The sequence below is a fragment of the Pleurodeles waltl genome, chromosome 3_1 (assembly GCF_031143425.1).
Source record: "Pleurodeles waltl isolate 20211129_DDA chromosome 3_1, aPleWal1.hap1.20221129, whole genome shotgun sequence".
Taxonomy (NCBI): domain Eukaryota; kingdom Metazoa; phylum Chordata; class Amphibia; order Caudata; family Salamandridae; genus Pleurodeles; species Pleurodeles waltl.
This window is the reverse complement of record NC_090440.1, coordinates 488,294,724-488,366,812: the sequence shown is the minus strand read 5'-3', so window position 1 is coordinate 488,366,812 and position 72,089 is coordinate 488,294,724.

The window sequence follows — 72,089 nt, the reverse complement described above, 5'->3', positions numbered from 1 at the left end:
GATAGGTTTGGGTAACCAGGGTCACCTGCAACTATTGAGGGACAACATTTAGCCACACACTATCCTATATGGCCCACACCATATCCATACCCCAACATATACTGGGTTGGGCCATCACATTTGGGTTGCTGCCATTCCTCAGGACAAAGGCATCATGCACCGACCCAGGATACTTAGCATTTACGTGGGAGATGTACTGGTCCGCCAAGTAAACCATCTGCACATAAATGGAGTGGAAACTCTTACGATTCCTGAACACTTGTTCATTCTGGCGGGGGGACAAATGCAATACTTGTTCCATCAATCGCTCCAATATATTGGGGATATGTTCCATTGCATAAAACTCAGCCTTCACAGTGGCCAAATCCTCAACCTGGGGGAAAGCAATGTAGCTGCACATGTGTTTTATCAGGGCATACAATACTAGTTAGCACTATAGAGAACATTGGATGTGACATTCCTGCTGCCAAGCCCACTGTCACTTGGAAAGAACCAGTTGCCAGGAAATGGAGTACTGATAGCACTTGCACAAGAGGGGGGGATCCCAGTGGGGTGGCAGATAGCAGATATCAAGTCAGGTTCCAATTGAGCACACAGCTCTGTGATTGTGGCCCTGTCTAGTCTACAGGTGAGTATTATGTGCCTGTCCTCCAGCGTAACCAAGTCCACCATGGGTCTGTAGACGGGGGTATGTCTCCATCCTATTTATCCACAGCAGTAGGAATCTATGGGACAAAAGAGTGAGGAGCCTGTCACAAACTGAACAATGGAGCCACAACAGTAGTTTGCATTCTGTAAACATGTAATGGGTCAGTGTGATTGGTCCAGTATGTGCCTATTTCTCCTGTGACACAGCATTATTCCATAGGGCTCCCCCCCTGAAATGGCATCCACCTTTCCTGTATGGAGGGACAAGTGGAAGTGAGGTAATTCTGCTGACATTGTGTGCCATGGCGGGAGGCGGTCGGGAACCACTGTGCAATTCCTCATGGGTTAATATTGGTACAGTGGCCAATTGAGATCTACGCCATCTGTGATGGTATGCCGTGGACGTTACCGCAATTTTCTATCTGATTCCTCACTTTTTACCTGACCTTCCATAGGAGAGGACCTACACTGCATGTGCTGCTGTGACCTGTGTCTGGAACCTACCATGGCCCGTGTGACCGGGGAAAGGGCCCCAGCCTTCACTTTGGAGGAGTTGGAGAGACTAGTGGATGGGGTCCTACCCCAATACGGATTGCTGTATGGGCCTCCAGACCAACAGGTGAGTACACTGTGGGCACAATGCATGTGGCATGCATGTATGGAGGTGTGTGTGACGGCTCAGTGTAAGGGGTGAGGGTAGTCCTTCTGGCTGGGTACACATTGAGTGCTGGGCTATGTGTGAAACAATAGTGCTGTACACGGGTATGGTGGCCCATATGTGTAACTGGCTGGATTGTTTGTCTAATGGTGTTTTCCTGTGTGTATTACCTCTGCAGTTCAGTGCCCATCAAAAGAAGGGTATATGGCATGTCATCGCCAAGGAGGTGTGGACCCTGGGGGTCAATGGCAGGTGGAGCACCCATTGTTGCAAATGGTGGGAGGACCTGAGGTGCTGGGCATGGAAGACTGCGGACGCCCAGCTGGGGATGGCCTCCCAATGAGGAAGGGGTGCCCGTCTTGGCCTATCCAGAGCTGGATGGGCGCTTAAGGGCAACACAGCAGCCACAAGAGGGTGAGCACAGTGGCTATCATTACAACTTACGCCTGGTGGGGTGGTATCCAGATGGTTGTTGTGTGTCCTTGGGTGCCCCTAGGCCAGGCCAGAGAAGCAGCATAGGTCCTCTGGTGGCTAGGGGTCTGAAGGGAAATTACCGCCTACCTAGCTTGTTAGCATCCACTACTGGCCAGGGATGTGTGGGTCCCAAGTGTGCTGTAGTTGGTGGTGTGTGCCCCTCCTCATGCCTTGGTGGCTAGCAATATCACTGGTAGTGCAATGCATAGTGCATCGGCCTGTTCCCTGTGTGTGAGGGTGCTGTGTATGCCAACGGTGGTGTTGGTGCAGTCATTGATCCAGTGTATCCTTTGTCTCTCTCTCTCCCCCTTTCTTCTTTTGTTATCCTGTCCGTATGTGCATTAGCATCATCTGGCAAAGGAGCAGAGGCACCAGCGACGGAGGGAGCTGCATCCCACAGGACCCTGCAGGCGAAGTCCACCAACGCTGAGGGCACAAGTGGAAAGGGACGGCGAGGGGAGCACCACGGTGTAAACTGGAGGGGACAATACAGACTCTGGTACCTCCTCCGATGGGAGCTCCCTGGTGTTGGCAGACACCTCTGTGGCCACCCAAGCTATAGCTGCCACCCCCGTACCAGCACTGCCCTTCCAGTAGCCCCTCAGCGAGTTGCCCCTGCCCGCTCACCCAGGAGAGTGGGCATCTCCTTCACCCCAGGCACCTCAGGCCTTGCCCCAGTGAGCCCTACTGCCCTGAGTGAGGAGGCTATTGACCTCCTGAGATCCATCTCTGTAGGTCAATCAACCATTGTGAATGCCATCCAGGGGCTGGGCTGGCAGCTCAGATGCAACAATCTAATGCATTCCTGGAGGGCATTCACACTGGATTGGTGGCCCAACATAGATCGATTTAGGCTCTGGCCTCCTCCCTAATGGCAGCAATTGTCCCTGCTTCTACCGTCCCCCCTCTAACTTCCACTTCTCAGTCCCATTCTCCTCAACCCCAATCCAACCCCAATCCCAAGCACACAAACAGACGAGCATGCACACAGGACAACACACAAGAGTGTCACAAGCAAACACAAGCACCACACTTCATCCCACAGGCACTCACACAAACACCATCCAGTTGCAGAAACAACAACATTCACTATTTATACTGTCTCCCCCCACCTCCCACCCAGTTACGTCCACACTCACACCTGCATATACTACATCATCATCCACTACCAGCATCATCACCACACCAAGCAGAACATACACCTCACTGGCAGACACCTCCACAACATCGATGCACGCGTCGCCTGGGTCCTCACCCACCTTGTCTGTCCCCTCCTCCTAAGGTACAGAAATGCAAGCACTCAACAGCCATCCACCTCACAACAGCATACAGCCCATGCAACTGCACCCAAATCCAGCAGACAAACACCTCCAACAACCACTCCCTCATCCTCCACTCCCATTACTTCTCCCTCTTCCTGTCCCAATGTCCCTAAAAAGCTTTTCCTTTCCACCATTGACCACTTCCCTACCCCCCCATCCTGCACGTATGGCCAGGGTATCAAGAATCGAGCCAAACACCACAGCCACACAGTCCACGGGCCCAGTTGCATCCGCACCTACTCGTGGTAGAAAGGATTCCAGGCCACAAATCCAGAAGGAGCAGGAGCCTGCATCAGCCATCAAACAGAGGAAGGAGCCTGCACCAGCCAGCAGAAAGGGGAATGAGCCTGCACCAGCAAGCAAGAAGGGGAAGGAGCCTGCACCAGCCAGCAGAAAGGGGAAGGAGCCTGCACCATCAAGCAAGAAGGGGAAGGAGCCTGCAACAGCAGCTGTCACAGAGCCCTCACCACCAACCACAGTGCAGCCATCGTAGGGTGCAGGGGCTGGGCAGGAGCCTCCCACTACCACCACCACCACCACAGTGCAGCCATCGCAGGGTTCAGGTGCTGGGCAGGAGCCTCCCACTACCACCACCACCACCAACGTGCATCCATCGCAGGGTGCAGGGGCTGGGCAGGAGTCTCCCACTACCATCACCACCACAGTGCAGCCGCCACCGCCGGAGGACGCAATGTGATCCAGCCTCCATTGGCTTCTGTGCAGCCTGTCCCCTCCAGAACCAGTGGGCAAATCACCCACCTGAGAGACTGTGGCCTTGCACTCTCCAGGACCAAGCACAGGGCATGTTGCCCCCTCCAGAACCAGTGGGGAAGACACCCACTTGAGAAGCTGTGGTCTATCACTCCCCAGGACCAAGCACAGGGCATGTTGTCCCCTACAGAACCAGTGGGGAAGACACCCACTTGAGAGACTGTGGCCTATCACTTCCCAGGACCAAGCTCAGGGCATGTTGTCCCCTCCAGAACCAGTGGGGAAGGCACCCACTCAAGAGACTGTGGCCTATCATTCCCCAGGACCAAGCACAGGGCATGTTGCCCCCCTCCAGAACCAGTGGCGAAGACACCCACTCGAAAGACTATGGCCTATCACCCCCCAGGACAAAGCACAGGTCATGTTGCCCCCTCCAGAACCAGTGGAGAAGACACCCACTTGAGAGAATGTGGCCTATTAATCCCCAGGACCAAGCACACAACATCTTGCCCCCTCCAGAACCTGTGGTCTTGTTTCTGTCTCTGGCTGAGGTGCCCCCACCTCCCCACAAGGTGCCTGCCTAGTTTCCAACCGATGCAGTGTTTTCTCCGTATTGATGCAAGTAACAAGTGGGGCCTTGGACTTTGCCCATTTGCCATGTGGCCCAGTGAACTGAGGACTACGCAGTGTCCCTTTTTTGTACTTGTGTACATAGCTGTTGCATTGGCAAAATTATGATTAATGTTGTGTTACTCTTATTACAGTCACTTTAGTATATTCTTGTTGTCGTGCATTATTCAGCTGATTTGCAGGGATAAATTGTTTTCTTTTGCAGCTGGTTGTGTGTATGTTGTGTGCGTATGGTGTGTGTGTGTGTCACTCTTATTTCCCCCCTCTTGAGTGGTAGGCAGCTGTACTCACTGTCATCGTCTTCACCGGTGTTGGTGTTCATGGTGGAGCATAAAGTAGAATATCTTCAAAAATACTTGCAGTTCTGATTCGAAGGCAGCGTGGTTCTTCCCTCTGTCTTCATTGGTAAGTCCTTTGACTTCTGCAATGTGTTTCCACCAGGCTTTTGATGGCATTGGTACCACCTCGGAAATGGTGGCAGATTGTATTGTCATTAAATGGTGGGCGGAACTTTGACTTCTGTCTGGCTGTAGGCAGCTACCGCCTTGATGACTGTTTCCGCCCGGCGGTCAGTGTGGTACATTGGCTGTCTTTCGGAGATCTTTCCGCCATGGTCATCATTTGGCAGTATTACCACCACTTTATCACCCACTGCCAGGGTCGCAATGAGGGCCTATATGTTAATCCAACCAACGCTGTGCAGTGGTGGTCGCAGGCCAGGCCCTGCAGCTACCCCTTATAATCACCCAACCCTATGCCACAAACACCCTTCGGGTATGAGGGGTGGGGGCCGCTGGCCAGACCCTGTGGCCAACCCCATCATGTCTCATCCCTGTACCAAGCATGGCCTTTGGCTGTCCACAGTGGGCGTTGGCCACAAGGTCGCCCACCTTTCAGCTCCAAACCCAAAATGCTGTGTGTGGCATGGGGTTTGGAGCTTAGTGGGAGCAACACTAAATATAGATGTTTGAGGGGGCTGCACAGGGCTGCAGGGACCACCACCTCCCTGTAACTACCTTTAAACATTTTTGGGGAGCCACATGCACCTGGACACCTCCAGGAACTGGGGACCACCATCTCGACGGGGCTACCTAAAAAAATGTTGGGAGACAACGCACACCCTGGCAGAGACCATCACCTCCCTGGGGCTACATAACATAATTTTTTAGGGGGACCATGTTGACCACCACTGGGCCCTGGGGATTGCCACCTCCTTGGGGTATCATCAAATAAATATATGGGGGGACACATGGGCCCCAGGGAGGCAAAAGCGGACCTCCTGGGCCCCAGGGACCACCACTTCCCTGGGGCTACATACTAAAAAATGTGGGGGAGCCAACTAGACTCCCCCCGGGCCCCAGGCACCACCACTGCTCTGGGGCAAAAAATATAAAATAGTTGGGGGTCTGCATGGACCCCCTGAGCCCAGGGGACTACCACTGGCGCTTGACAAATCTTCATGAAGTCTTTCAAAACTTAACTTATACTTTACTAAGTTCATCTTCTGTCTTATAAGTTTCGGGGTGATCAGTCAAGCAGGGCCGAGAGAAAGGAGGCTCCCAAAACACACTTTCCTCATTAATTTTTCCATAGGACCTTTAGACACACCTACAGCCCGAATCACTGAGCAGAATTATACCAAATTTAGCAAGAAGCTATATTCTGTTGCACAGATTACGCTTTTTGTGGTTTGGTGCAAATCCGTTCAGTAGTTTTGGAGTAATTTAAGGCCAAGAAATGTAGATATCTAAGGATGCAGATCCTCCGCGGATCCAACTATCCCCGTGCTGATATATGATTAGCAAGAAAATGTTGGCAGCCATCCTGGGACTTTGCTGAAGCCGAGTCCCAAAGAAAAAAAGAAATATAAAGAAAAGGCGCCAGGGAACAAACACCCTGACCCCTTAGCTCTGGTGGCAGGGTCCCAAAGGGTCAGCAGATCCACCATAAAATCCCCATAAAATGAAGCACAGGCTCCCTTGCTTTGTTACTATAATTCCACCAGATGGGGCAAGTCCTGGGGACATTGGTATAAAAATGGAGGGGGGGTGGCTTCTAGCCCCCTCTTGCTGCCCCGGGGACAATCACCTCCCAGGTTCTTATAATTTACATGAGGGGGCTGCGTGCCCGTCGCTGCTCGGAGACCACCATCTCCCCAGAGCTTTCATTAAATATGCGGTGGGGGCCATGTGTCCCTGTTATCCCAGGGACCACCACCTCCTGTGGTGCTGCAGTAATAATGAGTGGGGGGGCCGCGTGCCCCACTGCCCTTTGGGACCACCACCTCCCCAGGGCTTTCATTAAATATGCGGGGGCACGTCCCCCCCTGCTGCCCTGGGAACCACCACCTCTCCAGAGCTTTGCAGTAATAATGTGCAGTGGATATTGATGCCCCCCACTTCCCCGGGGACCACCACCTCCACAGTGCTTTCATTAATTAGGCGGGTGACCTTGTGCCCCCACTGCCCTGGTGACCACTACTTCTCCAGAGTGATATGTAATTGATTTTCGGGGGTGCACGCCCCCCCTGCTGCCCTGGGGATTACCACTTCCAAAGGGCAAATATTTTAACAATGAAAGGAGGTCCCTTTGGGACCCCAAGCCCCAGGTACCACCACCTGTGCACGCGCAGCCCCCCTCGTGGAGACACTGATGGCCCTCAGGACCGGCAAACCCCAGGTCCGGCTCCTGCTCTGGGGCTGCAGCCAAGCCACAGCAAACACTTCAGGTTTTCTCAATGGGACCTGTAAAGCAGGTACTGCTGTCAAAATCCAAAGCTATCATCTCTGTCCCCTGCACGTATTCAGGGGGACAAATTATTTAAAACAAATTATATTTTTTTCAATAATAAATACATTTTTTATTTTAAATTTGACACAAATATCTCATTCTAGTATATAAGATATCAAAGCCTAAAACAACTCTATCTCTCTCCCTCTCACTTTCTTTCTCTCTTTCTGTCTCTCTTTCAATCAATTTATTCGACTCACACACCCACTCATATACTTACACACACTTACACACACACTCACAGACACACTCAGACAGTTTCGCACCCACTCAAACACCCACTCAGACTGTCACACACCTACTTACAGACCCACTCACACCCTCATGTACCCACTCACACACCAGCACACATGCTGACACACACACTAAAACACTGATGTACACACTCTCACACCCAGACAGACAATCTGACAGCCAGCCTCACCCCCTTATAGACCCTCTTACACCTATTCTCAAAGCAAGAGAGGCCGCGGACAACTCCCGCCATGCACGGCCAAAGGACAATGAGCAGCTTGGGGTTGGGTGGTTAGGTAGGTTGGCAGCAGGGTGTGGCTGCAGGTCAGGTTTTGCAGAAAACCTCTGTTGCACATAGGTAAACGGTGTGCATGGTGTAAGGTTGGGTGCGTATAGGGGTTTGGCCACAGGGTCTGTCTGCGGTGGGTGGATTAATGAATAGTAATGAAAATTACTATATGTTAAAAAAAACATAGAAATTTACAGAAAATACCAAATGTTACAGGGACATTATAGTTAGGCTCACATTTAAACATACAAAACCTTAGAAATTCACCAGTTACAGTTATCTCAAACTCTTGTCGTAAAGTAATTATAACTCGCGCTCTCGACATGCACTGCTAATTACCCACAAATTATGGCACTCATGACATCTTTGATAACATCATTGATAATATCAATGTAATATTTGCAGTAAAATGTTTGATGAAAAAACTTTGCATGGCGGGGACGCGAGTTATAGTTACCTTGGAGCACGAGTTATAGATACCTGAGATAACTCTAACTATAACTCACTTTCTAAGGGTGCCTAACTATAATGTCCTTGTAACTTTTGTTTTTTTAGTGTATAGATATATAGATAGATAGATATATAGATCGATATATTTCTATAAATACATATACACACACCATGGGAAGGAGGTTGCACACAGGCCATCAACACAGTGAGAAAAAATCTAATTTAGGGGCATATTTAAGAGCCCAGTGGTGCTATCCCCTACGCCATATTTACAAGGTAGCGTTAAGCCACAAAAAGTGGCTTAGCGCCACCTTGTGAATACGGCCACTTCACATGCAGCACTTTACGTGGAAGGGGGTTGTTAGACTTGACATCCTTGGCATGGCCTCCCCTAACTTTTTGCATCTGTTTCCCAGGTTGTTGATGACTCTGTTTTTGCTCTTTTCTGTTACTCTGGGCACTTTACCACTGCTATCCAGTGCTAAAGTGCAAGGGCTCCTATGGAGAATTTATGTGTAATTGGCTTATCCATGATTGGCATATTTGATTTAATAGTAAGTCCCTAGTACAGTGCGCTAGGGGTACCCAGGGCCTTTAAATCAAATGCTACTAGTGGGCTTGCAGCACTGGTAAGATGCAAAGGGAGATGGAAGAAAGGAGAATAGCCATAGAGGAGAAGAAGATACTGCTGGCTCATGAGCTCAGCTTGAGGGAGCTTGATCAGAGGAACCAGTCCAGTAAGGATGGTGGCAGCAATATCACAGTGCAGCCAGAGAGGAGAATGCACATTCCTAAAGACCTAGTGAAGGATTACAAAAGAGAGGATGACATATTCTTGTGGTTCAAGGGGTATGAGTCTGCTGTCCATATGAATCTGGTCCTGAAACTCATTGAGGGGTGGGTCTGTGGAAGCACTTTTAGGTAGAGGGGAGAGGATACTCTAACATCCTTAGGGGATCCTCAGGGGCTCACCTACTGTATCATGAAGAATGCCCTACTCACAAGGTATGGTCACACCCGTGAGCAGTATAAAGACAAGTTTAGATCCTATAAAAAGAAGGAATCCCAAACATGGTTGGAATGTGTTGATTCTTCTTGTAGGTCACTGGATGGTTGGGTGAAGGGCAGTAAGTTGACAATGTATGAGGGGTTTTACAATATAATTGCTTGGGAACACTTCTACAGTTCATGTTTTCCAGAGCTACGCCAGCACCTAATTGACAGCAAGCTGACTGACCCCAGGAAGCTTGCGCAGCTAGCGACCACTGGGAGAGCACCATGGTCCAAAAGAGGTATAGGGGAGACCACACCAATGGTGGGCAGGGTCCCTCTCAGAAGAAAGGGGGGTAAGGCTAAACAGGGGGAGTTCTTTAAAGGGCCCCAACCTATTTCCCTGGGTAAGGATTCCCAGCCCCCCAGTGAAGAAAAGCCATGGTTCCCCAAAGGGAAACCTGTGGATGGGGGTCTCCCAAGTGTTATGCATGTGACCAGCTGGGTCCTGTGAGGGGGGACCCCAGATACCCCAAGAGTACAATGAAACCCACTGATGCGCAGTCCCAGGGTTTGGCTAGTGTAGCGCTTGGGGAGGAGTTGGTTCCAGGTGGGTGGGAGCCAGCTGAGATGACCTGTGTCTCACTAGGGGACAGTGAGATGGTCCAGAGAACCCAAGTGCCTGAGAACACTAAAAGGTACAGGCAGTAGGTGACCATTAATGAACAGACAGTGGAGGCTCTGAGAGACACAGGAGCCAGTGTGACTACAGTGAGGAGTCACCTAGGGGGTCATTCTGACCATGGCGGTAATTACCGCCATGGTGGAGGTCGGCGGTAGCACAGCCAACAGGCTGGCGGTGCACCGCTGGGCATTCTGACCGCGGCGGTTCAGCCGCGGCCAGAAACGGAAAGTCGGCGGTGTACCGCCGACTTTCCGCTGCCCGTCTGAATCCTCCATGGCGGCGGAGCGCGCTCCGCCGCCATGGGGATTCTGACACCCCCTACCGCCATCCTGTTCTTGGTGGCTCTCCCGCCATGAACAGGATGGCGGTAGGGGGTGCCGCGGGGCCCCTGGGGGCCCCTGCCGTGCCCATGCCAATGGCATGGGCACGGCAGGGGCCCCCGTAAGAGGGCCCCAAAAAGTATTTCAGTGTCTGCCCAGCAGACACTGAAATACGCGACGGGTGCAACTGCACCCGTCGCATCTTCCCACTCCGCCGGCTCAATTCTGAGCCGGCATCCTAGTGGGAAGGTTGATTTGCCCTGTGCTGGCGGGCGGTCTTTTGGCGGCCGCCCGCCAGCAGAGGGCAAATGTCAGAATCACCGGCGCGGTCTTTCGACCGCGGTGCGGTGTTCTGACGGCGGTACCTTGGCGGACGGCCTCCACCGTCCGCCAAGGTCAGAATGACCCCCCTAGTGTCTAAAGAGCAGATAGATCCCTGTGTACTTCACCAAGTAGTTGAAGTGGACAACTCAGAGCACCTTTGCAGAGTGGTGCAGGTTCCCTTTGAATCTGGGGGTCTCAGGTTCCTTGAAGGTAGCTGTGAGTCCAACCATGCCTGTAGTTTGTTTGCTTGACAATGACCTGGAGGATTCCCCTTGGAAGGAGGTCGAACACAGGTCACAGTTGGAGATGTTGGGTCTGCCTGGGTGGGTATGCGCATCCACCCGGGCAATGGCAGCCCCTCAGGGTGGTCAAGAGCCTCAGAGCCTGAAACAGTGGCCCAGGGGACCGCCAATAAGAGTAAGGCCAAGGGGCAGGGAAAACCCACCCCAGAATTTCCCACAGTCCGGGAGGAGGTGGAGCCTGAGGGTGACACCCCGGAGCCTACAGGGCAACAGGTGGCTGAACTGGGTGAGGTCCCTGAGCTGTCATAGTGGCAGCAGGAATGTGGGCCCACTGGAGAAGCATTCTCTGAGGCACAGAAAACATGCCCTACTCTGGTGGGTTTGTGGCAGCAGGCTGCAGACCAGACAGCTAGCAAGGAGCCAGGATCTCACCTGATCTATTGGGAGGACGGTCTCCAGTATAGTGAGCTTAAGGTTGCTGCACCGGGATCAGCCCGTGTGCAGGTGGTACCCCAGTGCTTCGGAGCCTTCCTACTGGGTCTGGCACATGACGTGTCTTTAGCTGGACATTTTGGGCAGGACAAGACCTTTGAAAGACTTGTCACCAACTTTTATTGGCCCCTAATGCACAGGTACTCAGATGCTCGTTGTAAGTCTTGCCAGACTTGTTAGGCAAGTGGCAAGAGTGGGGGGACATGTAAGGCTCCCCTCCAACCTTTTTCAGTGTTTAGAACCCCCTTTGAGAGGGTTAGTATTGACATTGTGGGGCCTTTGGATCCCAAGACAGCCATGGGCAACAGGTTCATCCTGGTCTTGGTGGACCATGCCACCTGGTACCCAGAAGCCATTCCTGAGGTCAATCACTTACCCTGTGATGGGCCGTGCATTGATGTTTTTTTTCTTCCTGCAAGGGATTCCCTAAGGAAGTGGTATCAGATAGGGGTACCAATTTCACATCTACATATATGAAGTCTTTGTGGGAGGAGTGTGGGGTAACGTATAAGTTCACCTCTCCTTACCACCCCCAAAGTAATAGTCTGGTTGAGGGATTAATCTGCACCATAAAAGGCATGATCATGGGCCTGTCAGAGCCCTTGAGGCGGAAGTGTGATGTCATCTTGCCGTGCCTTCTGTTCGCCTACAGGGAGGTGCTTCAGAAAGGGCTTGGATTTAGTCCTTTTGAGTTACTTTATGGCCACCCTGTTAGGGGACCTTTGAGTCTGGTGAAGGAGGGCTTAGAGAAAGCCCCCAATAAACTTCCCCAGGATGTATTGAGCAACATGCTGGCCTTCAGAAACCAGACTGCCCGCTTCAGAGCTCTTGCACAAGAGAATCTGGAAGAAAGCCAGGCAGACATGAAATGGTGGTATGACCAAAATGCCACTCTGGTCGAGTTTCAGCCTGGGCAAAAAGTGCGGGTAATGGCACCAGTGGAGCCTAGTGTGCTCCAGAATAAGTGGACTGGGCCGTTTGAGGTGGTGGAGAGCAAGTTCACCTACTTGGTGAACTTGCAGACTCCCAGCAACCCGTTAAGTGTCCTGCATGTGAACCATCTCAAACAACACTTTGAACAGACTGAATTGTCCATGTTCCTAGCAACAGATGATGGCGTGGAGGAAGAGAGTGACCCTCTTCCTGACCTCCTGTCTGCTGGAGAGAAAAATGGGTCTGTGGAGGGAGTGAACCTCTCCCCCTCCCTGACCTCAGAACAACAGAGGGACTGTCACCAGCTTTTGGGTCAGTTTGCCTCCCTGTTCTCCCTGATCCCAGGGGTCACACACTTGTGTACACATGATGTGGACACTGGGGACAGTCCACCCATTAAACAGAAGGATTACAGGGTGACTGATAAGGTCAATGCCAGCATCAAAGATGAGGTGTCTAACATTTTAGCCCTAGGGGTGATTGAGTTTTCTAGCAATCCTTGGGCCAGCCCTGTGGTCTTGGTCCCAAAGGCTACTGCTCCTGGTGCCACCCCAGAGCTCTGGTTCTGTGTGGACTACCGGGGTCTCAATGCAGTCACTAAAACTGATGCGCACCTCATCACCGAGCTGATGAGTTCATAGATCGGTTGGGAGCTGCCAAATACATCAGTACGTTTGATTTGATGTCTGGGTATTGGCAGATTGTCTTAATTAAGGGGGCCAAGGAAAGGTCAGCATTTTCTACCCCAGATGGACACTTCCAGTTTAAACTGATGCCATTTGGGATGAAGAATGCCCCTGCCACATTCCAGAGGTCAGTCAACCAGGTGTTGACTGTGCTGGATGACTTCAGCGCAGCATACCTGGATGACATCGCAGTGTTCAGTTCCACTTAAGAGGAACACTTGCAGGACCTCTGAAGAGTGTTAAGGGCCCTGCAAATGGCTGGCCTCACTATTAAGGCAAGCAAGTGCCAAATAGGGCAGGGTCAGTGATGTATACGGGACACCAGGTAGGGAGTGGCCAGGTGGCACCCCTACAGCCAAAAATTGACACCATTCTGGCTTGGGAGCCCCCCAAGACTCAGACTGAGGTGAGAGCCGTTTTAGGCCTCACTGGCTATTACAGCAGGTTTGTCAAGGGATTTGGCACAATTGTTGCCCCCTTGAATAAGTTGACTTCCAAGAAGCAACCAAAGAAGGTGATCTGGACAGAGACTTGCTAGACCTCTGTTGATGCCCTGAAGGCTGCCATGTGCACAGCACCTGTGCTGAAGGCACCTGACTATTCCAAGGAATTTGTTGTGCAAACAGATGCCTCAAAGCATGGTATTGGAGCAGCACTCTCACAGCTTAATGAAGAGGGCTTAGATCAACCTGTAACCTTCATTAACAGGAGGTTACTTGCCAGGGAATGTAGGTGGAGTGCAATAGAGTGTGAAGCTTTTGCTCACTGCTCCGGAGAATAGGCATGGAACTACACTGTGTTCAGAATGGCTCAGATAAAAAAAAACATCTTAGAGAGAGTCCGGTATGACTTTGGCATCTTGATACTGAACCCCAGCTAATGCAAAAGGTCTGCCGTAGTCTAGAGGTGGGCAAAGACTGCCTGTGACAAGCCCTTCTCCAACATCCAGTCGTAGAGCTAGGGGAAGAATGGAACCCCTACCCTTCGCAGATGGGCTGCAACCACTGCCATTAATTTTGTGAACACCGGAGGGGCACAGGTAAGGGGAAGCACAGCAAACTGGAAATGCACGTGGCCCACTGTCAACCACAGCTAACGTCTGTGAATAGGCAGGATGGGGACGTGGAAGAAACAAGTTACTTACCTGTAACTGTAGTTCTCCAGTATTGGAAACCTTCATAGATTCACATGCTGGAATAATTCCCCGTGGTCGAGATGGGAGTCACCGGTGTAATACAAAGCTATGCTCAATTGCATATAAAGCTCAGAGGCACTAGGCCTCTTAATTTAGTAACATCTTATAGTCGTCTTATAAAAAAGGACCAAACTTAAGAGACAACTGATCAGCTCTCACCACCCTCTAGTCTGAGTGCTGAAGAAGCTAAGACCCTACGTGTTTGGGACTCACTTCCGGGTTCAGACTGACCACAGACCCTCAGATGGTTAATGCAGATGAAGGGTGAGATCCAAAACTGTTGAGGTGGTCCATTTCCCTGCATGGGATGGACTTTACGGTGGAACACCACCCTGGTACTGAACACGCCAATGCTGATGGTCTGTCCAGATTCTTCGGCCGTAGTGATGAAAAGTCCTATGAGATTGGGTAGTTGCTCCCCACTTTCAGCTAGGGGGGGACACATGTTAGACTTTACATCCTTGGCGTGGTCTCCCCTAACCTTTTGCCTCTGTTTCCGAGGTTGTTGATGTATGCTGGACTCTGATTTTGATCTTTTTTATTACTATGGGCACTTTACCACTGTTATCCATTGCTAAAGTGCAAGTGCTCCTATGCAAAATACATGTGTAATTGGATTATCCATGATTGGAATATTTGATTTAATTGTAAGTCCCTAGTTCAGTGCACTAGAGGTGCCCAGGGACTGTAATTCAAATGCTACTAATGGGCCTGCAGCACTGGTTTTGCCACCCACATAAGTAGCCCTGCAAAAATGGCTCAGACCTGCCACTACAGTGTCTGTGTGTCAGTTTTAAACTGACAATCCGACTTGGCAAGTGTACCCACTTACCAGGCCAAAATCTTCCCTTTTTATACATGTAAGGCACCCCTAGGTTAGGTCCTAGGTAGCCCCATGGGCAGGGTGCAGTGTATGTTAAAGGTGGGACATGTACTAATGTGTTTTACATGTCCTCACAGTGAAATACTGCCAAATTCGTTTTTCACTGTTGCAAGGCCAATCTCTCTCATAGGTTAACATGGGTGCTGCCTTTAAATATGATTAAAGTGCAGATTCCCTTTAGGAGCAGATAGACATGTGGAGTTTGGGGTCTTTGAACTCACAATTTAAAAATGCATCTTTTAGTGAAGTTGATTTTTAGATTGTGTGTTTGAAAATGCCACGTTTAGAAATTAGGCATTTTCTTGCTTAAACCATTCTGTGACTCTGCTCGTTTGTGGATTCCCTGTCAGGGTCAGTTTGACAGTTGGGATGTTTACACCTCTCTCTAGACAGTGACACAAAGGTAGCTGGGGTGTAGCCTGCGTATCCTGATGAGCCATCTGTGCTAGGAAGGAGGGGAGGAGTGTTCACTTACACCTGAAAGAGCTGTTCCTGCCTTCACACAATGCAGTCTCCAACCTTCTAGTGTGTGTGTCTGGGGCCTGGTCTGGGAAAGGCACGATCTGGAAAACAACAGAGACCTCTATTTGAAGTAGGCCTACTTCAAAGGCAGAAAGGGGTATAAGAAGAGCCCCCAAAACCCCTGAAAATCAGATCACTTCTGGAATAAAAAGGAACCTTTGCCAAGGAGAAGAGCTGAGGAGAAGTGTTGCCCCCACCTGTCACTGCGCTTTGTTGGGCTATCCTACAGTTGCTGCTTCTGCCTGTGAAAGGGGACAAAGACTGGACTTTGTTGTGCATTCCTGCTTGAGAAGAATCTCCAAGGGCTTGAATTGAGCTTGCCTCCTGTTGTTGAAGTCTCATGGCCATCAAAGACTTCCCCTGCCAGCACCTGGACTCTCTGCTGGGGCTCCTGACCTGCCAAGTGGTGCCCTATCCAGTTTCTGGGCCCTTGAAATATGAAGTTGGCAGACAAGAACTGAAAATCCATGCTCAGACTGCCCTGCTGGGAAGGTTTGGATGCACCGTCCGTGACGCGGCTGATAAACGAAGCACCACCTGATTCGCTGCTGAAATCAACACTCTCCTGCATCATGCCACAGCAACACCCATTGCATTTTGATGCTGCCCCAGATTTATGAGTTTTCGTAAACCTGAGGAAGCGCTAAACTGTCCCATCCTGGGGAGTGCAAAGCCACAGTCTCTCAAGTCCATACAGTGGGTGGCTTGCCCACTGTACCATCCTGGGGAGTGCAAAGCCACAGTCTCTCAAGTGGATGACAGTGTCCACTGGTTCTGGAGGGGGACTGGTGCCCAGAGTGCTTTGTGCAGCACAGACACAGATGTGGCACTGCCCCTTCCGCCAATGGGCCAGCGGTTCTTGAGATGAAGGGCCCAGCGGGCCCAGCGGAGCGGTGCTTGAGACGGCGGTGCCCAGCGGAGCGGTGCTTGAGATGAAGGGCCCAGTGCAGCGGTGCTTGAGATGAAGGGCCCAGCGGAGCGGTGCTTGAGATGAAGGGCCCAGCGGAGCGGTGCTTGAGACGGCGGTGCCCAGCGGAGCGGTGCTTGAGATGAAGGGCCCAGTGCAGCGGTGCTTGAGATGAAGGGCCCAGCGGAGCGGTGCTTGAGATGAAGGGCCCAGCGGAGCGGTGCTTGAGATGAAGGGCCCAGCGGAGCGGTGCTTGAGACGGCGGTGCCCAGCGGAGCGGTGCTTGAGATGAAGGGCCCAGTGCAGCGGTGCTTGAGATGAAGGGCCCAGCGGAGCAGTGCTTGAGATGAAGGGCCCAGCGGAGCGGTGCTTGAGACGGCGGTGCCCAGCGGAGTGGTGCTTGAGATGAAGGGCCCAGCGGAGCGGTACGTGAGACGGCGGTGCCCAGTGCAGCGGTGCTTGAGATGAAGGGCCCAGTGCAGCGGTGCTTGAGACGGCGGTGCCCAGCGGAGCGGTGCTTGAGATGAAGGGCCCAGTGCAGCGGTGCTTGAGACGGCGGTGCCCAGCGGAGCGGTGCTTGAGATGAAGGGCCCAGTGCAGCGGTGCTTGAGACGGCGGTGCCCAGCGGAGCGGTGCTTAAGATGAAGGGCCCAGTGCAGCGGTGCTTGAGACGGCGGTGCCCAGCGGAGCGGTGCTTGAGATGAAGGGCCCAGTGCAGCGGTGCTTGAGATGAAGGGCCCAGTGCAGCGGTGCTTGAGATGAAGGGCTCAGCAGAGCGGTGCTTGAGACGGCGGTGCCCAGCGGAGTGGTGCTTGAGATGAAGGGCCCAGTGCAGCGGTGCTTGAGATGAAGGGCCCAGCGGAGCGGTGCTTGAGATGAAGGGCCCAGTTCAGCGGTGCTTGCCTTGGCGGTCCTTGCCCTGTTCAGCGGTCCTTGCCCTGTTCAGCGGTGCTTGCCTTGGCGGTCCTTGCCCTGTTCAGCGGTCCTTGCCCTGTTCAGCGGTGCTTGCCTTGGCGGTCCTTGCCCTGTTCAGCGGTCTTTGCCCTGTTCAGCGGTCCTTACCCTGTTCAGCGGTGCTTGCCTTGGCGGTCCTTGCCCTGTTCAGCGGTCCTTGCCCTGTTCAGCGGTGCTTGCCTTGGCGGTCCTTGCCCTGTTCAGTGGTCCTTGTCCTGTTCAGCGGTGCTTGAGTTGGCGGTCCTTGCCCTGTTCAGCGGTCCTTGCCCTGTTCAGCGGTGTTGATTTGGCAGTCCTTGCCCTGTTCAGCGGTCCTTGCCCTGTTCAGCGGTGCTTGAGTTGGCGCTCCTTCATTGCCCAGCTGGGCTGTGGCTGGTGCTCCTTCATTGCCCAGCTGGGCTGTCGCTGGCGGGGCCCTCCTGGGCAGCTGGGCTGTGGCTGGCGGGGCCCTCCTGGGCAGCTGGGCTGTGGCTGATGGGGCCCTCCTGCACACCTGGGATGGGGCTGGTGGGGCCCACCTGGGCACCTGCCCTTCCCACCCTTCCCTGGTCTTCTGTGGCCCTTTCTCACCTTTGGCGGTGTGCCAGGTGGCACCCCACTTCCAGCCGGAGCCAGGGTAGGGATTTTGGTCCCTGGTGTCCTTGGCCTCTCGCGCCGGGCACTGTTGATCTTTGGGTGTTTTTCCGGGGGTGGGATGGCCGTGCCTTGGCTCCTACCAGAACTAGTTGCCCTTGAGGGTGGGGGACTCCATAGTCCTTGGACAACAGTCTTGATAGGTCCTGGTTTGTTGGTGGCTGAGGTGCTGATTGCAGTCTTATTCGATGGACAGGGTGGGGGAGTTGTTGGAAAGAGGTCAAGTTTGGAAAGGAAAATCAATTTGGAAAGAGAGGGATGGCTAGGTATAGTGGGTATGGGAGTGGAGGAAGAGGATGTGGTTGTAGGAGTGTGAAGTCTGGTGTCTTTGGGTGCAGGTGCTTGGGCTGGAGGCTGTTGTGAGGTGGATGGCTGTTGGGTGGGTGGCTGCCTGCGTTTGTGTGGTTTGGAAGAGGGGGTGACAGACACACTGGGAGAGGACACAGGGGATGTGTAAATGGTAGTGGGGTGGTGACTGCACGTGTGCGGAGTGTTCTGGTGGGTGTGCTGGTGATGGACGTAGTGGCTGAAGATGTTGTGCATGCAAGTGTGAGTGGAGATGTCACAGGGAGGGAGGAGGGAGACGAGGAGGAGGGGGACACAGTGGAGGCAGTGGGTTTTGCTGTGTCTGCATGTGGATGTTGCTTGTGTGAATGCTTGTGTGAAGTGTGGTGCTTATGTCTGGATGAGCTTCCCTTGGGTGTTGAGGTGTGTGCAGGCTGGTCTGTAGGTGTGTCTGGGATAGGCAGAGGTACAGGGGATTGGGTCTGGGTGGAAGAAGTTGGAGGGGGGAGGCTAGAGACAGGGACAATTGCTGCCGTCAGTGCTGAGGCCAGAGCGTTGAACGATCGCTGATGGGCAGCCTGACCCGAATGAATGCCCTCCAGGTATGCATTACTCCGGTGCACCTCCCTTTCTACACCCTGGATGGCATTCAAAAGGGTAGACTGCCCAACAATGATGGTCCTCAGGAGGTCAATGACCTCCTCACTGAGGGCAGCAGGGGTGACAGGGGCAGGGCCTGAGGTGCCTGGGGCGAAGGAGATGCCCCCCTTCCTGGGTGAGCGGGCACGGGGCAAACACTGAGGGGCTGCTGGGAGGGCGGTGCTGGTGCGCTGGGTGGTGGCTGTACCTGTTGTTGTGGGGGGCACGGATGTTGCCGCCACCACAAGGGAGCTCCCTTCAGAGGACGAGTCGCTGCCACTGACATCTGCACGAGTCCCCGCTGTGGAGCTCCCCTCGCCTTCCGTCCCACTGGTGTACGAAGAATCCGTTGCATGGCCCTCCAGGGCCATGTGGGATGCAGCTCCCTCGTGCTCCGATGCAACTTCTCCTCCGCCTGATGATGCTAATGCACACATGAACAGGAAGACCACAAAAAAGGGGAGGGGGAGAAAGAAAGACATGTTGAGTGCATGGATTACCGCTACCGTTGGCGGAGAGGACAGACACAGAAGCCCCCTGCACTACGCTGCGCACCTGGGGTCCACTACTCAATCAGTGGGACATGGCCTACAAGCTTATGGATGACAACTGCACACATAGATGACACAGGGCCATGAATAGCTGTACTTGGCACCCTACAGAGGTGGGGGGCGGGGGCACAGGGCCATGCCTTACGGAGGGGCCTAGCCTACAGAAATCGCCCTGGCCTAGAAATACCCACAGCCCACCTCCCCCACCCAGACACCTCCACTGCGCGCAAAGTCACCAGAATGAGAGTGTACTCACCCCCTTGTGTCTGCTGTGATGTCCTCACGCGCCCATCCAAATCGGGGTAGGCCAACGCCAGGATCCGGGACATCAGGGGGGTCAATTGACGACTGGCACCCCTCCTACGTTGGGAGGCCATCCCCAGCAGAGCCTCCGCCGTATTCCTGCTCCCGCGTCGGATGTCCTCCCACCTCTTCCGGCAGTGGGTGCCCCGTCTGTTGTGGACCCCCAGGGTCCGGACGTCCTTGGTGATGGCACGCCAAATAGCGATTTTCTGGTGGGCGCTGACCTATGTGACATGTACAGGGCGAGAAAAAAATCATCACCTTCTGCATGCTTGATGTGAGTGGCCCCCATCCCCACCCTTGCCATGTGGCCAATGCTCTCATCTGTCGTCTGATGCATGCCTCAATCGCTCCCCTCCCCACCATCTTTCATCCACAGGACTCAACCCAGGCATTGCCCACAAAGCATGGTCACAGTGTACTTACCTGTTGGTCTGGAGGACCGTAGAGTAGCGCATACTGGGGGAGGACCCCATCCACGAGTTTCTCCAATTCTTCAGAAGTGAAGGCAGGGGCCCTTTCCCCAGTCGCAGCAGCCATTGTCTCTTCCAGACCGAGGTCACAGCAGCACTTGCAGTGTAGGTCCTCTCCTGTGGAAGATCAGGTATCGAGTGATTAAGCAGATAGAAAATGGCGGTCACGCCCGCGGCGGTGCGTACCGCGGCGGTGCGTACCGCGACCGCCGGCGCACATCGTCATTGGCTCGTGAAACCCATAGGATTCTATGTTAACCAATGCGGCATTGCGCCGCGGTCTTCGACCACCTACCGCCACGGTGTGCCACGCCAGCGCATTGACCTCACATCCCATTGTCACACTTCACAGGTCAGGCAGCCGCGATTTCAAGGGCCCACATGGCTTAATTTCTACTGCGTCACACATACCTAGGCCTTTCCTCAACACTCATACAAACCATTCAATGCATAGTGAATCGTGTTGTGTGCAAGCTGTGGGAACGTACCTGTGGGTTGATTGACTCTGTGCTCGCTGTTGTCCTTCCTAGGCACCGTCCACTGGGCAATGCGAGGAGATGGAGGAATCTTCCCGTGTACAGACCGCTGGTAGACCTGTCGACAATGGAGGAAAGACATGTCATACTGACATACAGGCTTGACCGAGCCACTATACAGGAACTGTGTGCCCAGCTGGAGGCAGACCTGATGTCACCCATCCGCCAATCCACAGGGATCCCCCCTCTAGTGCAGGTGCTGTCAGTACTCCATTTCTTAGCAAGTGGGTCATTTCAAACAACAGTGGCCATATCATCAGGGATGTCTCAACCTATGTTTTCCAAGGTGTTGTCCAGCGTGTTGTCTGCCCTGCTGAAACACATGAGGAGCTACATCATTTTCCCTGAGGTGGGGGATTTGCCTACAGTGAAGGGTGATTTCTATGCCCTTGGACATATCCCCAACCTCATAGGTGCCATTGATGGGACACATGTGGCTTTGGTACCCCCCAGCAGGAGTGAACAGGTGTACAGGAACAGGAAACGTTATCATTCGATGAATGTACAGATGGTCTGTTTGGCAGACCAGTACATCTCCCATGTTAATGCCAAGTTCCCTGGCTCAGTGCATGATGCCTACATCCTGCGGAATAGCAGCATCCCGTATGTGATGGGTCAACTCCAGAGACACCGTGTGTGGCTATTAGGGGACTCTGGTTACCCCAACCTGTCCTGGCTACTGACCCCAGTGAGGAATCCCAGGACCAGGGCAGAGGAACGCTACAATGAGGCCCATGGGCGGACTAGGAGGGTGATCGAGCGAACCTTCGGCCTCCTGAAGGCCAGGTTCAGGTGCCTCCATATGACAGGTGGATCCCTAATGTACTCACCAAAGAAGGTGTGTCAGATCATCGTGGCCTGCTGTATGCTTCACAACCTGGCTTTGCGCCGCCAGGTGCCTTTTCTGCAGGAGGATGGTCCAGATGGTGGTGTTGTAGCAGCTGTGGAGCCTGTGGAGAGTGAAGAAGAGGAAGCCGGAGAGGACGACATAGACAACAGGAACACAGTAATAGAGCAATATTTTCAGTGACACACAGGTAAGAGTACACACCGGCATATTACATTTACTTAAAGACTCCTACCTCTCTACTGTCTGACTTTTTCCCCCAGTGTATGGTAACAGTGTTGTGACTTTCCCTTCCGTTTTCAGAGCTGTGGGCCCCACTGCGTGACATCTGCTTTGTTTTCCCCATGGACTACAGCTGTGTGACAGTGGTTTGTTGGTATCACAATGTGAATAACAATTTTGGCACTGTCATGTCTAATACATTTGTTAAAATCACAGACAGACTCCAGATTGTTTATGTGCAATAAGTGTGTTTATTCAAGTGCTCTAATTTGGATGGGTGGTTGCAAATCGGTGAGGGGTGATGGTGGAGGATTGTCCATGGCAGAGTCCAGACTATCAGGTTCACAGGTGCATTGTCCAAATGCCTGTGGGAAGTGGAGCAGGGGCAGTTTAAGGTTGGACAGGGTGACAATGTGGGACAGTGGGATGACAATCAGGGCGGTATCCTTTGCTGGCGGGGGTCTTGACATGTTACTCTGTCTTCTTCCTGGATCTCAGGGCCCGCTTGCGGGGTGGTTCTCCTTCTGCAGGAGGTGGGGTTCTGGTGGCCTGTTGGTCTTCTGTCGGGGCCTCCTGTCCACTAGCGCCGGCGGAGGTGGTAGTCAGTTCTTGGTCCATGCTAGTTTCAGGGGCCCTTTGAGGTGCCACAGTGGTCCGCAATGTGGAGATTAACTCATTCAGGGCCACTACGATGGTACCCATGGCGGTACTGATGTTTCTCAGTTCCTCCCTGAACTCCATATACTGTTGCTCCTGCAGAAGCTGGATTTCCTGAAACCTGGCCAGGACCGTCGCCATCGTCTCCTGGGAGCGGTGGTATGCTCCCATGATGGAGGAGAGAGCCTCGTGGAGAGTGGGTTCCCTTGGCCTGTCCTCCCCCTGTCGCACAGCTGCCCTCCCAGTTCCCCTGTTTCCTTGGGCCTCCGTCCCCTGGACCGTGTGCCCACTACCACTGCCCCCAGGTCCCTGTTGTTGGGGTGGTGGGTTAGCCTGGGTTCCCTGTAGTGGTGGACACACCGCTGATTGACGTGTCCTGGGGACAGAGGTATGGGCCCGCTGGGTGGGTGCTGTGCTGGTGTTCCCAGAGGGGGGAAGGTCTGCTGTGGCCTGAGCCTGTCTGAGGGGAACCGACTGTCCCGAGGTCCCCGATGGACCGGGCTGGTCATCTAGATCCAGGGAGACAGAGCTGCTGTCATCACTGTGGGCCTCTTCTGGGGGTGGAGGGGACATTTGTGGACCCTCCTGCGCGGTGACCTGCCGTTCGGGTCCTGCAGGGGTATAAAAGTATGGTTATTGCTTCTGTGTGTGCCAATGGGGTGCAATGGGTGGGTGCCCGTGTACCCCAGTGCTGGCATTCCTTTATGGGGGCTGTTGTGACAGTGTTTTGGGGGGGGTGATGGGTATGTGCATTGGGCATGCTTTGGTGATGGGTGTCCATGCTTTGGGGCCGCATGCAGGGCCGAGTTTTGGGATGGGTGGGTTGTGATGGTGAGACATTTGCAAGGGGTAGTTGTGATGGGGGTGAGGGTGGGGGTATGAGTTGGCATGCAGGTGGGGTGGGGGGATGAAGTAGTGAAGATGGGACTTACCAGAGTCCATTCCTCCACCGACTCCTGCGAGGCCCTCAGGATGCAGGATGTTCAAGACCTGCTCCTCCATGTTGTATAATCTGGGGGAGGAGGTGGGGTTCCGCCGCCAGTCCGCTGTACCGCGATGTTGTGCCTTGATACCATGGAACGCACCTTCCTCCGTAGGTCGTTCCACCGCTTCCTGATGTCGTCCCGATTTCTTGGGTGCTGTCCCACAGCGTTGACCCTGTCGACTATTCTGCTCCATAGCTCCATCTTTCTGGCAATGGTGGTGTGCTGCACCTGTGTCCCGAACAGCTGGGGCTCTACTCGTACGATTTCCTCCACCATGACCCTGAGTTCAGCATCTGGGAACCTGGGGTGTCTTTGAGGTGCCATGGGGTGGTGTGGATGATGTGTGGGGTGGAGTGTGTAGTGATAGGTGGGTGCTATTTAGTGGTGTGTTGTGTGAGGTGCGTGGAAGTTCTGTGGGTATTGGTATTGTGTGCCTGTGGATGCTTGGTAGTTGACTGTGGTGTCTCTCTCTCGCCTTCTCTCAGAATTTCTGGTCGTAGGGGTTTGTGGGTGATGTGGGTGTGTGTTTTATATTGTATTGGGTGTGTGGGAGTGGTGTGTGTATGTGTATCAGGTGTGTGTATTTCGAATAGTCCAATGTGGTAGTGTTTTGTATGAGTATGTGTATTTCGACCGCGGCGGTGTGTACCGCCAATAGAATACCACGGTTGAAAGACCGCTGCGTGGATTCATGGGTCGTAATGGCATGGGCGTATTTCTTTTGGCGTGACGGTGGAGGTTTGGTCATCGCCAGTTTATCGCTGACCTTTGGTGTGGCGGACTTTTGTGGATGTCGGTATTTTGGCAGTTTGCCTGTTGTGGGTCAGAATGACCGTGGCGGTTTACCGCGACCGCGGCGGTGTTTTGGCGGTCTTCTGTCTGGCGGTAAGCGCCTTTTACCGCCGAGGTTGGAATGACCGCCTGAGTTTCTACACAACCTAGGAATCCAAGAAATACCTAAAGCTAAACGTGAATAAGTTAGAGCAGTCGATGGGAAGGAGCTGACTTCTGGATTGATTCAATCACAAACAAAGGTTCAACAAAAGCATACGATTTTATATCATAGACGCATCACAGTTCTGACTAGTTTTAGGAATTCTTTGGTTGATTACACACAATCCTCAAATTACTGGCAAAAAAGGACTTTGACTTTTCGTCCTACGTGCTGTACTAACTAGTGTTCTCAGCGTACCCCAATTACTTACTCAATTCAAGGTTATGCCTTTCCAAGATAAGTCAACAGTGTATTGGCTGTGAAAGGGGTACCACAAGAATACTGTGACCTAATCAATGTTTTTGATAAATAAAAAGCAAACACCTTACCACCACACAGGGATGATGACTGTAGAATAGATTTAATACCAGGAGCTAAATTTACCTACATTCGCATCTTCTATTCATTGACTAAAAAATAGAATGAACAAACACCTTTGTAATTACTCAGCTGAATATTTAGCTAATGGCTTTATCTGATACTCCATATTCCCGGTGTCATCGTTCTTGTTCTTTGTGTCCAGAAAGGTTGGGGGGGGGGGACTCAGGGCATGTAATGATTACCACATAGTAAACAACTTAACTATTAAAAACTGTTATCCCTTACCATTGATTCCTACCTTACTACACCACTTGAAAGACCCAACCATCTCCCCCAAGTTGGATCGGCGAGAGGCATACCATCTATTGTCAGTCCAAAATGGTGGTGAATGGAACACCCCATTCCAAACAAACTTTGGTCTTTATGAATACCAATTATGTGATGGCACAGTGCCTGTGAATAAGGTGAGCATAAAGTGCCCCAATGTTATCTACAAAGCAATATATACATATGTGACTGAAAGGGATTATGTGATCTTATAAACAACATTCGTAATACAAGTGTCGGAAATTCACAATCAACTTAAAAACACAGTCCACATTTAAGTCTGTTGATGGTTGACCCATATTGCAAACTTAATTAGAAACGGGTCATCATCAGGACAAGATGGTTGTTTAGAAGGCACCTAGAATGAAAGCTTCATGTACCAGTCCCTTACAATAAACTGTCTAAATATGTTTATGTGAAGACTAGGGATCCAAGTATCTACCAAAGCAATTCAGGCATGAATCCTGATGCGTGGGTATTACAAGCTTCAACTAATTAAGGCAATCTGCAAAGACAAATGTGATGTATTATTCTGTTGCACAGTGTCCAGAATGGCAAAATGAACAAGACAGACAAGCCAGTGAGATCTGTTCAATTACTTACCTTTTTAAATCATCACTGCTTTGGTAGTGTTCAACAAGGGGAATGCTTGTGGTTCCACATTTCGGGTCTCATTACAAGTTTGGTGGAGTGGATTACTCTATCACAAACAAGACGGCTATTCCGTTTGCTGTATTACATGTTCCATTATATTCTATGGAACTTGTAATACGGTGGACGTGATATCCATCACATTTGTAATGTAGTAATACCCCCCTCCCGGCAAACTCATAATAAGGCCCTTAATTCTGCCTCTGTGTTGCAGGATACTACATTTTACCTTCTGTGTTGTCTGGCCTATGTACATCAATTGACAAGGACACCAAATTGCATGAATGACATCCTGTGTGTTGCAGTTACTGAACGTGGTCAAATTAAAAACATTATTGCCATAGCTAACGTCACTTGTATTGAAACTGAACTGAACTTACCCAAAGGCGTCAACACAGGAGTGATGATTTGAAATAGCAAGTTATCAAACAAATCTCACTGGGACCCCGCGGAGTAGACAAAGCCAACCTTCATTGCAAGTGGGAACTTTTCTGGATGGACAAGTGTGGGAAAATCACACATGATCTAAATACAGTGGAGGACTGGAGGCAGGCGGCCTCCGCATGAGTACTTTATGTTGATCATTTCCCAATTTTAACCACTGCCTGCTGATATTTTTTTGCCATTTTATATATTGTTTTGCCATGAGATTCCATTGGAGGGTTGGCTATAAGTGGCCTCCATATTGACATACAAACATTTTGTGCTGACATGTATTGCAGTATTATTATCTCTGGTGATTTTTAAGAGGTATACTACCAACTTTATCAATGTGATTTGAGATCTGTGCACAAACTAAGATATGAGTGCAACTAGTTACAAACATATTTTATGGATTATTATTTATGCGCAGAGCTCTTGGAAAATTGCCCAATGCACTAGCCCATCACCTAACGTTCTAGCAATGGTTAACCTGATCAAATGCCGATGAGAGATCCATAAAGCCTAGGTGGATGGTGACTGGGCATGCAACTGTGTATTTCCCTAGGATCAACTAGAAGTTTAAACATTGATCAACAGTGGACCATCAAGGGTGGAACCCATATTGAACTTCTGACAGCACATTGGTGTCCTCAGCCCACACTGAAAGTCTCTCCAGGAGGATGGGACCAACCACCTTTACTACTGAGTCGAGTAGGGAGATAAGCCTTATCCCACTTCTTAAAGATTGGCACAATGGTTGACATAGCCCATGACTATGGCTGGCCAACCTCCACCCCTGCGTTGATAAGGGCTGTCAGAATAGTTACCCAGGCACCCACATCATTAACATAAATGTCAGGCAGAATACCATCTGGGCTCGGGCCTTATGGATGGATAAACCCTAAATTTCCTCCCTTACTTCCTCACTGTAGAAGGTTAACATGGTAGACCCTGACAGCTAATAAACATCCACCTCTTGCCGGTGCCCGGTGTCTTGGTATTTGCCAGAGATCAAACGGAGGAGTGCTAACCGGAGATCTGTAGAATAAAACCCAGTGGAAAAGCCCAGATGGTGGTGCCAGAACTATTAAGGGGCACTCCACTGATGCAGTCTAGGTTCATCCCTGCCATGTGAGGCCTGTTAAAGATTATGACCACACAGTCACCTTCTAGCATTTTCTCCCCATTTCCCAGTCAGCTTACTCATCAAATAATGTTGATATGGCCTCCAGTACAAGCCCCTATAAAAGTGTTTTTGCCCAACTAATGTACCACATTATTTCTCAATTGGAGCAATGTCTCCATTAAGCCGTCCGGGAGAGGGGTGCGTTGCCCAGAATAATGACATAGAGTGTTGCTTTGAGGGGTAAGTTAAGTAACACCTGTTTGACCAAGGGAGATCTCAAGGGTCAACGTTCAAGTGCTTCTCCACCAGCCCTGCCATCCCTGCTGTAGCATCTGGATCGGATCCTTGTGGGCAAGCAGGTGCCTCGCTATCCACAATGTCCCCTACATACCCAGAAGGTAGATGGTTAGCCACTTCTATGACTGCCAAACCTTCATCCCTCTCCTGTCTGGTGAACATTAGCTCCTCTCTGCCCCCGACCATGAGCTGCCTTGAACACAATGGACCATTATTAGATAAACAGGCAAGAGCAAGGTTGGATACATGTTCCCCCCAATGCTATGGGGACCTATTGCAAGCAGAGACTTTGGACAGTTCTGTCTCTGTTGTTGGCAGCCGCTGAAGAATAGGCTCTAGTTTCCCCTCCAAGGCTGCAACTATGATAGAGTGAAAGGGGGCCATCAAAGAGTCCAAATTAACTTCCCCTCCCACCCGAAGTCTATCCACACTTTCTGGTTGTCCCGAGATGGATCTTGGGGGACATTATTCTTAATGTACTCAGCTTTCTGAAAGTTGCTACTAGGTTGCGGAAGAGTTGTGATTAAGAGCTCAAAGTGTTTTATACTGTTTAACGTGAGTTATGATGTTTTGTGTTTTTGTTTTAGCATTGTTAGTTTGTTTTTAGGATTGGTGATGTTTATGTAACATTGTATGATATTTATTGTTGATTATTTGTTGACTGTCATGTCCTGCTTTTATTGTGTGTATTTATTAAAATTGAATAAAGTGAATTAGATATATATTTTTTGAATTGTTCCTAAGTCCACTTAAACAATTGCACCTTTCATGTGGGTGACCAGTGGTGGTTTGCTTTTAGTAAATTGAAGGATTCCAAGGGGCATATTTACAAGAAAGTGGTGCAGTGGTCCCGATGCGCCACTTTTCTTGTGCCACCCCTGTCCCACCATGGTTGCTCCGTATTTACAATACAGCACACCATGGCAGTCGTTAGGACAATAGCATCAACATTTTTGATGCAATTGTGGCGATTTGCTGCACTAGTGCTAAAAATGTTGATGCAAGTGAAGCAAACCACAGGGAGGCCCATTGATTTTAATGGGTGCATAATTTTCACGGCTGCTCTGAGCAGGCGTTAAAAATTATGGAAAAATGGTCAGTGAAATGTTGAGAATTTCACTGTGCCATTTTTTGGGCCCCCCAGCATCAGAACGCCCCCCTTGCATACAAGGTGCAGGAATAATGTGGCAAAATGGTTCACAAAGTGGCACAATGCAAGCATTAAGCCAGTTTGTAAATACGGAGCGGGAGAAAGGCCTCCTTAACGCCGTCTTAGCATGAACAAAATAACACTAGGGCAGTGCAGGGTGGCACTAGGGGCTTGTAAATATGCCCCTACGTTTTCTAAAAAAAACAACCTGGGGTGAGCTGTCAGCCCTCCCTGCTAAGTTTAATGAGATTTAATTAACGCAATGTGGGCTTTTACTTATATTTTTGTTTCTTTAAGTTGCAGTCACACAGATCTTTGGTGAGTGATTATAAGCCTAGGGTGAGTGTTTGGCCCTAAATGTTGTGACAAGATGTCTGAAGCAATATATTTGTTTAAGAAGAAACCCACAGTTGATTATATCTCTGAATGGTTTTTGGATTTTGACACATTCAAAATATAGTGAATAGCTCCTAAATACCAGTTTGGAAAGTGAAATAATGAAAATATATTTATTATATCCACATAAGGATAAATTAACATTCCAGGACACAATGACTTATCTGGGAGACCCCTGGCACCATTGCCATGCTTCCAACTTTGGACTCAGAGTAGCAGTAGATTTGCTTAAAAAGAACCCCATAGATGATTATATCTCCGAATGGCATTTCAGGTTTTGACACATACAAAATATAGTGAATATCTCCTAAATTCTGGTTTGGAGAGTGAAGTAATGAACCGTATCTATGAGGAAGGGTTTGTATGGATACTGCTGTGGAAGTCTAGGTCTACACTTTCCCCACAGGAACTCCCTTTGCTGTTATAAATTGGCATGCTCAGGTCCCTGGGTTACTGGGTTTGCCCCTTTTTGTTTCAGAATATTTATGACTTCCAAGTCATGCCTTTCAGACTATGCAATGCCCCCACAGCTTTAAAAAATGTTATTGATGAAGTATTAAGGGATTTCTTAAATATTTGCTGCATAGTCTATATTGATGACATTTTAAATTATTCAAGAACCAAGCCCGAACATGTTTCTACAAGTAAATGCCATTCTGAAACAGCTCAGAAAACACTCCCTATGGGGTTGAAATGGACTCAAAAAAGTTTGAAGCAGTGATAAATTGGTCCAGTCCCACATCTGTAAAACAAATTCAGAGGTTCCTTGGATTTGCCAATTTGTACAGATGTATTGATACATTTTCCAGCATCATTATCCCTTTCACTCTACTCCTTTATAAAGGAGTGAAATTTGAGTGGAACTCAGCAGCTGAGCAAGCCTTCCAATAATTAAAGTCTAAGGTGGTTATTACGAACATGGCAGTCTGGACCGCCATGCCAGCAATGGTAGTCATTATCGCCAATGGCATGGTGACCATATTATGAACACAGTAGTGAACTGGCTGCAAAACAGCCAGCTCACTACCACCCACCGCCATGCCAGATTCGACCGCTGGGCCGACTGTAGGCACATTCGACCCAGAGGTGGGATTTTCATCCCATTTCCACCAGGGATTTCCTCGTGAGATACTCTCCAGGTAATCCCTGGTGGAAAGCATACGGGTGACTGGAATATCCATTCCTGTCACCTGTATGTGACACGCCAGCCCCCACCACCACCACACCTACCCACCACCCCAAGCCCCTAGATTCGCCCCCAACCCTCTATCCCCAAAACCCATGTAGTCCCCCCAATTCGACCCTCACCACCCCCCACCCCTACATACAGGTCCCCCAAACCCCTACATCCACATGCACTCAGATACACATCCCCACCACACATACACTCACACACACCCCCATGCACTCACACACACACCCCTCTCCCCCCTTCCCTCTCAGACAGCACTTACCTCATCCGTCACACTGCTCTGGGACGAAACGGGCTCCCTGGATGCTGCTCCGCCGCCATCGCCGCTTCTCCATACACTGCCATGCTTATAACTGCTTCATTATAGGTGTGGTGGTGTATGGTCTGAGGTGGCGGTGAGGTTGGGGCAGCATTCACCCCGCCACCGACCGCCATCATGGCGCATGGCGGCCCTCACCGCCATTGGTGGTGGTGAGGCTTCATGTGTCATTATTTGGAGGGATGCCCATTCTCATGCTCCCAGATCCAGTTCATCCTCTTATAGTAGAAGCAGATGCTTCTCAATTTTCCATTGTGGGAATTCTCTCTCAGAGACATATAGAAACAAGCCAAATGCATCCCATTACCCATTATTCACAAAAATAGCTGCCTGCCGAAAGAAATTACCCCATAGCAGATCTGGAGTTATTGTCTATAAAGGCTTTTTTTTAGAGACTATTGACACTACTTGTTAGGGGCCAGACACCCAATTACCATGTAGACTGACCATCAGAATTTTCAATGCTTACATTCTGTAATAACTATAATTTTATTATAACTTACCGACCTAGAAAAGACAATTCAGGGCAGATTTCTTGTCTTGCAGTGGAGACAACGACATATCTTATCGCTAAAAAACCCCAACCAATCCTCTCACCTGATTGTTTTCAAGCAGGCATTTGAACCACCACCTTTTTGGATGGCGTGATGGTCGAAGTACAGTCAAAAACTCCAAACAATGGATACAATTATACCCAACTCTGACTTTTCATGAAGGCCTTCCCTTCCATCTGCAAGACTGGATGTCCATACCCAACCCAGAATCACAACTCTCAGCTATTAAACGTGGTCATGATATTCCACTTATTGCTCATTCAGACATCAAAAAGACCTACCAACTAGCCAAACGCCACTTTTGGTGGCTCTCCATGTTTGATGACGTACAAAGGTATGTTGAGACTTGTGTAATTTGTGCCTAAAATAAAGTACCATACAAGGCTCCCAATGGACTTGTATATCCCATACCAATCCAACCAAGGTACTAGCACACAGTTTCTCTAGATTTCATAGTGGAATTGCCACCAACAAATTCTGGTCGTACCACCATATTGACAACGGTGGACCACTTATCTAGAATGGCCCATTTTTTACCACTAAAATGGCTGCCCTTGGCAGCAGAATTAGCCTCTATTTTTATGAACAATATGGTACACCTACATGGAATACCGTCCCCCTTCATCTCTGATGGTGAGACTCAATTTGTTTCCCATTTCTGGAAGGCTTTATGTAGGGCATTAGACTTGGAGGTACATTTGTCTTCAAGTTACCACCCCCAAACTGATGGCTTAACCAAGAAAATGAACTAGACGTTAGAGCAATATCTACGATGTTTCTAATTAGACTGTGATGAGGATTAGTCTGACATTCTATGGGCCATAGAATTGGCATACAACAATAAGCATGCATCATTAGAAATGTCTCCATTTTACTATACTCAAGGATACAATCCAAAACATATTCTTTGGGACAAGCCTATCACAACAAAAATACGCACTGCCCAAGAATTTCACACACACTTGCAGAACATTCTACAACAGGCTGACTTTCATTCAGCCAAAGCCAAAGAAACTCGAAGAAATTTGCAGACCGCTATTGCACACAAGAACCACAGTACATGATTGGTGATCGAGTCAGGCTTTCCACCCAACATTTAAAACTCAAGGGAAGAAAAATTTCCTTTCTCGGTTTATGAGTCCTTTTCCAATCTTCATTGGAATAAATCCAGGTGCAGTGCAATTAACACTTCCCAACACATACATAATATACCTGGTGTTCCATGCCTCCTTAGCCATATCACCCAGATACAAAAAAAAAACATAATCACCCCCTTAGCCTACAGAAATTGAAGGAAAGCAAGAATCTGAGGTTTTTACCATTCTCAATGCCAAGAGAATCCATGGCAAATTATTTAGTGGACTAGAAGGGATACGGTCCAGAGGATCGGTCCTGGGAGCCACTAGCTCATCTCCAACACTCACCATGCCTTTTGCGCTCCTTTTACATACAACACACAGATAAACCACAATCCATTCCTGCAGTCTTGGGAGGAATTTTTTCGGGGGTACTGTCATTGTTCCCAGAGCCCTGATCCATAGGACTGTTTAAAACCACCAAAAAATCCACCCCAACCTGTTCAGAGTGCACCACCGTCTATATCTATTAATAATAATGTATCCTATACAGCATTTCCAAAACTGTGCATTACATGACTGTGATACAATTAGAGGTGGGGTTCTTACTGATTACATTTCAGATTGTTAGTTGTTTGCCACCTTGTTCAGAATGTGTATTTACTTGCAGCATGTCAGTGTTTGGTTGAGGTCTCAGCACCCAGGCACTCGAGACCCTCATCCTGGTTACTTGTGCCGAATTGCCAAGACCTCCTAAGATCTCAACAATGTTCAAAAGACAAGTGGGGTGTGGCTCTTGTATTTAAAGCCACACCCAGCATCTGGAATATGCTTTAGCTTCAGGAACCTGCCAAGTGGTATTGCTTACTGAGCGCTTCTCCAAAGGGAGGTGTTTTCAGGAATCAAGCAGCTTCCCTAAGTGTCTGGAATCTGCACATTCAGGCTTTGCCTGCGCTCCTTCACTCCATTCTTCAGGTCCTGTGACCCCCCCTGTCTTCGGATACAGCACTGCTCTTAGACACACTGCACACTGCTCAGCCACCTGAAAAAGAATCATAGCAACTGTGAGTAGTGATTCAGTCTCTGCAATGCAAACCAATCACCAGGCATAACGGCAACTCACATTTCAGGTACTTAACGCAAGGAAGCTCTGTGGTCTTTATAGAACTGTGACATTCAAAAAGACTTTTCAATGCTTTTAAAAATTCTTGCTTTATATATTGAGACTTTTGTTTTACTACCAATGAAGCTAAGACTTACCTACTTACCTTGTGCTACTAACAAGGCAGGGATATACTTACTTAACATGTGCTAATAACAAGGCTGAAACGTACCTTGTATTGCTCAATGGGATTGCCACATCTTTGTGTTTACTATGTTTACTAAAAGGTTGCTAATCAACATGTTTCATTAACAGGGTAGAAGCACTTAGAAAGAAATGTAAGAAAAGAGTGTATCATACTGCTTGAGTGGTGTTTGAGTAATCTTGTACGACCAACAAGGGTTATTAAGCATGGGTAATAGATTGATAGGATTGTTGTAGAATCTTCTTTTTCATAACATAGGTCGACCATTGGGCAGTTCAGTTTTCCGATTCTTCACCTCTGAAAAGATTTGGAGCATGATACAAACAAACAACTCAAACACAACATGGACAAGAGGTGGACATTAGGACTACAGTAAGAGATCACAGGTAGGAAGTGATAAGTACAGACCCAGGGTTGTTGAGACAGAGAGGGAAAACATTAAAGGGTATCACTCACCTCATACACTTTCTCCTCTTTCTTTTGAAGATCGACAATTGCAAATGGGCATCAATGGCATCCAAACAACCCGGCCCTCTTCCCTGGCCCTTACCACAACTCCCTCATGGTCATCTCAAAAGCACATATCGTAAGGTAGGGTACGAGGAGGTGGATTCATATCATCCCAGCGAACCAAAAACTGTGTGGGCTTCAGGTAAGCACACATCGTTGATATCTTGACAAGAGCACCCTAAAAAAGCAATGTAATTGAATTTGTAAACTTAATCTAATGGGTCAAAATAACCTTCCTTTCCATAGGATGTAACATAATGGAATGATTGTGTGTCTATATATATATATGTATATATATATATATATATATATATATATAACCTAATTACTGTCACCACTAGGTAGTTATAGTTAGGTCCTATTTTCTTTTTGTGTTGTAGTTTTTTATTGCATTTAACAGCAAAGAGTATGCCAAGCCAATACAATGTGACATATTACAACCTTACAAGGCAAAAAGAAAAGTTAGTCCACGTGAATTAAATTATAAAACAGCGGTTCAAGAATAACATGTTCCTAGGGGAGCACAAAGGCGTCGTCTAAGATACATCTATAGGTGCATGGCACACGTTTCAATGATTGTGGATCCTAACATTTATTGGGGGGGGAGAAGGAAGAAAGAAGAAAGAGAAAGAAAAGAGGGGAGGGGGTGGTGGAGAAATAGCAATAGAGAGCAACAAGAAGGAGTAGTGAATGAGAACAACAGTGGTAATGGCAGAGATGATACTTCTAATAACAATAATAACAATGATGACATCAAAGGCAATCGCTAAAAATCAACAAATCCGGGAATACCAACACATGCTGGGAGGGGGGGAGGGGAATAGGAAATGGGGGGAGGGGTAGGGATGGGCAGGGGATTGTAGATCTTCCAGATGTCTGCTGGGAAGGGGAGGGGGAAGGGGAAGGGGGTAGAGAGAATCAGCTGACGGTTTCGGACAATTTTCCAGAGTTTATTTGTCTTCCCCTTTTGAACCTAACGTCTCTGTTTATCGTCTTCTCCCTGACTTGATTGGATTAGGGAGATAGGTTTATATCCGTCATAGTTGTGATTTTTCTGGTAGTAGCGGGGACTATCCGAGACAGCGTAATGGGAATAGTAGAAGTTGTTCCCTATTAATCGGGTATTGCAATAGTAAGGGGTGTGGTAGTAAGGATGGAGAAGACATGACCATGTCTTAGGGCCTCATTCTGACTTTTGGCGGGCGGCGGAGGCCGCCCGCCAAAGTACCGCCGTCAGAATACCGCTGCGCGGTCAAAAGACCGCCGCAGTAATTCTGAGTTTCCCGCTGGGCTGGCGGGCGACCGCCAGAAGGCCGCCCGCCAGCCCAGCGGGAAACCCCCTTCCACGAGGATGCCGGCTCCGAATGGAGCCGGCGGAGTGGAAAGGGTGCGACGGGTGCAGTTGCACCCGTCGCGATTTTCAGTGTGTGCTATGCAGATACTGAAAATCTTGGTGGGGCCCTGTTAGGGGGCCCCTGCAGTGCCCATGCCACTGGCATGGGCACTGCAGGGGGCCCCAGGGGCCCCACGACACCCGTTACTGCCAACCAGGTTCTGGCGGTCAAACCCGCCAGAACCAGGCTGGCGGTAAGGGGGTCGGAATCCCCATGGCGGCGCTGCCTGCAGCGCCGCCATGGAGGATTCCTCAGGCCAGGGGAAAACCGGCGGGAAACCGCCGGTTTCCCTTTTCTGACCGCGGCTTTACCGCCGCGGTCAGGATAGGCCTGGATGCACCGCCAGCCTGTTGGCGGTGCATCCGTGGTCCCCGGCCCTAATGACCCCCTTAGATTGTTAAACAAGGGGTAGGGAGAGAAGGGAGGGAAGTTAGAGAATATGAGAGACAATACAATGAAGAAGAAGCGGGGAGAGAGGAGAAAGGAGGGAAGGGAGAGGAAAAGAAAAGAAAGAAGAAAGAGAGATGAGAGAAAAGAAAACGAGAAGAGAAGGAGAGGAGAAAAAAAGAGAGAGGGATAGGTCCTAGTTTCTATGAGAAAAATGTTTTTTTTACTTGCCCATATCTTTGGTGCTGGTTGGAAAAATCTTCATGAAATTTCCCCCAATAAATTTGACGCTCACGTCAGCTGCTGTCTGGAAAGTTTTGGGGTGATCGGTCAAGCAGGAGTTTAGAAAAAGGGGGGGTACAAAACATGTTTTCTCCATTTTAATTTCCATAGGGACTTTGAACAGGAATAGCGGCCAAACCACTGGACGGATTTACACCAAATTTGGCAGAAAGCTAGCTCTTGGCCAAGAGACCAACTTATTTGGTGTAAGTCTATTCGGTAGTTTTCTAGTTATTACATGAAAATGAAATTTGCATCTATAGGGATGCTGATCCTTCTTGGATCCTCCTGGAACCTCAATGGATTCATAGGAAAAGCAAGGCCCTGATTGGCCAACTGCAACCTGACAGGAAAGTTGCAGCTGACATTTTGTTTCTTGCATTGCCTGCAAGGGTGGGAAAAAACAGTGTAAAAACATATAGAAGGTTAGGATACAGATATCCTGACCCCATAGGACAAATGGAGGGGTAAGGACACCTCATGAGCAAAAAAACAAATTCTTGTTTTTTTGGCTGATTCCCTGATTTGAGGATCCTTCTCAGATCCTGGGGAAAAGCAAGGCCCTGATTCGCTTGCCGCAACCTCACACTAATACTAATATGTGCATTAAAAAACATAGAAATTCACTGAAAAAAAAACAAAGGTTGGAGAGATGTTATAGATAGGTTGATGTTTTACCCATACAAAACCTTAGAAATTCAGCAGTTATATTTATAGCTATGTATAACTATAAGTATAACTGTAATTGCTGAATTTCTATGGTTTTGTATGGGTAAATATGAACCTAACTATAACGTCCCTGTAATGTTTGTGTTTTTCAGTGAATACACATATATATATATATATATATATATATATATATATATATATATAAATAAATATATATATATATATATATATATTGTTTTCACTGAAAAAAACAAAGGTTACAGGGACGTTATAGTTAAGTTCTGAATTTACTTGTGCAAAACCATAGAAATTCAGCAGCTATAGTTATTTCAAGTAACTATAACTCACGCCCTAAGGTAACTATAACTCACCCCCTCACCATGCACAGTTTTCTCATCAACAATTTTATTGCATATGTTGCAGTGATAATATCAAAGATGTCATAGAAGGTGTCATCAATGATATAATATGTGGAGTAATTAGCTATGCATGGTGAAAGTGCAAGTTATAGTTACCTCGGGCACGAGTTATATTTATTGAAACAACTGTAATTATAGCTGCTGAGTTTCTATGGTTTCGTTCGAGTCAATTCAGAGCCTAAATGTAATGTCCCTTTAACCTTTAATTATTTCAGTGAATTTCTATGTTTTTTTTTTAACATAAGGTAATTTTAATTACTATACGTTAATCCAACCTGCCACCAGGCCCTGCAGCCAAGCCCTTATAACCACCAAACCCCATGCTGAGCACAGCCTTTGGCCTTGCACAGCAGGGGTGGCCACAGGGCCTACCTCTGCCAATGGATCTGTGAGTGGGTGGATGATTGTCTGAGTGGGTCTGACAGTGAGTGTGTGAGTCTATCTATGGGTGTGAGTGGGTGCATGAGTATCTGAGTGGGTGTGTAAGTGGGTACATGAGTCTCTGGGTGCATGTATGAGTGAAAAAATGAGTGTATGAATGAGTCTGTGATTAAAAAAAAAAAATTCCTTCATGCACGATATTTACACATTATTTAAGAATATTCTTGAATAATTCACAAATATGCATGGTGAAAAAAGTCATTTCAAACCCATCATTTGACCCTCAAGCACCCCTATATCACACCCTGGGGGACAGGGTACCTCCACCTGTAACCACTATACTACTTTTTGTTCTGTTTTTCAACCCTTGGGACTGTGTCATAAAACATTGAAATGCCAGCTGCAACTTTATGTTCAGGTTGTGGGCAGCCAACTACAGCGCTTCTATTTGTGTACACATTTACCAATATGTGCAAATTATTTGCAAATCTTTTGTGCTTCTAGATAGCTATATATTTTTTCTTTTACTATCTCAAAAACTACTGAATGGATTTACACCAAACAAGAAAAAGGCTTTTTTCCTGGACCAAAAGCTAAGTTTCTGCCAAATTTGGTGCAATTCCATTCAGCAATTCAGGCTGAGGTCCTGTTCAAACTCCCTATGGGAATTAACATGGGAAATGCAACTTTTTTGATCCCCCTATTACTCAGCCCTATGTGAAGGATCACCCCGAAACTGCCCATGAATAGCAAGATTCCCAGGAACTCTGTTTTTTGGAAAACCTCGTGAAGATTCCTCAAACGGAGCCAAAGATATAGGCAAGTCAAAAAATGCTTTTCCTATGAAATCATGTTCCTAACTATAACTACCTTCTGGTGACCACCAGAAGGCCAGTTAGGATCTATGGTGTAGTTTAACGAATTGTCATTAAATGTTCCCAAAAAAGTGCACCAGTGATTCTTCTTGCGCATGGAAACTTTCGGGGTGATCTGTCAAGCAGGGCTCGAAAAAAAGGGAGGGTCATAAAAGTGCATTTCCCATGTTAATTCCCATAGGAGTCTTGGACACAACTACAGCCCAAACAGCTAGATGGAATTACACCAAATTTGACAGAGTGCTAGATTGAGTTCTGCAGATTGTACTTTTTTATTAGGTGTAAATCCATACAGTAGTTTGGAGAAATTAAAGGAAATCCAAATTTGTATACTTGGGCAGAGCCAATGCAGAGATCTCATGGTGAGATCTGATTGGCTGTCAGCACTTTAACCAGGAACTGCTGACAGCCATCTTGTGACCAATATACATGATAACACCCCACTGAAATGCATTGTAGTGAATGGCAGTTTTTGACGGTCACAAAAAGGAGATCGTATGAAGAGTGATAACAAATTTTAGTTACAATATAAAACATTTGTTGATGGTACCATACTCATTTTAGGAATTGTAATGTGTTCTAAGTGATTTTACCGTGATGGGATTTTATGAATCATGTTGGAGAGAAAACTATTTTCTCGTGATTTTCCCATAGAGACGATCGAAGGCGCTCCAGAAACTAAAAGAACAGCATATTTTCTGTAAGTTCACACTGTCTTTCTCAGCCATATGAGAATGAAGTCTGACATGCTCAGTATAACATGTACTTCCAACAGGAGCAAGCTGTCAGTTCATTCCCTTGTGTTCTACTGTAGCCTCCCAGAGTGTTCTAAAGAACAATTACAGTGCTAACAGTCTTACTTATGACCAAAGTGTGGCACATCTGAAGCAATCTTGATTGAGTCAAACTGGTAAAACTTAAAACATTTAATTTAGAGAGGAACAAAATTAGGTGATTCATTTTGTCATAGAAATCATGGTTAGTGCTGTAGGGGAAACAGCCTTTACAACGAAGGCTGAACCCCACATGCCATTGGCATGGCTTCAGCTTGTCTAATTACAGGCACCTGATTAGTCTCTTTAAATACCAGTCCGCCCCAGTGGGCCTCTCAAGTGAGTAACAGTGCATGCTGGTTGTGGTGGTCCTGCAATTTTTTCATTTTGCCCCAAGTGGGTTGCTGGAGCCAAACGAAATAATGAACCAAAGTGCAAAACCTTTGTAGGTGAATCCAAAGTAAAATTGTCAGATTTGCTCTGAATATCCCAACCTGATTGCTCTTATGTGACAATCCATTTTTAGTCACACAGACCTGCTTCGATGTGCAGTGGTGCTGCTTTCCCGGCTGGACAGGCCGGTTAATTATCAAAAACGAAGTTGTCCTCATGTGAAAGCGCACTCCCAACAGGTTATATAAACGGGAAGAAAAAGCAAAGCCTCTCTGCTGAAGAAAGGATTGACCTAGAAACACGTGTCCAGAGATGATTTTATAACCTAAGGCCTGGAATAATGAAACTGCTTAAAGAATTCACTGTGAGTTGCTGGCTTTGCTTTTTCTTCTCGTTTATATAACCTGTTGGGAGTGCGCTTTCACATGAGGACAACTTTGTTTTTATATATATATGAAGTCATTTTTAGGGTTTAACGTGTGTATGTGTTTTTGGGTGGCAGGGGTATTTTTAGGGTTTAGGGTAGGTATGGATTTTTGGATTGGAAGAGAATTTTTAGGGTAAGGGTGGTTATGGGTTTTTGGGTGGCAAGGGGTTTTTAGGGTTTAGGGTGGGTATGTATTTTTGGGCAGCAAGGGCCATTTTAGGGTTTAAGGAATGTATGGGTTTTTGGGTGGCAAGAGTAATTTTAGGGTTTACAGTGGGTATGTGGTTTTTTGGAGTGGCAAGTGTAATACAGAGGTTTAGGGTGGGTATGAGTTTTGGGTGCAAGGGTTATTTTAGGGTTTAGGGTGGGTATGGGTTTTTGCTTGGCAAGGGAACTTTTAGGGTTTAGTGGTATGGGCTTTTGAGAAACAAGGGCAATCATAGGTTTAGGGATGGTATGTGTTTTTGGGTGGTGGGGTATTTTTAGGGTGTAGGATGGTTATGGGTTTTGGGGTTTTAAGGTGTTTTTAAGGTTTAGGGTGGGTATGGGTTTCTGGGTGATAATGTGTTTTTAGGATTTAGGGTAGGCATGGGTAGTGGTTGGATTAACAGATAGTAATTAAAATGACTTTAGAGTTAAAAAAAACAGAAATTCACTGAAAAAAACAAAGGTTACAGGGATGTTATAGTTAGGAAATAGAATTTAAAGAAAACAGAAACTAACTTAAAAAGCCAATGGTTATAGGGATGTTATAGTTAGACTCACATTTTAAGCATACAAAAACCATAAAAATGCACCTATTATAGTTAGTTATTTCAAGTAACTATAACTTGTGCCCTAAGGTAACTATAAGTCGTGCTCTCACAGTGCACTGCCAATTACCCCAGATACTATAGCACTTATGACACCTTTTAGAACACCATTGATAAAAACTCTAACTGTAATAACTGAATGGTTTTGTATGTTTGAAATGTGAACCTAACTATAAGCTTTGTTTTATTCAGTGAATGAAAAAATATAATATATATAAGTATTATATATTCACTGAAAAAAACTAAAGGGTACAGTGGTGTTATGGTTAGGTTCACATTTTACCCACACGAAACCAAAGAAACACATCTCAAGTAACTATAACTCATTCCCTAAGGTAACTATAACTTGCGCCCCGCCATGCACAGTTTTCTCATCAATAATTTAATTTTACAGCAAATGTTGGCAAGAGATTGTCGTATAAGATGTTATGAGTGTTGTAATATGCCGGGCAATTAGCAGCTTGTGGTGAGGGCGTGGTTTATAGGCCGTTCGTGGCAGGGGGTTGGCCACAGGCAGCCAATCTCACGCCGCACACGGCCAAAGGCCCTGTGGCTAACCACCCAAAGTCACAAAACCAGGGTGGGAGGGCACGCAGACCCCAATACCTGAACAGATTTCAGCCCTGAGGACCCCATCCCCCATGGCCTGTCACCTGCTTTAGAGAAAGGGGGGCATGTGGCCCCCATCCCTGAGCTATATTTAACCCATTGGAACACAGAGGACAGGTAGCCCCTCTCCACAGGTGAAAAGTCTGCTCACCAGGGCAAGGGGCATTTTTCAAGGTTTTAATGCATTTTTGATGGATTGTTAATGCCCCTGCCCTCTGGGAGCTGATTTGCTGTTTGCTCTCAGTTGGCATGAGCTGTCAAATCTCCCTGCTATGTCACAAGGGTGGGCACTTCAGTACATAGCAAGCTAGCCCTGGTGTCCCCAGGGCCAATATTGGCTCTAGGAGGGAGGGTGTGCAGGACCCCTCCTTTCAAAATTGCACATCCTGGCCCCCGGGGATGGGGTCCCTGGCGCTGATCACGGCCCATGAAGGGGGGCTACATGCCCCCCCTTTTAATAAACTGGCGGAGTCCCAGGAAGGTGGCTGTCCCCAGGGCTCCCTCCCCCTTTTTTCAGCTGGGCCAAGGGGACGGCTGTTCCTGGGTACACATGCCTCCTCCCCCATAGTATTATAAAATCTACACCCCTGTACCTGGCCCACGAGGGGGCAAATGAAAAACACAAGCCCAAGAGACCACACTCGGTTTTATTTTTTACATATTTTGCAGGGCTTCGCGGATCCTCTATGAATTTGTGCCAAAGGTTCTAGAGCCCTGGTGGGGTCCCTGTAGGGCCCCACCACCAGACCTAGGGGGTCAGGGAATTCCTACCTTGCCCCTTCTGTGTTTTCTTAATTACTTTTTTCTTTGAGTCTGAGTCCCAAGATGGCTGCAAACACTTCCTGGTTGAAGTTTTAGCAGCCAGTCAGATCTCAGAAAGAGATCTGCATCCCTAGATAGCTATATGTTTTCCTTAATATCTCCAAAACTACTGAATGGATATAGACCAAATCACAAAAGGAGATCTTTCTGGACCAAGATCGAGCTTCCTGCCAATTTGGTGTCATTTTCTTCAGCAGTTTGGGCTGTAGTCGTATCTAAAATCCTTATTGGAAATTGCATGGTGAAAACAAGCTTTGGGAACCCCAACTTTTTCCCGGTCCTTGCTAGACCAATCACCCTGAAATGTTCCAGACAACAGCTGAAGTGACCAGGACCCTTGTTTTGAAAATTTCAGTATGATTCATCAAACGTTGCCATGTGTGGCAGATGTTCAATTAATGTATGGTAATTAAATATTAATTTACTTTTAAAAAGCCAAAGAAATCCACTGAAAAATCAAAGGTTGCATGGATGTTATAGTTAGGAAATAAAATTTAAAAAAAACTTACAAATTCACTAAAAAAACAAAGGTTACAGGGACGGTATTTTTAGGTGCACATTACACAGGCACAAAACTGTAGAAATTCAGCAGTTATAGTTACAGTTATCTCAAGTAACTATAACTCGTGCCCAAAGGTAACCGTAACTTGTGTCATCGCCATGCACTGCTAATTACCCCACATATTACAACACTCATAACATCTTATATGACATAATTGATACTATCTATTGTGAGGGAATAAGCCATCTTCCGAGTTCTAAATGAGGCCCTCTCTATCTTGGTGACCTGGAGAAGAAAAGGGGCAGTGGGGACACTCTCCTGACTGGCTTGTGGATCCTGACATTCCACAATGGTAGGTCTGCTTTGGTGCTGTTGGAATAGACCACTAACACACCTTGGATGTTGCAAGGGGTCCAGTACCCCAGGTATAGATGATGGGAGAGTCAGGGTGGGGTCAGCATCTAAGGACTTCAGTGAAGTGGTGGGGTTGACCTCTCGAGCTCCAAACAATTTTCTCCTGGCTCACTGTTCCCCTGGCAGGCCTAATGGTCAATGTGACAGAGAACCAGACTTTGCAAGCAGTGCCTGCAGGTGTAGGGAAGCAGCTCCTCTTTCTTATGAGAGATATTTCCTAGTTGGTGAGGTGCTGAGCAGTCCTTCATGGGTTTTTGGGGGGATGTGCATCACTTGATGAAGTCAGTTCCAGCAATTACTGGAGTGCAAGTGGCCTGGCAGGGTTTCACTCCAATCTTGGGTGCAAGTATTCAGGTCTCACTCTCTTTGATCCTTCTTTTTTCTTCTTCAGTTCCCAGTAGGTAAATCTTGACGTGATCTGCTTTCCTGGTTTCAGAGGGTCCCCTAAATACTAAATTTAGAGGTATTATGGGGAGTGTAAGGTAGTACCCAATGGGGTCACAACAACCCCTAGATGACCACTTCCTGTGGGAAGTGGGCATCACCCTTTCCCATAGTGCCTAATTCCACTACATACAAGATGGTGGAATTCTCCTTTTTATGTTCACTTCAGGCTGCCTACCTTAGGGGTGTGGCCAGGCTGTAAGCGTGACACACCTCCTGACTAGCTAATCGTTCTGCCTACTCTGGTGCCAAATGGTCCCCAGGCCAGGGGGTGGCATCTCTAAGGTCTGGGGGAAGCTGGGGTCGCATAACAAAGGCGGCAGAGGCTTCAAAGCCTCTGACCTTATGAGGCTAATTCACTAATTCAAATTTCCCATTTTTTATTTATTTATGTTGCAGAACTTCAATGAGGTTCACGTAGAAAAATAAAAAACATATACCTACAAAATAATCACTTCCCAGAAGAATAAAAAGTATTGCACATACACAAAAAAATAAAATAATTGCCATATCTTAATCTGGTAAAAGAGGCATCATAAGACTTATTTGATTACTAAAATACACAAACTAAAAACAAATACACATTCCTAATGACCATAACTTAAACAATAAATCAGACATCATTAATATAATTCCAAGAAACATTTAAAAAAATTAAAAGTTCTAAAACAGAACATTTCATTTGGCGGGGTATACAGTGCATTTAGGAGCATTGAAGAACAAGGAATCGATAATTGCAAACAAATAGGCCTCAATCACTTCCGCCGGCAAGGTTATAGAGCTGGACATATAAAAAGGACGTGATTAAGATCCTGAATGCCCCTTTGGCACCAAGTACAGATTGACGATATGACATACCATTTAGACAGCAAGGGGTTTAATGGGAGCAAGCCCTGTCTTAAAACAAACCAAAAGTATTCCCAGGCTGTGAGGTAAATTCCAATAAATGTAGGATTGCATTATTTTACCAAGTAAGAGTCAATCACAATTTTGACTAATCCTTGTCTTACTGCATGCTTCTCTGTCCAAATGGAAACTTAAATCCCATGTGGCTTTTCTTAGACTCGCCTTTAATTGCTGTGTTGATAGTGAGAGAACGAATATAGGGTCCAAATGCAACATCTCTGTTGCTGCCACAAAGTTCCTTCGGATTGATGACTTATCTGTTAAACTGCCCAAGATTTCTTTCTATATACAAGATCTTAATGAGTCATCATCACAATTTGCAAGATATGTGGCCCGGCGCACTACCTCTGTGAGGCCCTAAACAAAGGCACTTCTCAAACCAAATTCCAACCATAAAGCTGCTACAGAGGAGTCTGGATGTACTGAGATTAAACTTCTAAGAATGTAACCTTCTATTGTATTTAGAAAGCTCCACTTAGAAACATCAATTAATTCTGCACCATACAACAGGGAGACGGGAATTTTAGCACGATAAACCTCTAGCAAGAGTGAAAAGTGCCTTCTCCCTGTGGCTTTGTAGAATGTACCTAAACCTTAGGCACGAGAAAGAGCTTTGGATATATTTTTTTTTACATGGGCCTTCTCACTTAGATTCTCACATACTGTCTTCTCAAAGAAAACATATGAGTTAATAGTTGCTAGTTTTTGGGGACCCAAGAACCATTCATAAATTCTATAGAGTGGCTTCTTTTTCCAGTAGAAACACATTGTTTCACTTTTGCAAATTATTGTAAGGCCAGCAGATGACAATTCAACCCTTTAGGGGTTAGATCAAAAATTGCTGTGCCCTCTCCATAAAGTAGACAAAAAATAGCCTTTCCTCCGAGTAAGAGGGCAATACCCTTGCTTTGAGACAGGTAGTCCGAAGGTCATGGATGTAAAGGGAAAAGAGGAGTGAGGCAAGTGAGCAGCTTTGTTTTAACCCATTAAGAGTGGGAATAACTTGTGCCAAGCCCCTATCCCCACCCATAAGCACCCTACACCAGGTATGCGAATGCAGAGCAATCACTAAATTTAAAGAGGACCTGGCATATACAATGTTAACAGCTTATTCAACAGCTGAGGACGGTCTACTTTGTCGAAAGCTGTGAAAAGGTTGATAAAGGCTGCATATAAGACCCCACCCCTTACTTCCACATATTTTTCCATAAAAGCCTGAAGGGCAGATATATTATCAAGGGTTCATTGTCTACTCCTAAACGCAGTTTGTTCCATGGGGAGAATTCTATTTTCTACCACCCATTCATTAATTTGAGCCAATACAGCCAATACACATTTGGCAAAAAGTTTACCCACTGCATCCAAAAGAGGAATCTAACGATAGTTTTCTGGCAAGTTACGGTCGCCCTTCTAGAAGAGAGGGACAAAAATACTTCCTGCCCAAGACGGAGGAATTTTAGTGGCTTTGTGAATTTTTTTAAAAACCAGATAGAGAATTTTACTCCAAAGTAATGGGTTTTGTTTTACAACAGAGATGGGGATCTTGTTAGGCCCAATTGCAGCTGAGCCACACATTATTTGAATTGCAGTCATTACCTCTGGTTCAGATGGGGGGTAATAGAGGAGCAAGTCCTTCTTTGCCACAAATTGTTTAGTCTCTCCCATATTCACCACAGAAAGACCCATAATAAAGGAGACCCATCTTGATTCCTCTATGAATAAAGGGAAAGACCTAGCTCTTGCGCCACAGCCAATTCCAACTAACGTCCAAAAAGTCTGGGGCTTGCCTTTAACTGCAGCCTTCCTCAGTTTGATCCAGAGTTTATCCCATGCTTTTCTCTTTAGACGAGCTTTCACTCACGTCCTTCTCCTCTAAAATACCTCCAAATATTGTTCCCCAACACGTGCATTTATTTCCCTATTCAAGGCAAGAAGAGGGAGAGTGGTCACCTTAGGGTGATTCAATTCATTTTTCTGTTTAGCATCATCTACTATCTGCTTCATAAACTTATTAAAACTTTAAATTTCATTCCCTACCCAACTACCTAAAATGCCAAGCGTGGCTTCTAATTTGACTTTCAACCCCTCACTTGACCTAAACTCCCTGTGAGTCCGCCCTGACTTCTTATTAAGGCTTAATGCAGATCTATCCGCTTTCCGGGGACTTGTAGAGGATATATTGGTATTCAAGGAGAAAGCTAGCAGGCTATGGTCACTAAGCAGGGAATCTGCCACCTTTAGATCACCCAAAAGATAAAACAAGGAACAGCTTACTATCACATAGTCCAAGATGGACCTGCCCCCAGGTGCACTATGAGCGAAAGCTGCTGGAGAAGAAGAGGGTAGCCTCCCATTAACGTTAATACTATTGTTGTTTTCTAAGTGAGTCAACGTACTCTCCCTCTCTAATTTGCTTGTATATTTGAGGGAAAGATAGCTAGAGGGATCCTTAAGGCTTCCTCTTTTACAGCATTCCAAGATTGATCTAGAGCAGAATTAGATATCCTACAGTTTAAATCTCCTACCTGAATAATATGTGGCGGTTCATCTTTTCCAGCAACTTTTCTAATATGAGAGAAAACCTTACACAGTAGCTCACCATAAATTATCTTGGGGGGATAAACGCATTTATCAGCAATAAGGGGAAAGTTCCTTGTTTCTTTCCAGAGTTAAACAAAGTTACTGCCTAAAACAGATTACTAGGATCTTTATAACAGTCATACCTCCATTTAAGCTTGTTAGACAACAAACACGCCACCCTTTCCTTTGCATGCCCCCTTCTTGAAGGCTTTGCTTCACACTCCAGGGTAAAGAAATCATCAAAGACGAGACCCCCTACACTCCATGTCTCATGGAGACATATTACATCTGCATTTGATGATGTCAAAAGTTGCAGCTTCTCCCAGCTGTTCTTTACTCCAGCTATATTCCAAGAGAACACTTTTAACTCATTGCTAGTTATAAGAACCTTGCAAGCGTCCACTCTGGGAGGCAATGGATAGGGCACTTGGTAACCAATCCCATCTAGACAATTCATCTTCATGTACTACTGGGGAAAAGGAACTAGAGGAATCCCTAAGAGATAACTATCTGCCATGATTACCTAGATGGGCTTTCAGCCCCTTATAATCTGACGGGGACCCTTTACTACGAGAGTGGACCTTGGGGAGGGACTGCCCCTTGCCCATTGCATTGAACCCATAGGGTGCCATAACAGAGGTCTACCTCCTCTCATCTTCCAGGAATCGAATAACATCAATCCCCCTACATTGCAAACATTCCCAATTATTTAATACCATATTTGCTATGAATTTAGGGTGAAAGGTTACCCTAGATATAAAACCTGGCCCTATGGGCAATAAAGAAACCAGCTTGATATCATTACCTTCAATTAGTCTCAAATTCACATTTTCAGAGAAACATTTAAGTAGAGAAGATCTATTTAAAATTACATCTCCATCAAAAAAGGGATGAAATCCAACTTACAGGAGTCCACATGACTGTCTGCAGCTTTTGTCTCTTTTAGCACCAATTGACTTCTCCTAGTGCCAGAGCCTAGAAAAGGAGCATCTATAAAATTGTATGGATCAGTATGTGCCTGTGTGTGTCACTGTATGCATCAGTGTATGCTTGGATGTGTCAGTGTATGCATCATTGTGTGCCGGGGTGTGTCACTGTATGCATACATGTGTGCCTGAGTGTGTCAGTGTATGCATCAGTGTGTCCCTGGGTGTGTTAGTGTATGCATGTGTGCTGTGTGTATGCCTGGGTGTGTCAGAGTATGCATCAGTGTGTTCCTGGGTTGGTTAATGTATGTGTAATTGTATGCCTGTGTGTGTTAGTGCCTGGATGAATGTGTGCCTGGGTGTGTAAGTGTACGAATTAGTGTGTGGCTGGGTATTTTAGTGTATGGGTCAGTGTGTACCTCGGTGTGTTAGTGGATAGATGATTGTGTGACCGGGTGTGTTAGTGAATGGATGAGTGTGTGCCTGGGTGTTTTAGTGTATGCACCACTGTGTGGCTGGGTGTTTCAGTGTATGCAGCAGTATGTGCCTGGGTATGTTAGTGTATGCATAGGCATGTGCCTGGGTGTATTAGCATATGCGTAGGTGTGTCCCTGGGTGTGTAAGTGTAAGGATGACTGAGTGTCTGTGTGTTTTAGCGCTTCATATGTGTGTGCCTGGGTGTGTCAGTGTTGCATGATTGTGTACTTTGGTGTATTATTTGATGCATTAGTATTTGGGTGGGACTATCAGTGTTTGAATTGGTGTGTGCTTGGGTTTGTCAGTTTACACATAGGTGTGTGCCTGGGTGTGTCAGTGACTGCATTAGTGTTTGGTAAGTCTTTTAGTGTATGCTTCAGTGTGTGCTTGGGTATGTCAGTGTTTCCATGAATGTGTGCCTGGGTGTCTCAGCGCATGCATGAGTGTGTGCCTAGGTATGTCAGTGGCATATCACTGCCTGCCTCAGTGTGTACCTTAAGTATCGACATTTGTTGAAGAACACTGTAAGAACTAATTAGATAGTAAGTTAATGTTATGCTTTATAAAATTACACAGTAACTTTTAAGTTTCTGCAATGAAAAAGTTCATGTTATTAACAAAACAGTACACATACCTTATACTTTATAACAATGTTATATTAAATGTGGGAATTTGAGGTTCCCTTTTTTCTGTTCTCAGGTTCAATAGTGATGACTGTTTAAAGGATCATTCCTGAAGTGTGGGGAAAAGAAAATCATTTAGATCAGTGATTCCTAATCTGTTGTCCTGGGACCCCTGGGGGTCCACAAAGCCTCTTCAAGGGATCTGCGACTGCTTAGAAAATTAAATAATATTAACAGATTAGGTTCCCAACTTTCAGTAATGTCTCAGTAAGGGGTCCCCGGATTCCAGTAACGATTCAGTGGGGATCCCCCAGTTCCAGTATTGATAAAATGGTGGTCCACAGAAGTCAAAAGGTTGGGAACCGCTGATATAGATTGTAGATAAAGCTCATAACTGCATAGAATGTCACTTTATATAAGTGACACTATGCATTGCACTAACTGCAGTTATGTGGCCGATTGTTTTAGCTATACAAACGAAACTAATCTAAAGAGACAAATAAAGAGACAAATGCTAAAATAAATGTTTTTTAAGAGTACTACAATATCACTATATATATATAAAGGACCATAGGAGAACCTCATAATCACATCACCTCTGGTAGGCAATGTAATATCATTAAAACTGATAATACATGAACTACACTTACACTATCTCACTTTTCAAATTGTAATCGTCCTTGGGACTTGGTAGGTCATGATGCAATATTTGTTTGATTGTGACGTTCTTCTCATTACATTGTGTCCATCCAGTTTTATTTTTCAAATACAAAATGTGGTATCCGGACGTAATACTAAATCCTTCAGGAAAGAGGATAGCCTTAGTAGTATTTGTTTCTCCAGAAATAGGTTTTTGCCCTGGTCTATAATTTGTAATGTCTGTTTCCAGTTTTGTTCCATCTGGTCCTTATCATTGTAGCATTAACGTAACATCAGCATCTCCAAAGCCCTATACTTTTTATATAGATAGTATAGTGTCCAGATGTAATAGTTACTCCTTCGTGAAAATAATAGCCATAGTGGTGTATGTTTTTTCATGAAATAGCTATTTATCCTGGTTTGAAATTTGTAATCTTTATTTACAGTTTAGTCCTATCTGTTCTGCATCGCTGTAGAATTAGAATAAGATTCCTGCCACTTTTTAATAAAGGTAAAGTTGACATAAGAGTGACAATTTCTGCAGGTATTGTTCTATATAGCTTCTTTAAACAATCTCTAAAAATTTACAGTTTTGCAATCCGGTACCGTTAAGTAAATAAATCACTGAATCTATTTCTGTATTTGATGTTAAAGAGCACTTTTCACACTCATAGATCCATGAGTAGCTACGTCATAATAACTCATCAATAGTTACTTCCTCTTATTCTAAAATTCCGAAAATCACCATTAGAAATTAATGTGGAGCTTCTTGAGTATTTTGGATGAACTGTACAGTTCCTGTGCATACATCTACAGGATCTCGAATGTGTGATGCACAATGCGTTTTACTTCTGTCACTGCCAAGATGTTGCAACAAAGCAAACAGTACGGCGCACAAAGCCTTCTGTTTTCTCTGTTCAATTGAATGAACAACATGTGGTAATGGAAACATTTCGTTGAGGACACGTTTTGGCATAGCAGTTGACACCAGAGGGGTTTGACAACTGGTAACCAACAAAGGCCCTGATTATGATTAAGCAGTGGGCGCCAGAAGACCACCAGTGCCGGCGGTCTACCAACAGCCATATTATGAATGCCACTGGATAGCCGTAACACCGGCGGTCAAATATCCGGCAGCATTCATTACGGCGGTCGGCAGAGCTTAGGCGGTTCAACCCCCGGCACTGCCATGCCAGAAAAAGACCACCCACAGAATTACAACCAGTAATTCTGTGTGGTGGTCTTCTGGTGACGTGGCGGTCCCGGAAGTGGGAGAGCCGGATACCGCCCCCTAACGGAGGAGCACCTCGTCAGACGAGGTAAGTGCCATCCGCAAGGGGAAAGGAGGGGGTCAGGGTGTGAATGGGTGTGTGTGAGTGTGTGTATGCGTGCCATGAATGGGGGATGAAGGGGGAGTGTCTGTGCATGCGTGCAGGTGTGCTTGTGTGTGAATGTGGTGATAATGATGTGTGTGTGTATGCATGTGGATGGGGGTGTGTGCATGGGTGAATGTGTAAGGGATAAGGGGACTGTGAGTGAGTGAGTGCATGCAGGTGCATGTATGTATGTGGTTGAAGGGAGGGGGACGGAGAATGTATGCATCTATGTGTGATGTGTATGCGTATGAATGCGTGTCTATGGGGGTGAATGTTGTGAGTGCGTGTGCAAGTGGGGGTGTGTCTGTGTGATTGTGTGTGTGTTGGTGCATGTGTGCGTGTCTGTGGAGGTGTTTGGGAGGTATATCGGTGACAAGAACACAAGTTCCTGTCATCAGGATACTTTATGCCAAGAATGTTGTGGCGATGAGACCACCAGGAAAATGCTGGCGGTGTCCCAAGTCGGAATAACCTTGACGGTCATCCGACTCCCGCTGGGCTGCAGGTGGAAACCTCCAGCCTGGCGGGCCATGATAAAACAGTGGGACGGGCAGGAACGCAGCAGTTTGGCAGTGGCCAAACCAAAGCTGTCGTAATATGGCGATCTTCATCGCTTGTCCCACGGGGTCATGATGAGGGCCAATATTTCCAACCTTCTAATTTTTTTTCTAAGCAACTTCATTGCTCTCTTCTTTTCAACAACATCACTACAATCCTTTGAATGTTTTTGTTTCAAGCAGTTGGTAGGTTTTCATAAACCGGATACTGTCCTAAATGAGGAACATAAACACTTCTTATATGGCTGTACTCTTTCATACAACTTGTATCAGCATTTAATTCACTGTCATCAAACTCAACAAGATGCAAACTGAACAATGGTTTAACTCGTGATAAGGCTACATATGACATACCTTCCTTAAACAAAGTAGTACCAATATTAATAAATGCTGCATCTACACTTAAACTTTAAGATTTAAGATTAGGCATAGCATATGTTAGAGAAACTGGGAACTGCTTTCTCTGAACATATAAGTCTTTCACAAGCAAAACACGTGCAGAAACTTTCCAAAATGTTTTATGCCCTCAACCTGATCACATTTTATTGCTAGGTACTCAATCTCATTTCTATTAGGACAGGGAATGAAATCAATGACTTTTACCCATAGCACCATTAACTAATCCTTACTCAACATTTACATTTACATTTTGACACAAAATTATTCTACAGTTCTTGCAAACACTTAAACACTTTTCTAATCCAGCAGTTCTGGTAAACAGATTTTTCCAATGAATCCAATTTTGCTTGTAGTTTTTCACTTAAGAGTACTGTCACTCTCTCGTGTTACATTTTGTCTTTTGCTGCAAAAATCCTTCATTGTCTATTTTTAGCATAAAATAGAAGCACTCCTGAAGTGGAGGCCTTAGGCAGACAATGGATATTCCTTCTTGAATAAATCTGAACACCAGCTCTGCGGCTGTCTTATTTTTAGGAAACAGTTTCTTAACAAGTCAACTTTCTAAGTGATGTTTCCCCTCTTCTTTTGTGAGACCTCCTACTCTAATATCGTTGAGAATATTTCCATATTCAATGTCAGATGCATGACATATTTTCCTAAGTAATTCTTTGCATTGCAACTTTAACCAAATGTTTAAGCTTCCAAGAAGAATTTGTAAAGAATTCTGAGTTTCATCATGGAGAAGTATTTTGAACACAGGCTGTCCTTTGACGGGGGTAAGTTGTAGAAGATCACTGAATAAGATCAAGTGCTTTCCTCCAAATAGCACATAATTGTCTATTTTAGCATCTGTTGCATTCTCAAGTGTTCAAAGGCAAGCATTAATTTTGAGACCATGCTCACCTCATCAATGAATTAAAAGTTTCAGTTTCTTCAGTACTCTTGAGGCTTAACGACAAGCTTCACCGGATTACGTTTGGTACTCTAGTTTGTTCTCATGTTCCACAGGCAGCATGAGTAGTCGATTTAAAGTAATTCCCTTAATGGAATATGTAGCTGATCCAATTGGTGCTTTTACTACACACAGCAATTTAGAGCCTATAGGAAAGCAGTGAGAACTTCTATTAAAAAGCTTTTCCTGGTGCCAGCTTGACCGCTGACCTACAATAGTATTGGCTTAAATAATGTGCATGTGCACTATTTTTTCTCATGAAAGAATCCATGCTCAACTCTTGCTTTTATCTACATATATCTTGCCTTTTGCTCACCATTTAATTGTGCAACTAACTATTCCAAATCAACACTCTCCTGTCTTGTTTGTTGCATTGTGGTCTCTGCCTCATTCATGGCAATGGCAGCTTTATTTTCAATAATTGGTTGTTCAATAGGATCTTGACTTAAAAGTCCTCAAATTTAGCTGCTTTGTGAGCTCTCCTTAGCTGTCTCAGCAGCAATTGTTTATTCCTCTTCAATCACATCATTTAACATTTTCAAATAGTTAGAAACACTGAATCCTGTCTTTCGCAGCATTGAAAGAATCTTCGTAGCAGTCAAGGTCTCTGAGTAATTCTGATTCGAAATGCCAAGGCTTGAACAGTTGGAGAAGTGCCAAATAGATACACTTTCTTTTATTAGGAGTTTGGCAACCCTGTTTTCTGCAATTAATTAGACTGCCTTTTGTGTATCAGACCACACAACTGTTGCAACCAACTACTGCATATTTCCCTTCATCTACATTTTCTGTTACATTGTTTCTCTATCTGTAGTGTTGAAGTATTTCATAAAAACATAGTTTTTCAAGATGTGGACTCCTTCTTAGATATTAAGGGGCTGATTATGAGTTTGGCGGACGGTTTACACTGTCCGACGAACTTCCGACTGGGAGGTTGCTGCCATACAGGCTACCTTCCCGCCGGACCCATTAAGAGTTTCCAGCTCGGTCAGCAAGCAGAAACCTGAGTTTCTGCCAGCTGGCCTATTAGGAAACAGCCTCCAGCATTGTCTCCGGCTCATAATCGAGCAGTGGCAATGCTATAGAGCGCAGGGGGCACCTGCACCCATTCTCTACCAGCATTTTTATGGCCGTGGTACTTCCATGAAACCGCTGGTGGAGAAGGAGGTCATAATCCCCCGGAAAGCGCTGCTTGCAGCACTGCCCTGGCAGATTAGGACCACAGCCAGGCCACTTGGATCTCCGATCCAGGCAGAGCTGGTGGTTCCCTGGTGGCCCAATGGCCAGAGTTGTAATGTGGCGATCGGACCACAGCACTAGCAGTGGTCTGACCACCGTCCATGAGTCTGGCGGTCTAGTGACTGCCAAACTAATAATGAGTCCCTAAGAGTCCAACATATTTGTTTTCACTATGTCTGTACTTACTGGGTTGAACTCTGTGAGGTACTGCATTTCTAGGAAAGACTTCAAAACTCTGTTTCACATTCTTGCCAGGCCTAGATTTACCCAAACAATTCCCCTTGACTTTGCACACACACTAGCTATGCTCAACTAATTGCAGCATTCATAGGAACCAATTTCCCTATGTGAAAGCATCTTCAAACTGAAGCTGTACTGTTTCGTTGCTAGAGAATCTTCAGCAGAAATCTCCTCCCACATGTCCTTCATCTCTGTCTTCTCTAATTTTGTTAAACCGCAAGTCACATGACGAGCAAACGGATATGGAGTTGTCTGCTACAAATTGAATATCCACATTGGCATTCCATGTTTTGAGAATCACAGGATTATAGTCAATAATATATTTGGAGGCCTCCATTCTTGTCAGGTTGTTTGTGTTTCTGGTGATTTGCAAGTAATTGTATGTCTCACTGCAGATACAAAACTATTTAACCTTCCTTTGGAAATAACAGGTCATGGAAATCTAGAACAACACTTTGTGTAAAGTTTTCCTTTAGTCCTGTAATTCCACTCACACTACTTCCCACATCCATGTGTTTGAAAATGCAGAATTTGCTGATCCAGGGCTTTTTCATCATGGTCTTTCGGGATGACACATACAACATACTGTTCATTGAAAGTACAGAGTCATCACTGTCTGTTCCAAATTTCAGTGCACCTTTTACCCATTACAGCATGTGAATATGAGGACTATGTCTTGCTTGGTACTCTTTACGGCAAAAGAAATCAGTAGATGAAGGACAGCATAGCTTGAAACCTGTTACTGAAATACCTACAAACATTAGAGTGATCCAAAGAAAAATGTTCTCCTGTTGTCTTCAAATTGAGGTCCTTACGATTTGAGAAAGTCAAGTAAGTCATCCCACGCATACTCTGCGCAACTGAGTGTGACAAACCAAGTAGGTGCTCCTAATTTTTTAAACATACATTTCAGTTCTCCATGACAACAATACCAATACTGGTTGGTCCCATGTTGACATGACATCAAATTAAATAAATTGTATTCTAAGTTTTCATCCTTTCAATGAACCTTTGCAGAGGGATTTAGCAGATTAACTCTCCAGAGACCCCAAGTGCTGGCAGAGAGAAGTATTTGCTGTCCCTGAGACTTCAAACAACAGGAGGCAAGCTCTAAATCAAACCCTTGGAGATTTCTTCAGAAGATGGAAGGCACACAAAGTCCAGTCTTTGCCCTCTTACTCTGGCAGAAGCAACAACTGCAGGATATCTCCACAGAGCAAAGTAACAGGCAGGGCAGCACTTCTCCTCAGCTCTTCAGCTCTTCTCCAGGTAGAGGTTCCTCTTGTTTCCAGAAGTGTTCTAAAGTCTGTGGTTTTGGGTGCCCTTCTTATACCCAATTTCTTCTTTGAAGTAGGCCTACTTCAAAGTAAAGTCTCTTTTGAATGTAAAATTCTGCCTTGCCCAGGCCACGCCCCAGACACTCACCAGGGGGTTGGAGACTGCATTGTGTGAGGACAGGCACAGCCCTTTCAGGTGTAAGTGACCACTCCTTCCCTCCCTCCCTCCCTCCTAGCACAGATGGCTCATCAGGAAATGCAGACTACACCCCAGCTCCTTTTGTGTCACTGTCTAGTGTGAGGTGCAACCAGCCCAACTGTCAAACTGACCCAGACAGGGAATCCACAAACAGGCAGAGTCACAGAAATGGTATAAGCAAGAAAATGCTCACTTTCTAAAAATGGCATTTTCAAACACACAATGTTAAAATCAACTTTACTAAAATAAGTATTTTTAAATTGTGAGCTCAGAGACCCCAAACTCCACATGTCCATCTGATCCCAAAGGGAATCTACACTTTAATCAGATTTAAAGGTAGCCCCCATTTTAACCTATGAGAGGGATAGGCCTTGCAACAGTGAAAAATGAATTTAGCAATATTTCACTGTCAGGACATATAAAACACATTACTATATGCCCTACCTTAACCATACACTGCACCCTGCCCTTGGGGCTACCTAGGGCCTACCTTAGGAGTGTCGGACATGTAAGAAAAGGGAAGGTTTAGGCCTGGCAAGTGGGTACACTTGCAAGTTGAATTTACAGTTAAAACTGCACACACAGACACTGCAATGGCAGGTCTGAGACATGATTACAGAGCTACTTAGTTGGGTGGCACAACCAGTGCTGCAGGCCCACTAGCAGCATTTGGTTTACAGGCCCTGGCACCTCCAGTACACTTTACTAGGGACTTACAAGTAAATGAAATATGCCAATCATGGATAAGCCAATTACATACACATTTTGTAAAGGAGCACTTACACTTTAGCACTGGGTGGCAGTAACAAAAACAGTAAAATCAGAGTCCAGCACACATCAACAATCTGGGGAACAGAGGCAAAAAGTTAAGGGAGACCACACCAAGCATGAAAATTCTAACAATATGGAATACATTGAAGAAATCTAGCATCCTCTAAATATAATCTGGTTGACCTGTACCCAGCTGCTTGCATTTGCATGGGGTGGTCATCATACCTCCCACCCACTTCAGTTGGAAATAGTTATGGAAAACAATGAGCCTCTAAACATTTCTCCCACACACTGATTGGAGCTCCTTTTGCTTGTTGCATTTGAAGGAGATCAATAGCATCACCAATAACTTATTTTGAATGGAGTGGATGGATACTATAGTGTTCGTATAATTCTTCGGATTTAGTTCTGTCCACTTTTTCAATCTGTCCACTTGATGATAGAATTCCATCCTCCATACAACTTCCATGCTCAACAACATGTACATCTTTATAATGGATATAATTCTGTTTCAGGTACAATGTAGCTTTTTTACTGCATATACATCTACAAGCTTTTGTCATATTTTTTTTTGCTTTTCATAGGCACACTATTTACTAGAATGATATGTGGTTCATCAATGTCTCTCTCTGCACCGACAGTTTCAATATTCCAATTAAAATCTAAAAGTAAGTAGACAAATCTACCTTTAAGGCCTTTCTGTAGCTCTGTTGGTGGTAATTTCCCAGTCTTTGGTTCCATATGAATTTATTGCATGTAAATGATGAAGAGATTGTATCAGTATTGGTTCACAAATATTTAATTCTTAAAGTTCTTCCGGAATTGAAATTAATTCTAACTTGCTATGTATTGATCTGGTAGGCATTTTGTTCTCCTCTTACTTATTATAGCAATACTTACATATAATTTGCTGTGTTAACAAATCAAAGCACTCTTTTACAAATAAATATGCAGCATAGTCTTGCCACTTATCTCAGTTCTCTTGTTCAGTTTTTGAGAATAAAACAACATTCTGAGTATGGATTTTGTAGTGAGTGCGTCAACAACAAATACAAACACAGTTTTGTTTCTCTGAAGAAACTGTGCAAACTTTGCAATCTCTTGTGTAAAGTTACCAATACTAATACATGTGCTCTGTTGTTCTACACCTCCACATAACGAACTTCTGATTTTCCGTAGATTCCTCGTCAGGACCAAAGAAACAAAAATGAATATCTTAGCAAACGTTTTGTACCTCTGGTGGTACACCATACAACAAAGCACTATTCATTTTTCATAAACATAAGGCAGGGGTTTTCACAAAGTAAAGTCTCCTAGCTACATTTTGCATTTTAGAGTAATGAACACCCAACATTCTGAAGTGATGAAAGGTGCTTGTGCACAGTTTCTTGTATAAACACGCCAGTGAATGCCCCTGTAAATTAGTATACTTCCTCACTTTGTATGGATCTAATCCTTGCAGACTTGCAATTTTCCGCTTGACACTTCTATCTGGAAATTGATTCTTGCTGAACACTACAAATACTACTACAGTTCCATTGATATACAGGAGCATGTCCACACCTTCCTTGTACCTCTTCAGCTATCTTCTCTACATTTCTAGGAACCATCTATTCTTTAGCAATAGGAAAACTAGCTTTTACCTTGTTCCAGGTGCATGCACTAATGTATTCTCTTGAAAGTAGCTTCCTTCATTATTTTGATTCACAAGTCTTTTTTTGGTTATTTATCTTTATAGACAACACTGTTTTGTCCAGTATTTTCATTCTGTTCAGTATCAAAATAAATAGTTTCAGCTTGAGGGGAAATGCTTTATTGACTACAGTTTCAATATGTTGTTTTTGTTTGACTGCTTCTCTTCTGCTTATTTGTTGCCTCATAGTTTGTACCAAATTCTGGATTACCCTACAATGAAACATTCTGACTCTTATTTCCTTAAATTGATTCTATCTCCTTGTTAAACTATGGCCCAGATTTAAAAGGGACCAGTGCCATCTAACAACACACTAATGTATTTTTTTTTACTCTAATGTGGCGTTAGATGGGCAAACATGCAGCACTATATTTACAAAGTGACGCAATGCTTGCATTGTGCCACTTTGTAATCCCTTGCGCCACATTATGCCTGCACCAGCAATAATGTATGGAAGGGGGAGCGTTCCAACATTAGGGAGGCTGAAAAAATGTTGCAAAGAAATCTAAGTGACTTCTTTGTGTCATGTTTTCTGGCATTTTTAATGCCTGCTCAGAGCAAACGTTAAAAGGAGGCTCCCATTGGTTTCAGTGGGCTTCTGGGTGCTTTGCAGGAATAGCGTCAACATTTTTTACGCTAATCCTGTGAAGTGCTGAACTAGTGTCAAACATTTTGATGCTAGTTCCCTAACTTCCGCCATGGTATGCCATATATTAAATACTGCACACACATGGTGGCGTTAGAGGGGGCGCTAGGGAGCGCAAGAAAAGAGGTGCTGCACTAGGTGCAGCATCATTCTTCATAAATCTGTCCCTCTCTGTTTTCTTACAAGATTTATTAGTTTTAATGTCACTTACTCCGTCTCCTTTCTTAGCTGATTTTAAACCTAATTATTTCCATGATTTTGCAAACTTTGCATTTTTGCACATACTGTTTTAAGAAACTTCTTACTTTTCATACCAACAGCTGTTTTCTCACTAAGCACATTCTCTACCTTATGTCTCTTTTTACTCTGAGTTGTAAGGAGAAAGTATCCTTTCCTCTGTTTCTTTTTTGTTTCTATTGTTTTAGCATTGTAATCCTCTGTTTCTAAATACAAGTAGATGTTCAAAAAGGAAATAAATGAATACATTTACATTTTGATTACATACTTTGAAATCATATAGTTTAAGCAATGAAGTAGATATGTAAACAGTTATGTCAATATGTAATAGCCACTCTAAGGTCCATATTTAAGAAAAGGTGGTGCATCAGAGCTGATGTGCCATTTTTTCTGTACCCCCCTTACTGGTACCTAACAGCACCATGGTTGCGCTGTATTTATAATATGGTCCACCATGTCCGTCATTAGAACAATAGCATCAATAATGTTAATGCTATTGTGGTGCTTTGCTACACTAGCATCAACATTTTTGAAACATTTTTTCAAAGAGGCCCATGAGTTTCTATGGAAGTGTCATTTTAACACCTGCTCTGAGCAAGCATTAAAAATGACGCCAAAAATGGTGCCGTGAAATCTTTTAAACTTCACTGCCCCATTTTTGCATGCCTCCTAGCACCGGAATGCCCCCTTGCATACATTATGCCTGGCACAGGCATCTTGTGGCGCAAGGGTTTATAAAGTGGCGCAATGCATGCATTGCACCACTTTGTAAATATGGCGCAGGGAAAAAGCCACTTTAAAAAAATGACGCTATAGTGGCGCTAAGATGGCACTAGGGTCTCTTAAATATACCCCTAAATGTGTTACTTTCCATGCATAAATCAGTGTCTCAGTTTCTGCATCATGTGTTTTGTTGGTTGTGTCACTGTCTCCATCGGTGTCTCTATGGGTGCATTAGAGTATGCATTACTTAGTTGCAGTGGCGGCTCCTCCGTTTGGGTGGAGGAGCTTCACCTCCGCCAGCAGTGGCAGCTGCAAAACCTTTTAAAGAAAAAGATAATATACTATGTTTATTATCGTTTTCATTGAAAGGCGTGGGCCACGGGGGTGTCATGCACTGAGGGGGAGTGCTCAGCACTCCACCTTCACAGTGCATGTGTGTTTGGCCAGCTGTCTCGGGCTGGCCAAACATGTGCGCTGTAGGCTCTCTCCAGCCCAGCAACGCAGTTTCTGGGCTAGAGAGAGCCTGCATAGGCTCCCAGTCTGCCTGGGAGCGCCCTGGCTGGGTGCTCCCAGCCAATCCCGACACTGTTCTGAGCAGTGTCAGGATTGATGCAGGGCAGGCTGGGAGCCTGTGTCTGCAGCGAGGAGCGTTGAGGGACAGAGGAGCGGTGGAGGAGGTAAGTGATTAAAAAAACATTAAATGAAATGTTTATTCCCTCCCCCCTTCCCATGCCTCTCCGCCCCGCCTGCCCCTTCTGTGGCCCGCGAGCAGCTACTGCTTAGATGCTCTGTTACTTACAGTAGGGATATCTACGTCTGTATGTAGCTACCTGTCTTATTGATAAGTATTAATATTTGATTGAGTGTGTCAGTCTATGCATCAGTGGGTGCATGGGTGTGTCAGTGGATGCATTAGTGTTTGCTGGGTGTGTTAGTGTGTGTCTCAGTGTATGCCTACGTCTGTAAGTAGCTGTATTACTGTTTTGCTGACTATGTCAGTGCCTGTTTTAGTGTGTGCCTGGATCTGTCAGTGCCTATATCAATGTGTGCCTGTGTGTGTCAGTGGCTGCATTAGTGTTTGGCTGGGTGTGTCAGTGTCTGCATTGGTGTGTCCATGGGTGTGTCAGTGACTGCATTAGTGTTTGAGTCACTGTGTGAGTGTCTGTCTCAGTGTGTGCCTGGGTGTGTCAGTAAGTACATATTGGTGTTTGGCTAAGTATGTCAATAGCTGTATCAATAGCTACATTAGTATTTAGATGGGTGTGTCAGTGGCTGTATTATAGTGTGCCTAGGTGTATCAATGTCTACATCAGTGTATGCCTGGATGTGTCAGTGCCTACATCGTTGTGTCACTGGGTGTGTCAGTTGCTCCAACAGTGTGTTAGTGGCTGCATTAGTGTTCGGCTGGGTGTAACAGTGGCTGTGTCAGTGTTTGCCTGGTTGTATGAATATCTACATCCATGTCTGCCTAGGTGTGTCAGTGCCTGCATCGATGTCTCACTGGGTGTGTCAGTGGCTGTGTTAGTGTGAATGTTGCTGGATGTATAACTTATTTAATGGCTGCATCAATAGTTTTCTAATTGTCTTTTTCAGTGTGTCAATTACTGTGTAGACATTACACTTTTGGGTTCATAAGTGCTTTTTTCAGACTGTAACTGAGTGTATACGTGTAGTGATTTTACAGCCTTTAACATGCAGTGTAAGTTTTTCTCTTTGCTTTTATACATATGTTTATGACTTACAATATGGGTACACAACTAGGTGTATCAGTACCTAAGTACATATCTGAGTGACTGTATAAGTGACTCTGTGGCTGTGTCATTGGATTTGTAAGTAACTATGTCAGTATGTGTGTGCCTGTCTCACCAACTCTATGGGTCTCTTTATGGCTATGTAAATGCATGTATGTATACCTTACTGACTGTGTCAATGAGTGTTGACATATGGTAGTGTCAAAGAGTATTTTATTACACTGTGTCAGCTAATCTCAGGCTATAGTGTTATGCTGTTCTAGCTTGCTCCTCTAAAACGTAAATTAGGTGTATAAATACCTACTTGAGTTTCTCATTCGGTACAAAATATGTATTAATCACTTATTTAGTATAAGTAATCATCTACATCTATTTTAATAACACATTAATTTTGAACAAATTGATAAAATAACGTTTCATGTTCTTTACAAAGTTTTTTCTTCCTTGGCTGGTCACTGTACTTTTCCATACTATCTTCATGTACCCTCCATTTTATATCCTCTTTTACTCGTGCCTACATCACAAACACTTACATTCACCTTCTATACACACATACCTTTTCAAATTCATACTTTTTTATAAACTACACACTAATTTGCATACCTGTTAAATTACCCTGTTGGTCTTTAATTTTTGTGGCAGTATCAGTTAGAATCTGTTCTTACTGAAAATGTGAAATATCATGCTTAAGAATGTTATACCACTGTCATATATGGGAACCTTTAATGGCAACCTTTTCAACTGTGCTTTCAGGGTTACTCATGTAGGAAACAAATCACAACCTTCCTTATATATATGACTTTTTTTATACCACTTCTGAATGGTCATCCTTTTTTAAGCCTTTCTATTGACTCATGTAAAGAAGTCGGATTTGGTAGGGGTTTTGGGCTGATCCGCTGCAACACTCAGAGCAACCACCCTGTGTAAAATCATGGTGCAACTGCGGATCTACACGGAAGTACAAAAAGTCTTTTTCAGAATCTGCTCACAAACAATGTCATTTATACTCCACTTTGTAAAATTGACTTCAGTTGTACCTAAACACCCCTTATTCAGCATTTTGTCCATTACCACTCTTGCCTCACGTCACAGTCTAGTCTTTTTTGTTCCCTTGCCCCATGCTCCTGTAGCTCTGTTACCATAGTGACCAATTTTGAAACATTCTCTGCGAGCAGTGGGTTACAGGTTCACAACACTTTCAGAGAACAGCTTGCTAACTTCTAAATCAACTGTGTCCGGTGTGGTTGATTCTTTGGAATTATAACCATATCCCAACACCATTACATTTTTGTTATTTCTCCAAAGCCAATCACACATATAATTACACATTTATCTTACTATCACTACCTACTTTTAGACAACAGCATATGTACACCACCCAATCAAAAATGATTTTATAAATGTTAGGTGCTACCCGCCATTTTAAATATCTTCCATTTTAAATATGTCTCATTCAGCTGCAGCCTTCTCCTGTCTGCTAATCCGGCTTCCCTCCGAAATGCTCAGAGTTTGGTTTGTGGGTTATAGATTTGGTTTTTTGGCCAGAGGCAGTGCTAGAAAGAGTGGCATTGACAGGGCACTGGGTTTACCTAATGTGGATATTACTTGGGTTGGCCAGACAAGGTTAAAGAGGCATCAATTGCTGCATTTGGTAGAAAGCATTATGGATTTACCAACATCCATACCTCATGACTGTGCACTGTGGTGGCAATGACTTCGACACAATTACTGGGGTAGGACTGGAAATCCTATAGAAAGATACCTTTGGTATTGTCCTACATTTGACAAATTTGCCACACTTGCCACAAGTAGAAGTAGAAGTGGTCAACTGAATTCTGTCCACAGACAGGCAAATCCGGGGATCATGTGAATAAAACTGTTTCGGCATTCCTTAGAGACCACAACATGGGCTCTATATATCACAACAATTTTTGCTTTGGTATGGATGGTATATAGAGAAATGATAGAGTTCATTTGACAGATAAAGGCAACAGGTTGTTCCTCTAAAACTTCAGTGACTACACGCTCTACACAACATAAACAAAAAAGCTCTTTTCAGAGCCAATCCTCATACCTACAACAGTTTCTTTTTTTTCCATTCCTTTGTTTTATCTCAATTGGATCGGCGGATCCATCAAAGGTTCACAAACCAAAAGTCTGTAATATATACCAGCAATCCTCCATGATGAGTCAGTAGATATGTAAGTTGTTTTATCAGTGTATGAGTGGGTGTGTCAGTATCTGTGTGGGTTTCTGAGTGGATGTGGTGTGGGAGTGTCTGTGTGGGTCTGTGAGTGAGTGTATAAGTGTCTGAGTGAGTCTGTGAGTGGGCGTGTGTAGTCTGTGTGGCTCTGGGAGTGGGTGTGTCAATGAGTGGGCCTGTGAGTGGGTGGGTGACTTTCCAACAAGGTTTATCAGTGGGTGTGTGTGTGTGTGTCTGAGTGGGTCTGTGAGTGGGTGTGAGAGTGTCTGAGTGCATGTGTAAGTGGGTATGAGAGTGTTTGTGTGGGTCTGTGAATGGGTATGAGAGTGTGAATAAGTCTGTGTGTGGGTGTGTGTGTGTGTCTGTGTAGCTCTGGGAGGGAGTGTGTCAGTGAGTGGGCCTGTGAGTGGGTGTGAGAGTGTCTGAGTGGGTCTGTGAGTGGGTGTGAGTGTTTTTTGTGGGTTAGTGAGTAGGTGTGTGACTGTCTGAGTTGGTCTGTCACTGGGTATGAGAATGCCTGAGATAGGCCCTGGTGCAGAAATCTGCTCTGTTCCCCCTGCAGAGTTTTCAGAATTCAGTCACTTTGCGCTATACTGAGTTCCACAGAGTTCCCGTGTTCTGCCTTCTAGCATGGAGTGGAGTTCTTTTGCTCACAAAAGATTTGTTTCTGGCGCTTGCTTGCAAGAGCCACAATATTCTTGGGCTCCTAGCAAGCGCACGGTAGACTTCGCGTTCACTTGCACTGCTTCCGGCCATGACAGGGGCCAAAACAGTGCCGCTGGCGAGTGCAAACGCATTCTGGAGTAGATTTTCTAATCAAGATGCCACTAAATCTAGTCAAAAAGAGATTTTTGACTGGATTTTCTTCTCTACTGGACCCTTCAGGTTGTATTTTAGTGTCAGAAGCCTTTTATTTCAAATAGGAAGGAAGTGCCCCAGAGATTCCAGCTTCCTAATCCTGTTCAGCAGGCTCCCCCAAGTGCTTTGTCCTTCTTGTGGTCACTTTTCACTTGGACTTTGAGGTGGAAGGATCTCTCTCTTTGTTTCCTGTATATGCCTTTTGGACTTAAGGGCTTTGTTTTTTGTTGAATCACGCAAGTAAGTTAAAAAACTATTGTATAAGGGAGTTGTTTGTTTGCTTGGGCATGCACCAGTATTTCTTTGGACTTTAATTTGTATTTAACATTTTATAATGGTGGGTGGCCTGGAGTTTATGTATAGGCCTAGTTATTATCTATTTTGCATTTCATTGAGTTTTCATCTTTTTTAAAGGAAAATTGTTGCGCAACTCAGTACCTTTTCTACATGTTCCTAACATTTGTAATATTTTATAACTATGTGGCCTGGATTTCCAAAGGGCCATCTAGCCAGTAGGCCCAGTACCAGTAGTCACCAGTGCATGAAATAAATGTTTCAGTGGAATATGTTTTTAAAACTTAATTTGAGGCAGGCATTGGATTAAACTAAAATGTTGGCTATTGTTTACATTTCATTTTTTTGCAAAACGTGTACATGTTGTGGGATAATTGATGGCATAGGAGGATGTGTGTTGGTGTGAATTTTTCTTTATATCTCTGTTAATGTTGGTGTTTTGAGTTGCTGAATTAATGTCAGTGTTTTCTTTAGTGTTACAAACATACCTCCTTATGTCCAGTGTGTGTGTGTGTGGGTGTGTCAACATCACCATTTGTCTTTGTTTTCCAAACCACATAGTGTCCATAGCCTTGCATGTGTTCTTTGTTTGTCATGCATCCTTGCTCCTTGTTTTTGTTGTGTGACCATGTGGCTGGTGGCCATTTTGTGCATCCACCCAGTGTGCCTTTGCCATAGGCTTGCATGTGTTTTTTCTTCCTAATGCCTCCTTGCTCCTTGTTGTTATTGTTTGACCATGTGGCTGGCGGACATTTTGTGCATCCAGTCAGTGCGCCTTTGCCATAGGCTTGCATGTGTTCTTTGTTCCTCATGCCTCCTTGTTGTAGTTGTTTGACCATGTGGCTGGAAGCAATTTTGTGCATCCAGCCAGGTTGCCTATGCCATAGGCTTGCATGTGTTCTTTGTTTGTCATGCCTTCTTGCTCCTTGTAATTGTTTGACCATGTGGCTGGCAGCCGTTTGTGCATGCAGCCAGTGTGCCTTTGCCATAGGCTTGCATGGATTGATGTGACATCAGTTTAATATTGATATGCTTGTGGATCATTGTGGTATATTTATACTAAAAGAATTTGATTCTGAAGAACATTGCTTATATTATTTCCTTCCTTTTTTGCATTTTTTGATTGTGTGCCTCCTTTGTCCTTTCCTCACAATAGTTTTTTTTCTTCTTGTCTTCCCATACAAACATCAGCAATTATTGAACATTTGTTTAATCTACATTTTTATTTGAATAACTTTTTTTATATATTTTATTTTATTTTTATTTTTATTTTTGTATTTTTTATTTTAATTTATTAAAGAATATATATATTTTTTCATTTAAAAAAAAATGTTTGTGTTAAATTTGTTTGGGTTTTTACAATTTTTTTATTCTTTCAATTTATTTAATTATGCATTTTCTTTGATCCATCCATCCATTCCCCCATCCATCTATAGGTGCACAGCCGTGCTACAGCATTCGGTTTCTTTAGGTGTATAATAATTCCATTTCCTCCTGGACACCCTGGCTGTGGTGCACTGCAGATACATCAGCAGCACAATTCATTTTTTGTTAATGATTATTCCATTTCCCCAGGGCCACCTTGCTGCCATAGTTTTTTTTAATGATTATTCCATCTACCCATTCAGCTCTCTCAGACTACCACAGATGTCTCCAAGCACCACTTCTGATGACGATGATAGGGACATGGAGTGCACCCAGGCAGAGTCCAGGAGACACCGGGAGAGGCAAGGGGAAAGAACACTTCCACAAAGACTTAGAATCATGGAAGGGGATGATGACGAGGAGGATGAGGATGAGGAGCCAGTCATTTCGGAAAATGGCTCACAGGAGCCCAACATTACTATCCAACCTACACTGAGGGAAGTGGCACAGGAAGGACCAACAGCAGCTTCCATATTTGTAAGACCCCAGCCGACACCTGCACCAATCCCTACCTCAGTAGAAGTATGCACTGGGGAGAGGCCATTGACACACCCACCTACCTTTAGTTCTTCTTCAGGCATTGGCAGTGGCCCAGTAGGAAGGTACTTCACCCCAGTTTGGGACTTTATTTGCGATTAGCAAACAGGAGGAAAACAATCAATGTGCTCCATTTGCCACGCAAGAGTTTGTCAAGGTAAGCCTGGTTCACCGCAGATCCATTTGATAAAACATCATGCAATCCAGTGGGAGGAGCACCTTTAGAAATTAGATATGGTGGTGAATGTAAGGAAAGCCGAGAAACATCAGCCACAACTGGTCCAATTGCAGTGGAATGTGAGGAAGAAGAGGGTGACATCCTCACGCAAAGCAGCCCTATTCCCAGCAGTGCTCCAGAATCACCCTCCTCAGTGACCTCACAATGGTACAGGAAGAGTCAGATGGAATATGAGACACAAGGGCATATGGTGCCCTGCAGCACCATGTCACACATTTAATCTATCACCTTATACTTCTTGAAAGTGGCCTGCAAGTGGCCTCAGAAAATATTAATATACAGGCTACTATTATAGGCATGTTTAGGTAGGAGGGGCCCTACGACCGCAACCACCCAACAGCACATTTTTACAATGTGAAGTTGGCAAAAATGTTAGTGTTGGACCTCCTCCCTTTATCTTTTGTGAGAGGAGTGGGATTCTTAGAATTTGCAGCAACTATCTGCTCAAAATGGAAGGTTCTAGTCGGACCTATTTAGCCAGAGTAGCTGTTCCAGCGCTGCATCATGATATGCTGCAATTGGTTGGACAAGGTTCGCAGCAAAGTGTTGTCCACACTGTCCACCTGATGACAGACATGTGGATCAGTTGTCAGGTGACTGATTACATGTGCATCACTGCACACTGGATCTCTTTTGAGTGTGTAAGGCAAAAGCTATCTACAGGTCTTGGCCCTAAAGAAATTTTTAAGAACATTAAGTGGCATGCAACAGTAGCCATATTTGCCATGGAGAAATCACATACAGCTGCAAACATGTTGGACAACTTCAGTAACAAGGTGTCTGAAGTCTGTGACCCAGAGGTCTCCGAATTGGAGATTTGTTGCCATGGACAATGGCAGTAACATGGTCAAAGCCTGTGAGACGGTGGCTATTTCAGGGTCCTGTGTTTGGCACACTGCATCAACCTGGTTGTTCAAGAATTTCTCAAAAAAGAAGACATAGGGGGTCATTCTGAGCTTGGCGGGCGGCGGGAGCCGCCCGCCAAGCGGGAACCGTCAGAATACCGCTGCGCGGTCAAAAGACCACCACGGTTATTCTGAGTTTCCCGCTGAGCGGGCGGGCGACCGCCAGAAGGCCGCCAGCCCGCCCAGCGGGAAACCCCTTCCCACGAGGATGCCGGCTCCGAATGGAGCCGGCGGAGTGGGAAGGGTGCGACGGGTGCAGTTGCACCCGTCGCGATTTTCAGTGTCTGCTATGCAGACACTGAAAATCTTAGTGGGGCCCTGTTAGGGGGCCCCACGACACCCGTTACCGCCATCCTGTTCCTGGCGGTGAAAACCGCCAGGAACAGGATGGCGGTAAGGGGGTCGGAATCCACATGGCGGCGCTGCTTGCAGCGCCGCCGTGGAGGATTCCCTAGGGCAGCGGGAAACCGGCGGGACACCGCCGGTTTCCCGTTTCTGACCACGGCTGTACCGCTGCGGTCAGAATGCCCATGGGAGCACCGCCAGCCTGTTGGCGGTGCTCCCGTAATTTTAGCCCTGGCGGTCGTCGACCGCCAGGGTTAGAATGACCCCCATAGTCTGCAGCATACTGACCACCTGTAGATGCATCTGCACTCATTTTAGCCATTCTTTTAAAGCTCAGAAGCAGTTGCAGATTATTTAGTGTGCTAATAGAGTAGCAGTTAAAGCCCTAATACAGAAGGTGCCAAAACGTTGGAACTCAACCTAATATATGTTGCAACGTCTGTTTGACCAGTATAGACAGATCAATGACTGTGTCATTCAGAGAGGAGCTGCTGCAATTGGGAAAGCTATGACCATGGATGTGAACAAATGGGGCCTAGTCAAATGCCTGACACAGGTGCTGTCCCTTTTAAGGTTTTCACATGGGAAGTTAGCAAGAAGGGCAGTACGATGGGCCAAGTTGTCCCGTTGTTGCAGCTGAAGAAGGTGTCTGAAATGTTCGCAATCATATATGTGAACGAAAACCCAGAAGTGCATGTCTTGGTTGAGTCACTAAGCTACTGCTTGACTTGTGATTCACGGCTGCAAAAATGATATTATCTCTTCCAAGGAGTACATCAGTGGCAGTGTAGTGTGGTCAGTTTTACGTATATTTTGCGCATTAGCTTCAGGCCTTAGGCTTCTGTGCACTTTGCCCTAAATATATTTTATTCATTTGCTAACAGCTTAGAGCCCCTGTGCACTTTATTCTAAATGCTTTCTATTAGGCTTCGTACTGTTATTTTACAGAATAGCCAGTTCTACGGTGTTGTTTTTTATTCATATCACACTGTTTTGCCTACTTCAGCACTGGAGTTCTTCATAACATATTCACTCTGTGCTTTCGTCAAGGATACAGTCTGGTACATTGCCGATAGACGTGGTAGGAGTCTAGACTTGCCATTCCTGCGTAGGAACATTTTGTGATCACGATGACATGTTAGTTATAAAATCACTTCCTTGTCCCAATACATGCAAGAGGGAGATTCCGACCAGGGAACCACAACTAGACGCTGACTGCCTCGTTGCAGATGCTGAACCAGATCACAGGCCTTTGCTCAGGTATGAGTGTGTCCGTCTCCCTAGTGATACAGAAAGGAAAGCTTAACATGCTGTGCTCTAAATAGAACAAGCAGAGGGAGAGTAGAAACGGTTAGGAATTATGATAGCTTTATTTCTATGTTTTACTCTCCTGGTTACTATATCAATCCTACTATGTTGTATTGTTCTGGTTATTGCGGCTCACGCCTTAATATCTAAAATACAGTCGTTTTATTAAAACATTATATAAAACTTATACTGTCTTTGTCATTTGTATATGAGACCATATTGTGAATGAGAGAGTTGGTTTGGATCTGAGTGACCACGACTTCCCTGAGAAGTTCCAAAGATGTCATGCGCTCGGCTGCCCAATCATTTCTTCCCCGTGGGAGAAATGAGGCACTGCTAGTTAGCCGGAGCAACAACCGGATTTAGGGTGACAGAGTTCCTTACACGTGGGTCAGACTCAGTCCCCCACACCGTTATCGATCCTGCTGCCTAGAAATCCTGTAGTCTCATTTAGGATAATGAGAGCCCACGCGACATGGCGCCGCCAACGTTTGGTCTGGCTCTAATGTTTGGGTCCGACTGACTCTCTCGGTCTCGTATATATATTTTGACTCCTCGGTTCCGTATACGGAGACGTCCGTGGGGCTGAGGGTTTCCGCCACCACAGGTTGGGTACATCCTCATACTTTGTGGTTGGTTGTTCAAGCTTGAACTTTGAAAGGAAATACCCCGATATTGGTGTGCCTTCTCTGTCCTAGAGCTATTATTGTTTTACTAATGGCGAATCCAGTTGTAATAAATATACCGCTTAATATGCGATTGCCGCTCACGGGTCATCTGATAGCACATGGACTGACGGTCCAGGGGGGTCCGGTCACTTTTGTGGTGGACGCCCATGCAGCCTATAGAACAGAACTTTTTTATTCTTGGGTCGTATTTCCAGCAGCTGATGGGGGTACAAATACTTTTTACAAATATACTGTTGCGAATGTCCCTGGACAATACAGGGCTTATGCATACTTAGAAATACCTTTATCTTATCAAGAACACCATAATTGGCTTGATGGCGCCCTCCCACATTCAGTAACACCAGTAAGGTTAGGTCCGTTGAGTAATGATGGTCCGACCTGGCCTTTATTGGCTACATATACACCATATCCTGGAGTGGCAAATGTGGCAGTGGCTGAAGTGCGTCGTTTATATGTGGAATTAACTGCAACGTACAGACGATTAGTTCAGTTTGTGATGCAGACATTAAATACTAATGCAGCGCGTGCTGCTCCAGCTCACCCACATGCGGTGGTGCCGGGAATCAATCCGGCCACTGTACACTCTGTAATGGGCAAAGTACCGGCTAAACGTGAGGAGACTCCATTTTGGCTGGCGCAAAAAATTAATACGCTGGAAGCAGTATTTCCCCATACGGGACCTCAGGATAAGCATAGGATTTTGACGATGTGTTTGCCGTATGGGATGGTTCCTACGGTGGATCTTTGTAATACTTGGGGCACGGTGTTTGCCGCACTCTATACTACAGCACACGGTACACCGACTTTGGCTAATTTGCCGGAGGTGATTAAACAAATTCAGGATGAGTATGGGGCTGCCCCTGCCTTAGATTTAGGCATGCAATTGATGGGTAATTTTGACGCGGTTTCTTCTATTATTTTGAGTAATCTCAAGGGGGAGGCTGTAGCACTAGCAGTGCGAATGCGTCTTCGGGACGTTTCGCAGATTAATCAGGAGCGGGAACTTCCGAGAATAATAGCTGAAACATATTCTAGTATTGGTCGTGATAGCCTAGGGGCTCGACCGCAGAAGCCACAATTGCAGGGTAAAAATAATAAGGATAATTCTAACAACAGCAACCTGAGGGTGCGAAGAAGCGCTGGGATAAGAAACAGCAAACACCTAAGAAAGATGGTGGGCAGTCTCCGCAACCGGAGACCCCACAAAATAAGTATATTCTCAGGAATAGGGATACTTTGAAGACGCCTGATAGATATCAATATACTGATACGCGCCAATCTCGTTCCTTTCAGGACTCCTCGGAGAAAAGAAGTGAGAGAGGTGGGCGGTCAGAGCGGAGGACGGAGTACGTGAAACCG